This window comes from Schistocerca nitens, chromosome 6 (assembly GCF_023898315.1).
Source record: "Schistocerca nitens isolate TAMUIC-IGC-003100 chromosome 6, iqSchNite1.1, whole genome shotgun sequence".
NCBI lineage: Eukaryota > Metazoa > Arthropoda > Insecta > Orthoptera > Acrididae > Schistocerca > Schistocerca nitens.
In genome coordinates, this window is record NC_064619.1 from 752178146 (window position 1) to 752250234 (window position 72089).

A 72089-nucleotide genomic window follows, 5' to 3' on the forward strand; every position below is an offset into this window, starting at 1 on the left:
CACCTCTAATTGATTTCTCTCTGAATTTATCCCAAAATAATCTATTCTCAAACACTCCAATGTCCAATACAGTTCTAAGAATGCAATTTAACTAGGCTTCTAATCCCAAAATTCCGACTACCACGGAAGACCTGCGAACACACTCGCCACCGCTGAAATAAAAACTCAAGAGATGTAACAATGCTGCGCATTGGTTCGTATATTACATTCATAACAAACACCACTCTGTTTTGTCTTTCTTGGGTTCCCTTTGTACTACTTTGCGTTACTCTATTTCAAATATCTACTCTTTGTAAAATTTTAACTAACTATTACTTCCAGATACTACTACCGTTTTTTGGCTCTTAGGTCATTTCGTATTTCAGAATTTAATCTTATACTCGTTTCTGTATAACGACTATCTAATGAGCCGTTACCTAGCTCCCCAGAACAACAGATTACTTTCTCATGTCGTATGTTATTATTCTACCCTTTAACCGCGATTTATCTTTTGACAAGACTTTTAGTTTCTTCTTGGATTCTAGGACAATGACTATCTTTCTTTAGGTTTTGTATTAACGGAGCTGTGATGTTTCCTTTTTTGAATTTTTCCAATGGGAACTGTTAGGTGGGGCTACCTGTTAGATTTTCCATTTTGGATTTCTCATGGATGCTATGAGGTGGGGTTACCTCTTAGATTTTTCATGTACCATAGTGCAGGGTTAATTTGATTGAATTATGGAAAATGGTACATCGAGTTTTACAAAGTCCATTCATTTTCTATGCTAGAACACATCATAGTTTGAAGTCCTTAAATATTTCACTTTATACTTTAGAATTCCTTAAATATTTCATAGCTATGCTAAAGCAGATTAAGTCCACCTATCATAAATAAGATTTCAGTACTTCTATAGTACAGAGTTGCATCAGGTTATTTCATAAAATATTTCACAATCTTCACTGATGTGCAGCAGATCTCCGAACCTGCCGAACAACGAATCTCCAAACCAGCTGAACAGCGAATCTCTAAACCTGCCGAACAACGACTCTCCAGATTTGAGAGTGTGTGTGTTGTGCGGGTGGGTGTGTGCATTTTTATGAGTGTAGGCAGTTGCTGAAAACGGAGATGATACTATTGTAAATATTGTCATTTTTGTCATTTAAGATAGATTCTGGTTCGCAGGAGAGCTTCTGTAAAGTTTGGAAGGTAGGAGACGAGGTACTGGCAGAAGTAAAGCTGTGAGTACCGGGCGTGAGTCGTGCTTCGGTAGCTTAGTTGGTAGAGCACTTGCCCGCGAAAGGAAAAGGTCCCGAGTTCGAGTCTCGGTCGGGCACACAGTTTTAATCTGCCACGAAGTTTCAGATTCTGGTTGTTTCATTTGATGTTAGTATATTTGGAGTGTTTCAAGGATGTCTAGTTTTCTGCCTTTTGGTTGGATGTGTAAGATGCTAATACTTGTGTTGTTAACATGGTGTTTTGTTTCATGCAGGTGGGTAGCTATTGCCAAAAGAAACACACATTCTACACACCCTTCCTCAACAACACGAACATAACATTCACTGCAGAAGAAGAGGCACTGCTCTGCAAAGGCTTAAAACACAATGTTCAAGCTCCGCTGGATCAAAAGAACCAAGAAAAGCTCAACACTTGTGCAACACAGATCTCGACCATCACCTTTAAGAAGCAGGCTGACAGAATATCAGCCTGCCACAAAATTAACGAAATCATTGAAAAGGAAATTGCAAAACCTTTCCCAGCATACAAGAATCCCTTACACGTCCCATTAAGACTACATTAAACGTGAATAATGCAATAATTGTAAAAGCTGACAAGGGCAACACAACTGTTGTAATGGACAGAACAACATACATAGAAAAAACTTTAGACTTCTTCCAAACCTGCAACATAACTGAAATACATAAAGATCCAACAGCCAGAATACAAAAGGAGATTAAACACATTTCAAACAATATTAACTTCCTACTCACCATCCAAGAAGCAAGAAACATTGTAACAATGAGCCCACAGGCACCTTGCCTTAGATCACAACCAAAGATCGACAAAAATGGGACCCCCATCAGGTCCATAGTGAACTGTAGGAACAACCCAACATTCAAGCTCAATAAAATACTCTTCAGAATTCTCAAACAAGCATACACATTCAATAATGAGAGAACACTTAAAAACACAACAGAATTTATACAATATGTCAAAAACATACAAGTACCTGATGGAGCCACACTTGCCTCATTTGACTTACAAAACCTATATTCCTCTGTGCCAATAGATCCCACACTACAGATAATTAATGCCAACCTACATAAACACAAAAATATCCCTTCAACTCACATTAATGAACTAATGGACCTGCTTGAATTCACACTTTCACACAACTATTTTAAATTTAACAATAAAATCTACCAACAAACAGATGGTCTGGCAATGGGCTCAAATCTTTCCGGATTGCTAGCAGAAATATTTATAAGTAACCTAGAAGACAAAATCCTGAATTCCAATCACCACCTCCTCAAAAATATCATCTACTACTAAAGATCATCTACTACTCATTTTAATCAAAGGCACTAAAGATGACATCAGTGAGTTGAATCAGTTTTTCAACAACTCCCACGAAAACATAAAATTCACAGTTGAACACCAAAAAGACGACAGTATAAATTTCCTAGACCTTACCATTAGAATAAAGAATAACAGACATCAGTTTGAAATTTATTGGAAGCCTACCACAACACATACCACAATCCACAACTCCTCTTGCCACCCCACAGCACACAAAATGGCAGCATTCCGGTACATGAATAATAGAGCTATCCAACTACCACTCTCAGAAGATAAATGTGATCAAGAAATTGAAATAATAAAACAAACAGCTATTGAAAATGGTTATAAAAGCTCCATAGCAGACATCCTAAAACACTCAATAATGGCAAAGGAATCACAACACAAAAAACAAAAAGAAAATAACATCTTCCATACAATCCCCTTTCTGGGTAACATTTCATGCCAGATTGCCAATGTCTTCAAACGGAAAGGCATAAGCATATCCTTTACAACAGACAACAAGATTGGACAGAAGTTACCCCACAACATCGGCACACAAAACCCACTTCATCACACAGGTGTGTACAAAATTGAATGTTTGGACTGTGACTGCTTCTACGTAGGCAAGACAGGCAGATCATTTGAGATTAGGTTCAAGGAACACATGACAGCACTAAAAAACAAAAAATATCACACATCAGCAATAGTTACCCACCTGCATGAAACAAAACACCATGTTAACAACACAAGTATTAGCATCTTACACATCCAACCAAAAGGCAGAAAACTAGACATCCTTGAAACACTCCAAATATACAAACATCAAATGAAACAACCAGAATCTATCTTAAATGACAAAAATGACAATATTTACAATAGTATCATCTCCGTTTTCAGCAACTGCCTACACTCATAAAAATGCACACACCCACCCACACACACACACACACACACACACACACACACGATATTTACCATAAATATTGACAGCTGCCAAGAGTACAAGAGATTGACCTCATTCACAGATAATTCATCACACCAACAGCTTGTACCCCTTGTCAGCTTAAAACTGTGTGTACATCAACTACTGGCACAAATGTATATCTATCTGCATATTTTATAGCATTAACCAATGTATTACCCCAACCTTTAGGCAGCTAATATATGCAACATGTAATCTTAAGACCCCTTGCCATGTAAATGTTTCCTCTCATATAATCACTCTTTCCTCTCTCCCTCCCTCTCTCTCTCTCTCTCTCTCTCTCTCTCCCTCTCCCTCTCCCTTTCACTCACACACACACACACACACACACACACACACACTTTTTCTCTCTCTCTACCTCTCCTTCTGCCTCCAGCCCCTCACTTCACATCTGTTTATTAACCCCAATCAAAGAATGTAATGTATGTATGATTTTACTGTTGTAGGCAATATGATCATTGTAATTATAGTCTGTAACATTTCACCTAATTGTTATCAATAAGTATGAAGTTTAAGCCATTTTAACATTTCACCTGATTGTATAAACGAGTAAAAATGTTTGCTGTTTTAACTTGTCAGAATTGGATTTATATACCACCTGAAGTACACACACATATATTTGACACCTCAAAACAAACACCGCCAAATGCTTAAAGCAATTATTCTGTAATAATATTGTTATGATGTATATTCTTTGCACTTTGCGATTATGTCTCCACTTCTGCTATACGAACCTTGCACCCAGCTGATTCCAGACGCCATATTTGTTTACAAATGTGGCAGTATACATGTGATGTGTTATGACAGCAAAAGGAACCTGTGATCACTGAAGGTACTGTAGTTTACTTATTTAATGTTTACCATTAGATACCAGTTTAATTTTTCGTCAAAAGTAATCCTAAACCATATTCTGAAATAGTGTCTCGTTCCTCCACTAGGCAGTGCCACAAGTTCCTCCAAAAATCGTAACACAACACACACACAAATGTAATACTTACTAATGTAAATCCACCTGATGATGGAGGTTTAAACCTTCGAAACGCATCGTGGAAATAAATAAAACGGTGACTGGTAACAGTGAACTTTTTGTTTCATTTAATGTCAGTAACAGTCACTGTAAAGCCTAACCTAAAAATGTTCGCATTTAAAGTCCATGCAGTTGATCGTAAGTTCAAAATTCAAGTTTTCTCACCGTGCTGTGGATAAAATGTTGTCCACAGCCCTGCAGCCCTCGTACTCGTTCACAGTCTGCGTAAGTCTGGCAGCTGGGTCTCGTGGTGATCCGCCGGCTGGTGTACGGCTCCGTCAGTTGATGCGACGTCGACTGCATCCCACCACGCTCAGCCAGGGCGTATCTGTTAAGATCGTCGTGGACGCAGATTCTCGCCCCATCGGATTGTTTGGGCGGCGACAGCATGTACCTCAGGATGACATAAAGAAGTGCATATATTTTGCCAACGGCTGGGTGTCACCTCAGGATAAAGAAGAAACTATATATATATATACATATATATATATATATATATATATATATATATATATATATATATATATATATATATAGAATAAGTCCTGTGACACTTAAACCATTTCGAACCATGTCCTTGTCAACACTCAGTGCATTTATCATTCATCACAGATAAAATCATTCTACTGATATTTTCATGAATTATTACGTTTTATTCCACACACATGATTAGACATTTATATTGTCATAACTTTAGGTATTCACTACGAGCTCAGATTTTGTCTTTAGCAGTTCCGAACCAGCAATGTGATCACATGATACATATTCACAATTGGCATCGAGTCCGGATTCTGTCCATTGTCAGTTCCGAATCATGAAACATATTTACAACCATTAGATTCTACCATCATACATCAAAATTTTGCATTTTCATTTAAACACTGGTATTTTCCAGTCCACACGATCGTACACTTCACTGCTTATATCAATTATCTTTTTTTTATCAACTCGATATTGTGGCTTGGAAACAGTTAACTTCTGATTGTAGGATAAAAGTCTTCCTCGCTACACACTTTTTAAACCCCCATAAAACCCCAGTCCATCATAGTGCTTTTACAAAAACACTCCTCGTGAATTGACTTTACAAAAGAGGCATACTTAAAACTATAATACATAAATTCCAAGAGAACTTATTACTACTAAACAACGACGATGAAAAGACTCTCTTCACTATGTAGACTTGAAAATAACCGAACCTTGAATAGAATCACAAAATTGTTTTCTATCCACCCACTGCCACCAAGGGCCTACAGTATGGTGAAATGTTGTTGTTGTGGTCTTCAGTCCTGAGACTGGTTTGATGCAGCTCTCCATGCTACTCTATCCTGTGCAAGCTTCTTCATCTCCCAGTACCTACTGCAACCTACATCCTTCTGAATCTGCTTAGTGTATTCATCCCTTGGTCTCCCTCTACGATTTTTACCCTCCACGCTGCCCTCCAATGCTAAATTTGTGATCCCTTGATGCCTCAAAACATGTCCTACCAACCGATCCCTTCTTCTAGTCAAGTTGTGCCACAAACTTCTCTTCTCCCCAATCCTATTCAATACCTCCTCATTAGTTACGTGATCTACCCATCTTATCTTCAGCATTCTTCTGTAGCACCACATTTCGAAAGCTTCTATTCTCTTCTTGTCCAAACTAGTTATTGTCCATGTCTCACTTCCATACATGGCTACACTCCATACGAATGCTTTCAGAAACGACTTCCTGACACCTAAATCTATACTCGATGTTAACAAATTTCTCTTCTTGAGAAACGCTTTCCTTGCCATTGCCAGTCTACATTTTATATCCTCTCTACTTCGACCATCATCGGTTATTTTACTCCCTAAATAGCAAAACTCCTTTACTACTTGAAGTGTCTCATTTCCTAATCTAATTCCCTCAGCATCACCCGACTTAATTCGACCACATTCCATTATCCTTGTTTTGCTTTTGTTGATGTTCATCTTATATCCTCCTTTCAAGACACTGTCCATTCCGTTCAACTGCTCTTCCAAGTCCTTTGCTGTCTCTGACAGAATTACAATGTCATCGGCGAACCTCAAAGTTTTTACTTCTTCTCCATGAATTTTAATACCTACTCCGAATTTTTCTTTTGTTTCCTTTACTGCTTGCTCAATATACAGATTGAATAACATCGGGGAGAGGCTACAACCCTGTCTCACTCCTTTCCCAACCACTGCCTCCCTTTCATGCCACTCGACTCTTATAACTGCCATCTGGTTTCTGTACAAATTGTAAATAGCCTTTCGCTCCCTGTATTTTACCCCTGCCACCTTCAGAATTTGAAAGAGAGTATTCCAGTCAACATTGTCAAAAGCTTTCTCTAAGTCTACAAATGCTAGAAACGTAGGTTTGCCTTTTCTTAATCTTTCTTCCAAGATAAGTCGTAAGGTCAGTATTGCCTCACGTGTTCCAACATTTCTACGGAATCCAAACTGATCTTCCCCGAGGTCCGCTTCTACCAGTTTTTCCATTCGTCTGTAAAGAATTCGCGTTAGTATTTTGCAGCTGTGACTTATTAAACTGATAGTTCGGTAATTTTCACATCTGTCAACACCTGCTTTCTTTGGGATTGGAATTATTATATTCTTCTTGAAGTCTGAGGGTATTTCGCCTGTCTCATGCATCGTGCTCACCAGATGGTAGAGTTTTGTCATGACTGGCTCTCCCGAGGCTATCAGTAGTTCTAATGGAATGTTGTCTACTCCCGGGGCCTTGTTTCGACTCAGGTCTTTCAGTGCTCTGTCAAACTCTTCACGCAGTATCTTATCTCCCATTTCGTCTTCATCTACATCTTCTTCCATTTCCATAATATTGTCCTCAAGTACATCGCCCTTGTATAAACCCTCTATATACTCCTTCCACCTTTCTGCCTTCCCCTCTTTGCTTAGAACTGGGTTGCCATCTGAGCTCTTGATATTCATACAAGTGGTTCTCTTCTCTCCAAAGGTCTCTTTAATTTTCCTGTAGGCAGTATCTATCTTACCCCTAGTGAGACAAGCCTCTACATCCTTACATTTGTCCTCTAGCCATCCCTGCTTAGCCATTTTACACTTCCTGTCGATTTCATTTTTGAGACGTTTGTATTCCTTTTTGCCTGCTTCATTTACTGCATTTTTATACTTTCTCCTTTCATCAATTAAATTCAATATTTCTTCTGTTACCCAAGGATTTCTATTAGCCCTCGTCTTTTTACCTACTTGATCGTCTGCTGCCTTCACTACTTCATCCCTCAGAGCTACCCATTCTTCTTCTACTGTATTTCTTTCCCCCATTCCTGTCAATTGTTCCCTTATGCTCTCCCTGAAACTCTCTACAACCTCTGGTTCTTTCAGTTTATCCAGGTCCCATCTCCTTAAATTCCCACCTTTTTGCAGTTTCTTCAGTTTCAATCTGCAGTTCATAACCAATAGATTGTGGTCAGAATCCACATCTGCCCCAGGAAATGTCTTACAATTTAAAACCTGGTTCCTAAATCTCTGTCTTACCATTATATAATCTATCTGAAACCTGTCAGTATCTCCAGGCTTCTTCCATGTATACAGCCTCCTTTCATGATTCTTGAACCAAGTGTTAGCTATGATTAAGCTATGCTCTGTGCAAAATTCTACAAGGCGGCTTCCTCTTTCATTCCTTCCCCCCAATCCATATTCACCTACTATGTTTCCTTCTCTCCCTTTTCCTACTGATGAATTCCAGTCACCCATGACTACTAAATTTTCGTCTCCCTTCACTACCTGAATAATTTCTTTTATCTCGTCATACATTTCATCAATTTCTTCATCATCTGCAGAGCTAGTTGGCATATAAACTTGTACTACTGTAGTAGGCATGGGCTTTGTGTCTATCTTGGCCACAATAATGCGTTCACTATGCTGTTTGTAGTAGCTAACCCGCACTCCTATTTTTTTATTCATTATTAAACCTACTCCTGCATTACCCCTATTTGATTTTGTATTTATAACCCTGTAATCACCAGACCAAAAGTCTTGTTCCTCCTGCCACCGAACTTCACTAATTCCCACTATATCTAACTTTAACCTATCCATTTCCCTTTTCAAATTTTCTAACCTACCTGCCCGATTAAGTGATCTGACATTCCACGCTCCGATCCGTAGAACGCCAGTTTTCTTTCTCCTGATAACGACGTCCTCTTGAGTAGTCCCCGCCCGGAGATCCGAATGGGGGACTATTTTACCTCCGGAATATTTTACCCAAGAGGACGCCATCATCATTTAATCATACAGTAGAGCTGCATGTCCTCGGGAAAAATTACGGCTGTAGTTTCCCCTTGCTTTCAGCCGTTCGCAGTACCAGCACAGCAAGGCCGTTTTGGTTAATGTTACAAGGCCAGATCAGTCAATCATCCAGACTGTTGCCCCTGCAACTACTGAAAAGGCTGCTGCCCCTCTTCAGGAACCACATGTTTGTCTGGCCTCTCAACAGATACCCCTCCGTTGTGGTTGCACCTACGGTACGGCCATCTGTATCGCTGAGGCACGCAAGCCTCCCCACCAACGGCAAGGTCCATGGTTCATGGGGGGTATGGTTAAATAGATGGTTCAATTATGCCCCAATCCAACATCGTTTTAACCTCTTTGGCCACTTTCTCTTTAAGCGCCCAAGGTATTGAGTATGAGGATTTACAATAGGTTTGATGCGGATAGACATCCATAACATTTTCATAATCTTTAATAACGCTGTTTTATTATCAAATACATTAAGATACCCATTAAGTACAACTGCTAAATTACTTCTCTGTTCATCTGACAGACATTTGGACTCTAAAGCTTTTTGAGGTACTAATTCTTTTATTTCCAACACAGAATTATCAGTTAATGAACATAGGTGATAATCATTATTCAAGTAAAGTAGTTATACTTCTTTACTCCGAACTCTTATTCTATTACATATATTTTCGATGTATACAAGTTTCCCTACTAGTTGCAACTGTATCAGGATGACCAAATGTAGCGGGAAGAGGTAGAAGGCACCGTATTAAGACTCATCCGAGCTTTCCAAATGATTTATTATTTCCAACCACAGTGTCCTTGTACACCTCAGTCTGTGTCACAGGGCCCCCCGATGCTGAGGAAGCTCCCCAGCGGCCTGTGCAATGCGTGACGAGCCGGCCTTGGCCAGCTGCAGAGTTCCGACAGTGTTAGGATGCGCTGGCTGCCGACTTAGCTGTCCCCGTCCTCGTTGCCTCAGCGCCATTCTGAGGAGCTGCCGAGTGGCCCGCTGACAACTGCAAGACGGTCTGCGCCATGTTCCCTTGCTGGCATGGCTTAGGACATGGCGACAACAACCGCCCACAATCCAGAGTCTTGGATGTCACCGGTGCGTGTTGGAATCCAGGGCGACTGTCTGCGGTAGCGAGCAGTGGAGTGGCTCGCCGCTGGCTGGCTACAGACTCCACGTCGGTCTCAGAGGGTCGAACCAGCAACCCGCCATGGACTGGAATGCTGGCGTCCCATCTGCTGTTGCGTGTAGCTGGAGATGTGACACGCCCCTTCCTCCAGGAGAGCTGCCACACGTGAATCAATCTCGTTAGAAATCCGCACCTATGCGTAACTTACTGCAATCTGGCCCACACCTGGCTGTAACTTTCGCTCAGAATATTGCACCAAACTAACTTTCCCTATCCGAAACAGTGGTGCCACTACATTAGTCCCCTCTTCGAAAAGACCCGGTCCCCAGGTCGACCCTTAACTAGCTCTTAACTTGTTTGGGTCAGCACCTATGGCATATTTCCTTACTATTAGAAAACTTAAATGTGGTCTAGGGTCCCTTAAAACCATGACATGAAACAAAACATAAAAATTCCTTACTCGACGATCACTGCTCGATCAACCCCTTACCTACTCGTCCCATTCTCTCAGTATCCTACCCACTGGACTTGGACTACCCTTGGTTCCCTCTTGGAATTAGCTCTCCACCTGATCAGGAAGGTAACAACACATAAAAAAGTTAAGGCTGCGATGACACTTGGCACAGAAGTGCTCAAAATGATCGTTATTCCCTCAGTATCCTACCCACTGGACTTGGACTACCCTTGGTTCCCTCTTGGAATTAGCTCTCCACCTGATCAGGAAGGTAACTCGACGATCACTGCTCGATCAACCCCTTACCTACTCGTCCCATTCTCTCAGTATCCTACCCACTGGACTTGGACTACCCTTGGTTCCCTCTTGGAATTAGCTCTCCACCTGATCAGGAAGGTAACAACACATAAAAAAGTTAAGGCTGCGATGACACTTGGCACAGAAGTGCTCAAAATGATCGTTATTCCCTCAGTATCCTACCCACTGGACTTGGACTACCCTTGGTTCCCTCTTGGAATTAGCTCTCCACCTGATCAGGAAGGTAACAACACATAAAAAAGTTAAGGCTGCGATGACACTTGGCACAGAAGTGCTCAAAATGATCGTTATTTGCCGTTGCCTTTCCCTATACTGAGCGACATGTTGCACAAGCTGTTCAGCTGATATGCTCCCCTCTTGCTCTAAAATGAACTGGTTTACGGATCTCAACAGACCTGGCTCCAGAGTTTGATTTAACAAGGCCAGATTCTGCCTTGGAAAAAACTCTAAAGTGACTTCTGGCCAGTACAGCTGTGGCTGCGTATCATTCAACTGTGTGACTCCTGAAATTGACGCTGGCAGGTGGAAGGTTGGTCCTATTATGTTACACTTAGTTCCATTTATCAAAATTCCGCTCCCCTCGAGCTCTATACGTTTCGCTTCTGCAAATACTTCCCACTCAAAATAACTTGCTACTACTACCAGATTCTCGTAGGTGGGAAAGATCCAATGCATTCTGACCCATTTCAAGCTCAATTTTGGCTCCACGATGTCCCTTGGACAGTCTGTTCCTTTTCCCCTGGTTAAAAATAACTGCACCTTGCGTGTGTCCCATATTTGTAGCTTCGCAGAGTTTCCTCCAACATTCTCTATTTTTGATCCAAACTCAACACCGATTGTGTGATTACTTTCATCCTTAAACTTGCATTCTATGAACTGGTGCAATAAACACGACTTCCCTGACCCAGCACTGTCGATAACTAAAAATTTAAACAGGATATCGTACGACTCTGACATCGTTCAACACCTATTTATTACGGCTTTGACGCAAAATTTACTCCGAAGCATTTATTGCTCTAGAACTGCGTTCGATTTCTCTCCAACAACACTCCACATACGTCAGACGCTACACTTCCCTTTTCAGTGGCCTGAGGACAGAGATCACCATTGCCCTTCCTCCCTCTTCAAAAGGGCTGCTGTCCGCAGCAGCCAATATTCGAAAATACATACAACATATGAAAATAAGATGCCTAATTACTCTACGCAAACCCAATGATACATGACATGAAAACAACAACAAAAAAACTGCAAATACTCTCCTACTTTCTGGATCACAAAGCATACGGTACTACAAGCTGTACTCTATCTTCCTCGTTTTCTCTGTGCTTAGGACCTCTCTTCACTCTCTTTTTTCTTCCTGTGACATGCCGGGAATCACATCTGGGCAACCCTTAAATGGCCGTAACCGCCCAATGTGTACTATCGTTGTTCTAGTTGGCAGCTCAAGCTTAACATTAACGGGGGATGTGGTTACAGCAACTAGGTATGGTCCTTGATACCTCGTAAGGAAGTTCTTCGTTTTCCCTTTCTGCGTATAGGGGCTGGACAGCATTACCCATTGCCCCACTCTATACCGCGGTAAACTTCCTTTCCGCCTTACTGCGTCTTCCTGCCTTTCGAAAGCCTTTGTATTCGCCTTTTGTATCCGTTTCCATACATCCCAAATTGTTCTCGCGAATTGACGTACAGATTCACCGGTCCTTCCTTTCTGTAGCCTCACCAGATCAAACGGTGACGGCATATTTCGCGCGTAAACTACCTCATATGGAGACAAACCGGTATTTGTATGGACTTTTGCATTGTATGCGCGTACAATATGCTTCAAATACTCGTCCCACTATCGGTGATGAGAATCCACATAAAAACTCAGCATCTTCCCGATTGTTCTGTGTACCCGTTCTGTCCTTCCGTTCGCCTGTGGATGCAACTCGCTCATCCTCAACTTCTGTACGTTCAACAATTTACACAGCTGCTTCATTAAGTGTGTCCTGAAGTAGGTCCCTTGTCTCCGGTACACCAAACTTCAAACTCCAGTTGTTTACCAACGCTTGCGCTACCATTGCTGCCTGTTGATTTGGCATAGCCACCATCTCCACATACCTCAAAAAATGGTCTATTATTGTGAGAACGAATCTGTTCCCCGATGGTGTTCGCCTAAAAGGTCGTAAGACATCAATCCCCAACAAAGAAAATGGACATGTCACTTCCGGTAATCGTTGTAGCTGTATCTGTTTCCGACTCAAATCTGCTACCTGCGCACATGGTATACAATTCTTGACATACTGATCCACATCTACTTTCCTACCTCTCCACCAATACCTCTCCGCCACTCTCCTATTCTTCGCTCTACACCCTCCATTACCAGATAACACGTGATCATGTGCCTCCTTTAAAACCTCATCCTTCAACTTCGCTGGCACTACTACCTTTGGCCCTAACTTCGTTTCCCTGCACAGAAGACCGTCGAACATATTAAATTGTGGCTGTGTCCGATACAATTTACAATCGTTGTCCGAGTCCTGTAAATCTTGCCATACTTCTAGGTCACAACCTATGACTTCTACTTTTTCCACCTTCTTGCTTAGTGCATCCGCATTACCATGCTTCTTCCCAGGCTTGTGCACCACCTCGTAGTCGACTTCACTAAGCCTCTCAGACCACCTAGCGAGTCTCGTGGACGGATCCTAAAGCCCCAAAAACCACTTCAACGCAGCATGATCTGTCACTACCTGAAATCTTCTCCCATATAAATAACATTTAAAATATTTGATTCCATAGATTACATTAAGCATCTCCCTCTCAGTTGTTGAGTAATTCCTCTCTGCTGCACTCATCTGCCTAGACGCATACCCTACAGGATGTTCTTTCCCATCAATTTCCTGATGAGAACACACCCTAATGCTCGATTCGATGCATCGCATGCTAGTATGAACTCCTTTTCAAAATCTGGAAACACAAGAACCGGACTTCATTTTAACACTTCTTTGAGTTTGTCAAACGCTTTCTGACATTCTTCTGTCCACTCAAATTTCACACCCTTCCGTAACAATCGCGTCAACAGCTGTGCTAAATCTGCAAAACGCTTCACGGACTTTCGATAGAAATTGCAAAGTCCGATGAATGACTGCACTTCCTTAACTGTTTTCGGTTCCCGAAAATTCCTTACAGCCGGTACCAACCTCCGATCTGTTCGCAATCCATCCTTACTGATAATATGACCCAAATATTTTGCGTCTTCTAATGCAAAATGACACTTCTCCAGGCTCAACGTCAAACGAACTGCTCTTAACCTCATAAAGACTTCCCTTAACCGCTGTCTATGTTGCTCCATACTACTCGAAAACACTATGATGTCATCCTAATAGACCAGACACTGCCCTGGTTTCAAACCCATGAAGACACTGTCTAGCAACCTCTGAAACGTTGACGGAGCGGTTTTCAAACCGAATGGCATTCTAATGTACTGGAAATGGCCTCCAGAAGTAGTGAAAACGGTTTTTGGACGATCCTCTGGAGCCATCTCTTAACTGATAACCACTCGTCGAATATATCGTAGAAAAGTACTGGCACTGTCTTAAGTGATCCAAAGTCTCCGATATGTTTAGAATGGGGTATGCGTCCGTTACTGTCTAATTAATGAGGTATCGGTAGTCGCAACAGAACCTGTATTTCTTAGTTCCATCCATAGATTTTTTAGGCACAACGACAATGCCCGTTCCCCAGCAACTATTACTATGCTCCATAATACCGTCCGCTATTTGCTTATCAATGAAATCCTCCACAATCGGCTGCAAATACCTCGGTATTCTGTATGGTTTACGGTAAACAGGTGCTTCATTCCCTGTTGGTATCCTATGTTGAACTAATGGAGTTGTTGGCAACGGCCCATGTGGAAAAAATAAATCCTTAAATTTCCACAATAATTCTTCCATATGCTCTCTTTCTCCTCCTTTCAAATGCTTAATTTTGTCATGTAATGCAGTTCTATCGGCAGTTACTGGTTGATAGCTTCGCCTACCTCTCGAACACCAGTCTTCATCATCTGACACAACCAAATTTGCTACTAAAACTTCTTTGCTCAAATTTGCGTCTACATCACTAAAATTATCCACGTTCATGGGAACTACTCGCCTGTCGTTTACCTCCTGTATGCGTACAACACTACGTTTCACAAAATAACCCAATGGACCCAAAACTTCATTATCCTGCAAAGGTTCCATAACACATACTGTACCCACAGGAAGATTTGACTCCACAATTACCCAAAGCGACTTCCCGATGTCACTAGACACACACTCATGCGAATTGAGCCCTAATGCTAATGTACGCGGTTCATTTGGTTTGTTCATTACGTTGAACGCATCTTTCGACAGATCTGCATTGACAACAGTTTCCCCTATTTGAAATAACATTCCACCAAGTTCCACAGTTCGTTGTCCAAGGTCAATATTGGTATGATGTTGATGCAAGAAATCTACTCCTAGGATCATGTCGTAGCCCTTGCTTACCCATGATACTACCTCCATGCATGCATAAAATCGGACTTCCTCTGTTCGAAAGTCAATTATCACCGACCCCAAAGTTGTGATCTCCTTATCCTCCACTCCACGCAATCTATAACGTGGTGGATCTAGCTTACTTCGTCCCATTACATTCCTAGTAGCCACTGACACTTGGGCCCCTGTGTCCAACAAAATCTTAACCTTTTTAGTTCCTGTGGATCCTACCACTGAACATTTCACCTCTGCATACGTATTCGTGGCATTGAAATTAAACGGGAGCTCCCTTAAGTGGGTCTTGGGCCCCTTTACCGTTTAACGCTTGTCCACCTCTCTTATCTCCACTTCTCCCTCCTCCCCGCTGCCTATTTCCACCCCTTCCTTTATTCCTTGGTGACTGGGTACATTGCCTCTGCACATGTCCCATACGACTACACTTAAAACATTTCACACCCGCTGTAAACACTGATGGCCTCTTGCGTACCCTGTTGCCACATCTATTTCCTCACATTGAATTGCCAGCTGAATGGCCGAATACAAATATTTCGGAGTCCCTTCCCGCACTTTCTGTGCCATATGTGCCGGCAACCCTCTCAAAGATACATCAAGTGCCCTTTGCTCGGCCTCCTGCAACAGAACACTATTCGCTTCATCGCTCTGACCCAACTCATACGTATACTCATTAATTTCCCTTATCCTCTCAGTAAATTTCTCCATCGTCTCCCCCTGTCTGACATTGTACTTAACCTCTCTCTAGAGTGCCGAGCAGTATTCTGCTTTTTGTACCTCTGTAAAAGCTCCTACTTTAAACTTCCTTTAACTGCTTAAACTGTCCTGCCTTCCTTAAGGCCTCAGAACACCTTACATATGATTTCGCTTCACCCATTAATCTAATCTTGGCTACATGTAACAACCGTTCATCAGACCAACCATTCATCACTGCTGAAGTCTCCAAGTCCTCCACAAACGAATGCACATCCTCAGATGCCTTTCCAGAAAATGGAATAATCAACAAACTCGCGGCAGCTGGATCAATCTCCTGCACCCTAGGCAACAATGACTGATCAGATGCAGTTTCCCGCTCACTTCTAGATGTTAATTCATTTCTCAACTGCGTATTGTCTGCTGTCAATTGTGTTACTTTTTCCTACAAAATCCGTACCACTTCTGGTTCTGACACACCTCACATCTCTGAGTCTGCCATTGTGTTGCTTTCGTTCCCAGTTAGTCCCAAAACAAAACATTTAAGTACAAGAATAACCCGACTCCCTACACCTCAGTATCATCATACTCAGTAACATCTTACTCAGACCAATCCAAAAGCAATTAAATGCCACACAAAAAAATCTTACTGCCCCAAATACACTAACACTTACTCGCAAAACATCTACAATGGCCTTGCAGAAGCCATTCTCAAAAACACAGAAAAGAAAAAAAAACGTCCAACACTCAAAAGAAAACTAGTCAAAACTCACCACATCTTGTGACTGTAATGCGGACAGTGGGCTCGAATGTCGACTAGACAAACGACATCCGCTATTCTGACGCCAAATGTAGTGGCTGGTGCCAGGAGGTGCTGTATTAAGATTAGTCCGAGCTTCCCAAATGATTTACTGTTTCCAACCACAGTGCCCTCATACACCTCTGTCCGCGTCACAGGGCCCCGCAATGCTGAGGAAGCACCCCAGCGACCCATGCAATGCAATTCCGTGCTGAGCCAGCCTTGGCAAAAATGGTTCAAATGGCTCTAAGCACTATGGGACGTAACACCTAATGTGGTGTCACCGCTAGACACCACACTTGCTAGGTGGTAACTTAAATCGGCCGCGGTCCTGTAGTACATGTCGGACCCGCGTGTCGCCACTGTGTAATCGCAATCCTAGCGCCACCACATGGCAGGTCACAAGACACGGACTTGACCTCGCCCCAGTTGTACGGACGACATAGCTTGCGACAAGACGTATCACGTCTTCCTCTCATTTGCCGAGAGACAGATTAAATAGCCTTCAGCTAGTCCATCGCTACTACCTAGCAAGGCGCCATGTGTATCATTGCTAATTGCTTACTACTATGCAAGAGATGTATTTCAACAAGAACAAGACTACATTAAAGTTAAGTATATTAAAATCTCTCTTCTTTTCTTTATAGTTTTCATCCAGTCTCCTGTTTCAGAATTTACGCCCGTCTGCGTTAGTTTCGCGTGCACCTAGCCACTCATTGTGTCGAGACCTTAGGGAATCGACACAACACCTAAGGTCATCAGCCCCCTAGACTTAGAACTACTTAAACCAAACTAACCTAAGGACAACACACACATCCATGCCCGAGGCAGGATTCGAACCTGCGACTGTAGGAGCAGTGCAGTTCCGGACTGAAGCGCCTAGAGCCGCTCGGCCACTGCGGCTGGCCCAGCCTCGGCCAGCTGCGGAGTTCCGACGGCGTCAGGATGCGCCGGCTGCCAACTCAGCTGCCCCGTCTCGTCGCCTCAGTACCGCTCCGAGGAGCTACCGAGCAGCCCGCTGACAACTGCAAGATGGTCCGCCCCGTGTTCGCTCGCCAGCGTGGCTTAGGATGTGGCGACAACAAGCGCCTGCGATTTTGAGTCCTAATCTGCGGCCCTCTCCTTGGATGTCACTGGTGCATGTTGGCAGCCAGGACGACTGCCCACTGTAGCGAGCCACGGAGCGGCCTGCCGCTGGCTGGCTGCGGACCCCGCGTTGGCCTCAGAGGGTCTGCTGCTGCTCGTAGCTGGAGGTGTGACACGCCCCACTGTCCAGGAGAGCTGCCACACTTGAATGAATCTCGTTAGAAACTAGCACCTATTGATATGCATCTGCACACCTTTGTTTTGCCTTACGCACTGCTTCATGACACGTACTCATAACTCGCTAGGTTGGCTAGTGGACCTCTTCTGCCTGAGACTTGCGCCATGCAAAACCGCTACGTATAGTCTTTCAGCAATTTGACGGCCCTGTGGCCTCTATTCTACTTCACAACTGTTGGTTTGCATAACTTACTGCAATCTGGCCCACACCTGGCTGTTCAAAAAATGTTCAAATGTATGTGAAATCTTATGGGACTTAACTGCTAAGGTCATCAGTCCCTACGCTTACACACTACTTAACCTAAATCATCCTAAGGACAAACACACACACCCATGCCAGAGGGTGGACTCGAACCTCTGCCGGGACCAACCGCACTGTCCATGACTGCAGCGCCCTACACCGCCTAATCCCGCACGGCACCTGGCTGTAACTTGTGCTCAGAATACTGCATCAAACTAACTTTCCCTATCCTAAACGGTGGTGCCGCTACACAATTGTGAATAGCCCTGATTGTTCAGAATACACATTCCTTTCGCGATGTCGAGCATCACGTCTCGTCCACACATAAAGTCAATCCCCCAAGTACAAGGAAAAAAGAGATGAGGAGCCAACAAGAAGGTACATTCTATTATTTCACCTTGTCCTTCTACATCCACTAATACTTGGGCTTTAAAGACAATGGAGTGTGATCCAAACGCTCCAGACAAGGTGCAGTCATTTACAGTAAATACAGGTAACTTCTGTTTGGTGGCTAAATATTTAAACAACTCAATATTCATCGCACTGAAGGCAGAGCCGGTGTCTAACAGAATTTCAACATCTTCGTCAATGATTTTGACCTTAACAACAGCTTGTACCACTTCCACGGGACTATTACATAGTTTTCCTGGGTTGTCTAACAGTTCATCTCGGATTTATGCTCCCTCATTATACCTTAAAACATAAAGATTAATGTTCTCAGGGCCTTCCAGCTCTCCACCAGCCACACTGGGAAGGCTCAGGGCAGCTGGTTCTAGTTTGTTGTATTATTTGGATGAGGGCTAACCGTCTCGTCGAACACCACCACCCGAACTTCCGAACCTTGCCCGTTCCATTTAGTGTGTTCATTGTGAGTAGTAGACTCTGGTCTAGGGAGCACCAGTATTGGTACATATTGACTGTTTGCCGTTATCACATTCGTAGAAGCCCCCCACTTTACATTCCGGCTATTTCCCCAATTACCACGTCTATCATTTACTGGTCCATGACTTTCCTGCTGTTCATCATATTTTCCTTTTCTGTTAAATACCTCGGAACTGTCTCTCGATGTATTTTGCAAATTGCTATTGTTACATTCCTAAGTATATTTCCTGTTCTCATCTTTATTTTGATTAGAATCATTAGGCCAATAATTTCGGTTTCCCGGATCATTATTTTTACGATCATTGTAGAATTCCTCGCGATTCCTCTTACCATAGTCGCCATTCCCATCATTTTTGGTTTTCCGTTGTAATTTTTACCGTTACTATGTTGCGAATAGCATCCTCCATTGGTATAAAATTGGTTTCCCATGCTTTTTGTGCCTTCCATAATGATATCCAATGAATCAATTACTGATAGAAAGTTATCTACGTCATATACAGGTATATTTACCAACTTTTCTCTTAAAATTATGGGCAATTTTTCGGTCAGTGTGCTAAGAACCTCACTATGGCTGATACGATTATCCCAGTGTCTGGTTTTGTTAATGTATTTTTCAAAATATTTCCTGGGTTAACCCTTCTTGGGATTAAAAAATTCTGGGATTTAAATTACATTCCTAAGCCTATTTTGTTTGCTTTGCGACCAATATTTCGCTACAAACAATCTTTCAAAATCTTTACACGATCGACATTACTCAGCATCTTCAGACGCCCACAAAGATACTTCAACACTCGTTTTTGATACAATGAACTGAATTTTATCTCGTTCTCTCCATGGACACGGGAATAAATTGTTAAAACTTTTTATGAAAACCATGGGGTGTATGGAATTCTTATCATTAGAAAACGCCTGAAACTGTCTAGATTTAAATATACTATGTTCAACCGTTGATGGCGCAGTAGCCCCCCGATATACATAGCTTTGTTCATCATCATCCATTTCATCGCTATTACGTTCATTATCATTATATCCTTCATACCATTTACCGTTTTCTTATAGGTGACTGTTCATGATAACTGATATCTGAATGTTTTTCTCTATAATACTGTTTCCTACACGGAATATAGCCATTATTTAACAGTCTATCGACACTTTCTTTCCACATAGGCAGTTCAAACTTAACTTTTTCCCTTATTAAATTGAATTCTTCTTTAAACTTAGCTGCCGTTTCAGATTCATCGTGCTGTGGTGCGTCCGTTCTACATTGTTGCATCACATTATTTATAGCGCTATTAACCTGAGTCCGAGCATCCCCGGATTTTGCTTCCAACCACTCAGATACATCGTCTTCTCATTTTTTAGTTTGTTTGGTCAGATGTTCATCAATATACTCCTGGTTGACTACTTGCAAATTCTTAACGTGATCACAAACCTGTTTGCTTTGTGTGGTCATTTTATCATGATCTTTTTAATGTCATTTACTTTCTCTTCTAGATTAGTTACAGAAGTTTTCAAGGAATTGGTTACACATTGAGTTCATTCTACAGTTAATGATAGCTTATTTAAAGCATCTGACAATTGCTTAACTTTTTCTCGATTGGCATTTTCAAACTTATTAACTAAGTCGAGCATTTCCTTCTTAAAGACATTCTCCCTACATACTTGTTCATTAATAAATCTCTAAATTCTGTTCCCATAAAGCTTTATGTCTGCGTTCTTGTTCACCAATAGATTTCTTTATTTCTAAATTCTGTTCATTTTAAGTGCTATCTCGACCCATTTGTTCGTTATTAGATTTAACTACAAGCTGAAACAACATTTTCATGCTTATTGGTGCAAAGGACACAATGTCTACACCCACAGTTTGATTCGCGCTAGGCACACATATAGTATCTAGCTCATCATGTTCATTCTGAGATCTAGTCTCCCTTGCACTAGCCGAATCTCTATTAATCAATTCAGATTCCTCAATCTCCCTGGTATTACGATTAGCCACATTTTCTATACAACGCTCACCACTGTCATCCTCGTCGGATTCGACATCTGACGTGTTGACGTCAAGATTGGACCTCAGCTGATAAGTACGCTTCATTTTGATGGGTTACTCTACACAGAACACAAGTATGAAAACCACTATTACTACAGCACTAACTATTTATGAGACTCCAGAGCCGCTGATCTGCCTAGCTCAAACACAATGTTGTTGTTGTTGTTGTTGTTGTTGTGGTCTTCAGTCCTGAGACTGGTTTGATGCAGCTCTCCATGCTACTCTATCCTGAGCAAGCTTCTTCATCTCCCAGTACTTACGGCAACCTACATAATTCTGAATCTGCATAGTGTATTCATCTCTTAGTTCACTAAACGATTTTTACCCTCCACGCAGCCCTCCAATTGGTGATCCCTTGATGCCTTAGAACATGTCCTACCAACCAGTCCCTTCCTCTTGCCAAGTTGTGCCACAAACTCCTCTTCTCCCCAATTCTATTCACTACCTACTCATTAGTTATGTGATCTATCCATCTAATCTTCAGTATTCTACTGTAGCATCACATTTCGAAAGCTTCTATTCTCTTCTTGTCCAAACAATTTATCGTCCATGATTCACTTCGATACATGGTTACACTCCATACAAACACTTTCAGAAACGACTTCCTGACACGTAAATCTATACTCGATTTTAACAAACTTCTCTTCTTTAGAAACGCTTTCCTTTCCATTGCCAGTCTACATTTTATATCCTCTCTACTTCGACCATCATCAGTTATTTTGCTCCCCAAATAGCAAAACTCTACTACTCTCATTTCCTAATCTAATTCCCTCAGCATCACCCGACTTAATTCGAGTACATTCCATTATCATCGTTTTGCTTTTGTTGATGTTGATGTTATACCCTCCTTTCAAGACACTGTCTATTCCGTTCAACTGCTCTTCCAAGTCCTTAGCTGTCTCTGACAGAATTCAATTTCAACGGCGAACCTCAAAGTTTTTATTTCTTCTCCATGGATTTTAATTCCTACTCCAGATTTTTCTTTTGTTTCCTTTACTGCTTGCTCAATATACAGATTGAATAACATCGGGGATAGGCTACAACCCTGTCTCACTCCCTTCCCAACCATTACCTCCCTTTCATGCCCCTCGACTCTTATAACTGCCATTTCGTTTCTGTACAAATTGTGAATAGCCTTTCGTTCCCTGTATTTTACCCCTGCCACCTTTAGAATTTCAGTCAACATTGTCAAAAGCTTTCTCTAAGTCTACAAATGCTAGAAACGTAGGTTTGCCTTTCCTTAATCTATCTTCTAAGATCAATCGTAAGGTCTGTGTTCCAATATTTCTACGGAATCCAAAATGATCTTCCCCGAGATCGGCTTCTAGCACTTTTTCCATTCGTGTGTAAAGAATTCGCGTTAGTATTTTGCAGCTGTGACTTATTAAACTGAAAGTTCGGTAATTTTCTCATCTCTCAACACCTGCTTTCTTTGGAATTGGAATTATTATATTCTTCTTGAGGTCTGAGGGTATTTCGCCTGTCTCATTAATCTTGCTCACCAGATGGTAGAGTTTTCTCAGGACTGGTTCTCCCAAGGCCCTCAGTAGTTCTAATGGAATGTTGTCTACTCCTGGGGCCTTGTTTCGACTCAGGTCTTTCAGTGCTCTGTCAAACTCTTCACGCAGTATCATATCTCCCATTTCATCTTCATCTACACCCAGTTCCATTTCCATAATACTGTCCTCAAGTACATCGCCCTTGTATAGACCCTCTATATACTCCTACCACCTTTCTGCTTTCCCTTCTTTGCTTAGAACTGGGTTTCCATCTGAGCTCCTGATATTCATACAAGTGGTTCTCTTTTCTCCAAAGATCTCTTTAGTTTTCCTGTAGGCAGTATCTATCTTACCCCTAGTAAGATACGCCTCTACATCCTTACATTTGTCCTCTAGCCATGCCTGCTTAGCCATTTTGCACTTCCTGTCCATCTCATTTTTGAGACGTTTGTGTTGTTTTTTGCCTGCTTCATTTACTGCATTTTTATAGTTTCTCCTTTCATCAATTAAATTCAATATCTCTTCTGTTACCCAAGGATTTCTACTAGCCCTCGTCTTTTTACTTACTTGATCCTCTGCTGCCTTCACTACTTCATCCCCCAGAGCTACCCATTCTTCTTCTACTGTATTTTTTCCCCTCCTGTCAATTGTTCCCCTATGCTGTCCCTGAAACTGTGTACAACCTCTGGTTTGGTTAGCTTATCCAGGTCTCATCTCCTTAAATTCCCACCTTTTTGCTGTTTCTTCAGTTTTAATCTACAGTACATAAGCAATAGATTGTGGTCAGAGTCCACATCTGCCCCTGGAAATGTCTTACAATTTTAAACCTGGTTCCTAAATCTCTGTCTTACCATTATATAATCGATCTGAATATCTTCTAGTATCTCCAGGATTCTTCCATGTATACAACCTTCTTTTATGATTCTTGAACCAAGTGTTAGCTTTGATTAAGTTGTGCTCTGTGCAAAAATCTACTAGACGTCTTCCTCTTTCATTTCTTACCCCCAATCCGTATTCACCTACTATGTATCCTTCTCTCCCTTTTCCTACTCTCGAATTACAGTCACCCATGACTATTAAATTTTCGTCTCCCTTCACTACCTGGATAATTTCTTTTATCTCATCATACATTTTTCCAATTTCTTCATCATCTGCAGAGCTAGTTGGCATATAAACTTGTACGACTGTGCCGGCGGGAGTGGCCGTGCGGTTCTAGGCGCTACAGTCTGGAACCGAGCGGCCGCTACGGTCGCATGTTCGAATCCTGCCTCGGGCATGGATGTGTGTGATGTTCTTAGGTTAGTTAGGTTTAATTAGTTCTAACTTCTAGGCGACTGATGACCTCAGAAGTTAAGTCGCATAGTGCTCAGAGCCATTTGAACCATTTTGTACTACTGTAGTAGTAAGCACGATGAATAACTGCTTTACGAATCACAATGACTTTACGAATCGAACCAAAATCCGTGCCACAGGAAGTGACGTGAACTGTTTCCTACCTTAGTTTCTTCACGGCCTCCGACGTCACTTCGCAACGACTCTAGAGACATCGCCGCGTCGTCAGCAGCCCATAGCAGAGACGACAGCGCCAGCAGAAGACAGCACGCTGGTTGATGGTCTTCCTTGGTAGTAACTCCAGTTACTCTCGTCGATGGTAACGTAGATATTCCTGATTTTCTAGTGCCTTATATCCATTTTCGGACCCCACGTTGGCTGCCCCAGTTTATGCCCGCACACCCACCTTCGTCGCGACTGCACAGATATCGCTTCGACGTTTCCCCACCGGAAGCGGAGCTGATCTCAAAAGTCTGTGTATATATTGTCCCGGCTAGTTAAGAGCCATTCCCTGCCGTGTGGGTTGGGCATAAAACATCTCTGAATCACGTTGTGAATCTAGTCGTGTCAACTAGCAGTTGAAAATTTATCGCGTTTTTCCAGAGATAATTCATATACTTTCAACCACGACGGATGCAAAGACAGTTTTGTTTTTTATTACTCTGGAGTAAGATTTAAATTGAGTTCCAGTCTATTTTTACTAATTTGTTTCCATGAGTAATTTTTATGCATTCGTTGAATCCTATTAAATATGTTTGTAAAAACTTTATCAGCTTCCTTCAATAACCCTTGAATGTTCACAGGTATTATTGTCTATGTACTAGCTGATTATGGAATTTAGTAAACACTGGGAATGTCTCGTATATTTCTGTTTTATTGACACAATTAAGTTCTTAAATTAATGAGAGATTCGCTGGGGGATCAATGAAAGGAGTCGATCCTAGTGTGTATTGTTTCGGTATGATAACAGTACCTATCACCAAAGATATGATTTCCCATGAAAGGTCCTTTGCCATTAATGTCCAACAAATTATAAAATATGTCTCTGGGCCTTACAAGGTCTAAGCCTATCAATTCTCACTGCACGATATTAATTTTGGGTTCAAATCCTTTCAACGTCTGTGTAGCACAAGTTGAGTCTTTTAACGCGCTCTATTTTTTAAATTCTCGTTTATTAGTGTAATCACTTTGATAACGAGCGGCAAAGATACTAGTGTGATGAGATCTTTCTTCATTTTCTCCTACCGTATTTCTTGCTCGGACAGTCCACGGGTGTACTGCCGATCCATAGTGTCCAACGGGCACAATGTTTCGGCGATGAGACGTGTCGCCATCGTCAGGTGCGCAGACGTACTGATCTGAGGGCCGGCGGCCGTCTTAAAACTCTCCCCCCTCGCGAGGCGTTCTCTCCGTGGTTCACGCCCATGCGTCAGCGGTCGGTGAGACGCTGGCGTCGGCGTCTGTGGTGGAGTCGGTGTAATTGCCTCGTCTGCCCTAGTCGCCCGTTCATTTCCTTTGCTGAGCGTCTTTTTAATTAGTCTCAATGTGGTTCCCATGCCCTGCTGAGGCTGTAGCCACAATCAGAGTGCCTGTTGTATTCAACCCCGACGCCATTTCTGTGATTTATCGTCAATGTGAAGGTCCAAGGGATACAGTAAACCTGCAGTGGTGCGTCGGAAAACTATTTCTGGCTCACAGGAAAGGTTAGAAGCACAGTCTGTTTGAAGCCTTACTCGCCTGGACAGAAGTCGACGTGGTGCCTGTTGTATTCAGTCACGACGCAGTTTCTGTGATTTATCGTCAATGTGAGTCCGTCCCTGGTACGAATTTCGGTAGCCTCTCTAACGACGCTGTCCCAGTATTTAGATGTCTGTGCCAAGAACCTGGTATGTTTGTTGTCCATTTCGTGATTTTCGGACAAACAGTGCTCTGCGACCGCCGACTTGTTGGGGTACCCAGGTCGAGTGTGCCTCTGATGTTCTCGGCAACGATCTTCGATGGTGCGCACTGCCTGTCCAATATAAGTCTTCCCACATTGACGCGGAATCTGGTATATGCCGGCCTTCCGCAAACCGAGATCGTCTTTGACACTTACCAATAATGCTCGCGTCTTATTTGGTGGGCAAAAGACAGTTCCTACTCGGTGTTTCCTCAATATTCGTCCTATTTCCCCCGATAGTGCGCCAGCAATCGGTATATAGGCGGTGGCTATCTGTTTCTCCGTGACTTCTTCCGTCTCCACACGCCAGCTCTTGGGGCAGACTCTCTGCGTCAGAGATGGTGCGCGCCCTGTGCACCAGTGTTTTTAGCACCCCATTCCTCTGTGCAGGGTGGTGGCAGCTATCCGCTTGCGTTTTCTTCCTTTATACCCCGTATTCCAGGTTGCCATCCGCTCTTCTTTTGACCATGACGTTCAGGAATGGTAATCTTCCTTCTTCTTCGGTCTCCATAGTGAATTTGATGTTGGGATGTATGAAGTTCAGGTGTGTAAGGAAGTGTAGGAGCTTGACCCTTCCATGGGGCCAGATCACGAACATGTCATCCACATAACGTAGAAAACAAGTAGGTTTCCACTTGGTTGACGCCAAAGCTTCCTCCTCGAAGTACTCGATATAGAAATTCGCGACCACAGGCGAGAGTGGGCTCCCCATTGCGACTCCTTCTGTTTGTTCATAATCTTCTCGTGGAGCTCTGAACTTGCTTGAAAAGGTCGGTCGTCATCTCGTCAAATTTTTGTGCAATAAGCTCAGTTGACTATCGAAGAGACGCCCTGGTGAATAATGAAACAACGTCAAAACTCACCAGGATATCTGAGTCTTTCAGCTTGAAGTTGTCGAGACGTTTTACGAACGTGATGAGGGCATTTACCCACATAAGGGCTTAGTAATTCTGCCAGGTATTTGGCCAGCAAATATGTAGGTGCCCTAATGTTGCTGGCGATTGGGCGTAACGGCAACACTTCTTTGTGGACTTTACGGAGTCCATAAAGTCTTGGCGGTATAGGTCCTTGAGGCGTCTATTTCTTGGCGACACCATCTGCTAAATCTGCGTCCTTAAGAAGAGCTCTAGTCTTGTTCTCCACCTTCTTTGTGGGGCCAGTGTTGATCTTCCTGTATGATTTGTCATTTAGTAGGCTCTGCATCTTCTCAATGAAGTCCTTATGCGAAAGAACAACCGTAGCATTGCCTTTGTCAGCCGGTAAGACAACAATCTCAGGGCTCTGTCTCAGGTCCAGCTGCTAACGTCACGCATCACATCGACTCTGCAGCACCTAATTGAATTATGAAGCGCGCTATCCTAGCTTGAGGTCGTGAGAGGGTACACTTTACCAGACGCAGCCTTGAGTACATCTCCCAGGAACTACTTAAACTACATCTACAACTAGCAAGTCATTTTAATTCTGGGACCTGGGACTGGTACCTGGGTGACCGCCGATTCTGCACATAAGAAGGCCTCGGGACGTCAGATATCTAAATTCTCTCGTATCTCTGACAAACCATCGCTGGAGGCTCCACGCAAGACGGTCATCAATCTCACGGACATTGGGCTCACTGGGGATGCAGTTTTTGTTCTGGAGAAGGGACTTAATTTGGCTCCCACACCTAGGTTCACGCCGGTAGCGGACATTGTCACTGCAGTTGAACAGATTGCTGCGCTACTACCACCTGAAGCAGCTGAAGAAATACGCCAGGAAACCTGCCGTGCTCTGACGAGAACTAAACCGATCAATTCGAATATTACCAGCAGGGAGAGGGCAGCCATTCGAGACCAAACATCACTGAGAAGTGTCAAAGACGTTCTCGGTTTGCGGATTCCGTGTCAATGTGGGAGGACTTATATTGGACAGGCGGTGCGCACCATCGAAGATCGTTGCCGAGAACATCAGAGGCACACTCGAACTGGGTACCCCAACAAGTCGGCGGTCGCAGAGCACTGTTTGTCCGAAAATCACGAAATGGACTACAAACATACCAGGGTCTTGGCACAGACATCTAAATACTGGGGCAGCGTCGTTAGAGAGGCTACCGAAATACGTACCAGGGACGGACTCATCAACACAGATTGCGGCTACAACCATAGCAGGCCATGGGAACCAGCATTGAGACTAATTAAAAAGACGCTCAGCAAGGGAAACGAACGGGCGACTAGGGCAGACGAGGCAATTACACAAACTCCACCACAGACGTCGACGCCAGCGTCTCACCGACCGCTGACGCATGGGCGTGAACCACGGAGAGAACGCCTCGCGAGGGGGGAGAGTTTCAAGACGGCCGCCGGCCCTCAGGAGATCAGTACGTCTGCGCACCTGACGATGGCGACACGTCTCATCGCCGAAACATTGTGCCCGTTGGACACTATGGATCGGCAGTACACCCGTGGACTGTTCAAGGTCCAAACTATTTTCGGTCCCAGTACTCTTTAATAATTCGCATACAGCGAATAAAGTCCTAATTCAACATAGAAGTTTCCGTATTGTCAATAAAGTTCATCACAATCGTAAGTATACTATCGTAACGTTTCGTTTAACACTTACAATGACCATTCACTTGAATATCAATTGTCGTACACCCAGTCACCTCTATTTGACTTCTCTCTGAATTTATCCCAAAATAATCTATTCTCCACGACTCCAACGTCTAATCCCGTTCTAAGGATGCAATTTAATTGGGCTTCTAATCCCAAAATTCCGACTACCACGGATGAACTGCAAATACACTCGCCACCGCTGTAATAAGAACTCAAGAGATGTAACAATGCTACGCATTGGTTCATATATTACATTCAAAACCAAAGACCGCTCTGTTATGTCTTCCTTGGATTACCCTTGTTCTACTTTGCGTTACTATATTTCGAATATCTACTCTTTGTAAAATTTTAACTAACTATTACTTCTAGATACTACTACCGTTTTTTGGCTCTTAGGTCATTTCGTATTACAGAATTTAATCTAATACAAGTTTCTGTATAACCACTGTGTAAAGAGCGGTTACAAAATGATCCACCGGAGAACAGCGGGCAAGCTCTGTTATGACTGCTATCTGACGAGAGAGGCGTTGTTGCACGGCCCGTAATAACATAAACACATAACGTGCAGTACGGTGGCCAATTGTAAGAGAAACGTGGCTGCAGGAATCAGCTACTAACAGAATTTCAGCGGTTAGTCCTACTATTACGATCTGCATTGGGGAGGTATCCCTGTACTGCGTCGTCGACACTGGTAGCCCTTTTTCTGTAACAAGCGAGGCTGCGGCATTTCGGAAATGCTCGGAGGTGGAGGCTCGGCCGACTTTGCCGTCGCGGGGAATGTAAATGAAGGGAGCGGTGTGTGGTGTTGCGGGGGGCGTCGATGGTCGAACCCGGTACTCCAGATGGCCGAGCTGAGGCCGGGACCCACCGCGCCGCTTCCCGTCAGGAGGCCGAGCAAGTTGGAGAGCGTCAAGGGGCAGTGCAGAGTGATACAGCGGTATTTGGTGGCGTTACTTCAACTCTCACAGCTTACAGTGCTTTGATGAGAGCAGCGTGGTGTCGGCCGCCCAGGTGGGAAGCGAACGAGGCCCATCCTGGACCGCTACAGTCTGGGGCCGTGCGACCGCTGCGGTCGAATCCTGCCTCGGGCATGGATGTGTGTGATGTCCTTAGGTTAGTTAGGTTTAAGTAGTTCTAAATTCTAGGGGACTGATGACCTCATAAGTTGAGTCCCATAGTGCTCAGAGCCATTTTAACCCATCCTGGACCCGCTGCAGACCGCTGTCACTGCCCTTCTTTAGGCAGACCGTCCAATCTCCAAGTACCCGGCTGCCGTTCCGTTCCGCCCCGGTGTTGTGCCCCGGAGGCGGAATACAGCCCGAACAAGTACATAGAAATAAAGTACAGGTTAATAGAATATTTACAACATCACCGCCAGACTGCCTCCTATCAGCGTAGACCAGCACAGGCTCGACCCTACTCTCGACTGACGTGGCACATTCTGTCACAAGCTAAAAATACCTGACTATATAAACTGCTTTTCCCCTCGCTTCTGACGTAGTGTCAGAGAGAGACAGAAACTATCCCAATAACTTCAAGCAACGCTGCGGTTTGCTGCCTCGTTGTTGCTTCACACAAAGCAAACCGAGCGCACAATAGCGCCGTCGCAGAACCGCGCTCGCGAGTGCCATGTTTGCATTGTTTAGCCTACTGGCTGTCGCCTGTTAACAACAATCTGGCAGCGGCCCCAGATTCCATCGCCCAACCGCGCCTTCATCGACTTTTAATAAAATTTCTTCTTTTCTACGACTAAGACTAATACTAGTGCAGCACACCTCCCTCCTTTCAACAAGATTCGTCTCGAATCGAAATATAACAGACGTGGCCTGTGGCTGCCTTGCATACCTTGTTCACAAAACTTAGATTCTACAGACTAAAACTAACGCGAACATCAAAGTATTAATTGTACACCTATACACTATTCACACTTGTTACCCACGCCGTAGGCAACTGATGTGTTGGCACGTCCTGTGCACGTTTCCACACTCTCCACGAAGCTATAGTCAAGAAAAATAGAAAAACGGCACACCCTGTGGCTGAAATGCTCACTGTCATTATTCTGTTGCTCCGATGCTGTTGTAACGTTCCTGTGCATTAGTAATGGACTGCAAAGTTTCCAAAAACTCTGGATTTAACGTGGAGTTCAAATACGTCAGATTCTGCATTGGTAATATCTCCAGAACACCTTCCGGATAGCTATCCCAATGGCTGCCGTCCAGCACGTCCACATACGTACTGACACTGCGAAGAGAAGGAACGAACATGCATGTACCGCCTCTTTTCCACTACAAGTTACTACAACGTCGTACGACATCCTCAAAAATTCCCTATAGTTCACTCTGCCCCTATCGAATTCTCTGAAAATAGTCTCCTCCGTAAATAAAAAAAAAACTAAAACAACAAACATGAAAAACGGAACTATTATCTGACCCACCAAGACACAAAAAAAAAAAAAAAAACGCAAACCATCCCTTGATACAAAAACACAAAATGTAAATATGCCATACGATATTACACGTATAATAATTTACTCCCTCTTTGACCGTAATGCATACGGAACGTTATGCGTCCGCTGTTGTCCCTCCGCCGCGACCTTCTTCTTCCGTTTGCTTTGCCCAGCCTCTGCAGCTGGCTCACTTCCTTGTAGTTGAGGTTCTCCTTCCACCATTCCTTTAAAAGACTTTACTCTACCTACGTGGATAACGGATGTTTTTGTTGGCAGCTGCTCTTTAACATCTCAACGACCTGGTATGGTCCATGGTATTTCGTCAAGTATTCAGTACCCATTGACCTACCCTGTATTGTGGTAAAGGTTCCAACCGCTTATTCTGTTCTTCCTGCCTCTCCAACGCTTTCGTATTGGCCTTCTGTTCCCTCTTCTTGACTTCCCGTAATGTCCATGCAAATTTCCTCACCGCGTCCCCTTTAGCTCCCGACTTCGAACATAGGACAAACGGTGATGACGTCTTTCTTCCGTATACCACCTCGAACGGTCACATTCCGAACCCCGAATGTATTTTGGTGTTATAACTCGATACCACGTACGGAAGATAAACGTCCCAGTTATCATGGTTTCCATTCACATAATAACTTAGCATTTTTGAAATTGTCTTATGTACTCGCTCTGTTCTCCCATTCGCCTGCGGGTGAAATGGACTGGTTCGTAATTTTTTAATTCTTAGTAATCGACACAACTGTGTCATTAATTCGGACATGAAGTTCGTTCCCTGATCCGTGATTACGGTATCAGGTACTCCAAACTTCAATAACCAGTTACTGACTAAAGCTTGTGCTACCGTACTTGCCTGTTGGTCAAGTATTGCGACCATGGCTAGAAACCGCGAAAAGTGATCAATTGTAATTAAAACGTAACGAATTCCTACCGGTGTTTTGTTATATGTCCGCAGACATCCAGCCCGATAAACTCGAAAGGTTTTTAAGCTTCTGGTAACGGTTGCAATGGAATTCTTGCGCGCGTCACATCCGCTCGCTGCGCACACGGCACACAATTTGCTACGTACTGTTCAACATCCCTTCTCCGAGTGCGCCACTGAAATCGTTCTGCTACTCGTATTTCCGTTGCTCGACGACCCCCATGCCCTGAAAGCACATGATTATGGGCCTGCCTTAAGACTTCCTCTCTCAAACTCTTTCGTACCACTCACTACCCGTGGTCCACACCTGGTAACTCTACACAACAACAAATTTCCCTCCACAATGAAATGTGGCTGAGTTCTAAAACCCTGGCACTCCTCATCCTCTGCTTGTACCCTTTGCCATTCCGCGACACTCTTACCCATTACTTCTAATGCGTCTAACCTGCGACTTAATGTATCTGCATTCCCGTGTTTCCTCCCTGGCTTATGAATTACTTCAAAGTCAACAATTAAACAATTTTTTTTTCTTTTTTTTTCTCAGCCTTCAGTTGCAAGGTAATTTTATTCGTTTACCTAGGTTTCGATTCCAGTAATGGAATCTTCTTCAGAACCTATAAATTAAACCACATACAGACATATGTTACTACTACAATGCATTATCCGTCTAATGTTGAATATTAAAGAAATTGGGATACTTACAAAAATTAAATTATTTTGTGAGCCAAACTCTGGCCATGTCACAGATTAAAAATTAACATTAACGACGCATAATCATAAGATTATGTCAGTCAAATTAACACCATTGAGGCGAACGTGGACGCTACGCCGGCCAGAAATAAGGACCACACGTAAGCGGCTCGAAAACTAGGCGTTGTGAGCCGTTACGCGGCGAGGCTGGCCGCGGCCAAGCGCATGCGCAAGCGCAGGGGCGAGAGACAACTGTCTCAAAATTACTTAGAGCAACTATACATATAAGCAAAATGTGACTGAAAGCCGTCCTAAATTGGACAAACCTATCTATTAGTATAGCAACATTAAACAATTTTTTTTTTATATATAACGTAGTACAAAGATACACATGTACAATTGCATTATAATAAAGGGACGAAGCAGATGGGGAAAACAGCATCGGTCATTCGAGGCGGACTGTTGGTCAACTCCACTGGAGTAAAGGTTGGAATCCTTCGAAATAACTTCTATTTTTTAATTGCAGCTGATCATTAAGTAAGTTGTCTCTATCAATACTAAGATGTTTAAAAATTTGCAATTCTTCGAGGGTGTCTAGCCTACATCCCTTTACTTCATTATGCAAAAGCTCTGCGTCTTTTAGAGGCTTGGGAGCATGCGCCTTTTGGACCAGATGTTCAGCAAATGTAGATCCTCGAGTTCCATCACCGCTTTTTGTCGGCAGATGCTCTTTAAACCTAACAGACAGGGCCCTTCCTGTCTGGCCAATGTAATAAGAAGGGCATTCAGCACACGTGATTTTATACACACCTGACAGCGATGATTTATCATTATCTTTAACCAGGGAATGAATTAAGTTCTTTTTGAGGTTGTTGGTGGTAGAGTATGAAACTTTGCACCCTAGGTTTTTTAATAACCTACCTACCTTATAGGAGATGTTACCTATAAAGGGAACTGTTATGTATTTCGTTGCCTGGTGTTGATTGTGAGTATCTGAACTGGAAAGAGTGGTAGTCTTCTTTCGTGTTTTTTTATTGAACAACTGTCTCACTATACTGGGATTATATCCATTATTCTGAGCGATGTTTTCGAGGACTTTTAATTCGTTCTGTAAGTTGACTGGCGAAAGTGGAATGGAAAGAGCTCGATGGATACTCGAGTGAAAAAAGGCCATTTTTTGGGCCTGAGGATGGGTGGAATCAGCTGGGATGATGATGTCGGAATAGGTTGCTTTCCGAAAAATTTTAAAATCTATTTTGTTGCCAATAATGGATAGAGTCAGATCGAGATAGTCTAAGGTCCTATCAGCTGTCTGATTTTCTTGCGTGAATCTGATTTTTTCATGTAGGTTATTGAAAGTGGTAAATAACAGTTCTAGCTCTTCATGGGAACCTTCAAACACAAATAGCAGGTCATCTACATATCTCGCATAGAATATTATATTATTTGCCATATCTGGATAATTCCGAAAAAACATCTGCTCCATTGAGTTTATAAAAATATCTGACATGATACCAGCTAACGGGCTGCCCATAGCTAGACCACAGGGTTGCGAATATATTTTATTATTGAAAGAGAAATAATTGTACTTGAGGGTGGTGCGTAACAGAGATCGATGAACTAATGGTTCTGTTACGCACCACCCTCAAGTACAATTATTTCTCTTTCAATAATAAAATATATTCGCAACCCTGTGGTCTAGCTATGGGCAGCCCGTTAGCTGGTATCATGTCAGATATTTTTATAAACTCAATGGAGCAGATGTTTTTTCGGAATTATCCAGATATGGCAAATAATATAATATTCTATGCGAGATATGTAGATGACCTGCTATTTGTGTTTGAAGGTTCCCATGAAGAGCTAGAACTGTTATTTACCACTTTCAATAACCTACATGAAAAAATCAGATTCACGCAAGAAAATCAGACAGCTGATAGGACCTTAGACTATCTCGATCTGACTCTATCCATTATTGGCAACAAAATAGATTTTAAAATTTTTCGGAAAGCAACCTATTCCGACATCATCATCCCAGCTGATTCCACCCATCCTCAGGCCCAAAAAATGGCCTTTTTTCACTCGAGTATCCATCGAGCTCTTTCCATTCCACTTTCGCCAGTCAACTTACAGAACGAATTAAAAGTCCTCGAAAACATCGCTCAGAATAATGGATATAATCCCAGTATAGTGAGACAGTTGTTCAATAAAAAAACACGAAAGAAGACTACCACTCTTTCCAGTTCAGATACTCACAATCAACACCAGGCAACGAAATACATAACAGTTCCCTTTATAGGTAACATCTCCTATAAGGTAGGTAGGTTATTAAAAAACCTAGGGTGCAAAGTTTCATACTCTACCACCAACAACCTCAAAAAGAACTTAATTCATTCCCTGGTTAAAGATAATGATAAATCATCGCTGTCAGGTGTGTATAAAATCACGTGTGCTGAATGCCCTTCTTATTACATTGGCCAGACAGGAAGGGCCCTGTCTGTTAGGTTTAAAGAGCATCTGCCGACAAAAAGCGGTGATGGAACTCGAGGATCTACATTTGCTGAACATCTGGTCCAAAAGGCGCATGCTCCCAAGCCTCTAAAAGACGCAGAGCTTTTGCATAATGAAGTAAAGGGATGTAGGCTAGACACCCTCGAAGAATTGCAAATTTTTAAACATCTTAGTATTGATAGAGACAACTTACTTAATGATCAGCTGCAATTAAAAAATAGAAGTTATTTCGAAGGATTCCAACCTTTACTCCAGTGGAGTTGACCAACAGTCCGCCTCGAATGACCGATGCTGTTTTCCCCATCTGCTTCGTCCCTTTATTATAATGCAATTGTACATGTGTATCTTTGTACTACGTTATATATAAAAAAAAAAAATGTTTAATGTTGCTATACTAATAGATAGGTTTGTCCAATTTAGGACGGCTTTCAGTCACATTTTGCTTATATGTATAGTTGCTCTAAGTAATTTTGAGACAGTTGTCTCTCGCCCCTGCGCTTGCGCATGCGCTTGGCCGCGGCCAGCCTCGCCGCGTAACGGCTCACAACGCCTAGTTTTCGAGCCGCTTACGTGTGGTCCTTATTTCTGGCCGGCGTAGCGTCCACGTTCGCCTCAATGGTGTTAATTTGACTGACATAATCTTATGATTACGCGTCGTTAATGTTAATTTTTAATCTGTGACATGGCCAGAGTTTGGCTCACAAAATAATTTAATTTTTGTAAGTATCCCAATTTCTTTAATATTCAACATTAGACGGATAATGCATTGTAGTAGTAACATATGTCTGTATGTGGTTTAATTTATAGGTTCTGAAGAAGATTCCATTACTGGAATCGAAACCTAGGTAAACGAATAAAATTACCTTGCAACTGAAGGCTGAAAAAAAAAATTGTTTAATTGTTGTACATTTCACAGTTGCTGACACGCTGCAATATGTTAAAGATTTGTAAACTTCAAAGTCAAACTCACTTAATTTTAGAGGCCACCGTGTTAACCGACTAGAAGGATCTTTGAGTCCCAGTAACCACCTCAACGCTGCAAGATCTGTCACGACCTTAAACTTCCTACCATAAAGGTAACAACTAAAATACGTTACTCCATATATTACATCCAATATCTCCTATTTCGTTGTGCCATAATTCCGCTCTGCTCTATTTAACTGTCTGGAAGCATACGCTACCGGATGCTCCTGTCCATTCACCATTTGCCTCAGAACACATCCTACTGCGCCATTTCAAGCGTCACATGATAAGATGGAGTCTTCTTCAAAAGTCGGAAACACCAACACCGGACCATTTTTAATTCATCGAAAGCTTGCTGGCATTCCTCCGTCCATTGAAATTCAACCCCTTTCTTCAAAATCTTTGTTGAAGGCTCGGCTATTTTAGCAAAATCCTTTACAAATTTACGATAATATGAGCATAAGATTGTAACTGCTTCGTTGTACGTGGTGTCGGAAGGTTTTGAACTGCCTCTGTTAACCGAGGATCGGTTTGAACCTCTTGTTCACTGATTACATGACCTAAATATTTGACCTGCGTCTGCACAAAATTACATTTTTCTAAACTTAATGTCAACCGTGCCGACCGCAATTTTCTACAGACTTCTCTTGAACGCGATACATGTTCTGGTATATCCTTTGGAAATACTGTAATGTCATATAGGTAAACCATTTCAATCCCCTTAAAATCCCATCTAATAATCGCTGAAAAGTTGCCGGTGCATTCTTCAACCCGAACGGCATTTATATATACTGATAGTGCCCCCGAGGAACAGTAAAAGCTGTCTTTGCCCTATCCCCTGGCGCTTCTTCTAACTGGTGGGTTCCACTCGGTAAATCCATCGTCGTAAAATACTTACATTGTCCCAGATTGTCCAATGTACCCATGATATTCGGAATCGTATATGCGTCCGAAATGGGTTTCGCATTCAGAAACCTATAATCACAACAAAATCCATATTTCCTTTTACCATCCACCGACTTCTTAGGTACGTGAACTACATTACTTGAATACGGACTATCGCTATGTTCTATGATTACATACCGTAGTTGTTGTTCTATAAACTACTCTAGTAGCGGTTGCATATGACGTGCTACCCTATATGGTTTCCTAAACACTGGTGTATTATCCTCCGTTGGTGTGTGATGCTTCGTAATCGGTGTTGCCGGTAACCTATCCTCCGTTCCGAATAAATGACTGATTGACCCAAACTCGTTACTTTATTTTCAGCATAACAATTAGCTGTAGAACAAAGTGTACATCAGTAAGAATGTAGGCAATTAAAGCTAGTGAGTAACATAGAATGCAATATCTCTATTTGTCACTAATTAACAACAGGCTTCATTACCATTATTAAGGCTTTAAATAAACAGCAGAAACAAAATCCAACATACAGTGCATAAACAATATAGACATACAGGTTTGTTGGGCACAGCAATTGAAATTCATTTTCATAATATTTCTCAATTAAAACTATGGAATAATGTCCAGGAGGCCACTCATAACAAGAAACTAAAAAGTAGCTAAATATTAAAAAAAGTTTAGTGTGATACTTAATCCTAATAATCTGGTATATTTTATAAACAAATGCTTTAGCAGTGATGGAACTTACCTAAAACAAGCCACTGTACACCATATAACTCAATGCTACTATTGCTGGGTTGTTGTGGGGGAGGAGACCAGACAGCGAGGTCATCGGTCTCATCGGATTAGGGAAGGACGAGGAAGGGAGTCAGCCGTGTCCTTTTAAGGAACCATCCCGGCATTTGCCTGGAGCGATTTAGGAAAATCACAGAAAACCTAAGTGAGGATGGCCGGACGCGGGATTGAAGCGTCGTCCTACGGAACGCGCGTCGAGTGCGCTGACCACTGCCACAGCCACCTCGCTTGGTGTTTTTGCTGTTGCCTAGCAACAGGCAGTCAGTAATTTAGTGTTCAGTGTTAAAAATAAAAATCCTAGAGCTTTAAACAACAGGGTACTTGCCAAGAGAATGCATTAACAGGATGGAAGGGCTTTATTCGGCAATGTTAATATACCACTGATACCCAATTACAAACCCACTACATTTCAAACATACCAAGTTGCTTCCTATACACACAGATTAGGTGGCAGTCAAAATATAGGAAATTACAACTATTCCCAGCACTGTCTTTCACAAAGATAGTAAAAACTATTCAAAAAACATACTTATGAAACACTTACAGCAGACTTCCCGGTAAAGAACGATTTGACTTCAGATTTAGAAAATGTAAAACATATGTGGTGGCACCATTTAACTATTTCATTTGTTAAAGAAACTTGACATGATTAAAATGTTGAGGATAGTGAGGAAATGGCTTCTACCCTACCTGCAAAACAGAATGGAATGGATTACTGAAACATTTAACTGGATTGGTAAGCATGTCTCAGAACAAGAGTACGTAAACACGGGCAATGCTATGCTTTGGGTACAATACTATTCCAAGTTTACATTAACGCATACACATAATGTACCACACTATCAAAAAAATACTGTTCACAGATGAAAGCAACATTTTATTTACTGCTCGGTCACCAGAAATACTGAAGTAATAATTGTACCTATTGTAGCACAAACATAGGCAATAAATAACAGAGCTACAAAGATAAACTGAAAACAATAAACTTCAGGATAACAAAGAAATCTGACCTTGTAAATCTGAACATAAATTATCGGAGCCCCAAACATTAAATTCTCTGCTGTGTATGTTGATGAACAACTGATATAGGACTAATACATCAAATACCTTGACAATATAGTGTATCACTACAAATACTGGACTATTTATGTGAGTCCTCAGAGTTAAAAACAGTTTACTTGTTTGGTGGAAATGACGTTATCATTTTGAGATCTGATGGGACATGAAACTTGCGCTGGTCATTAGATACAACTGAAACACAGTCCTTCAGCACAGAAAAGTTTCAGAACTGAAGCTCAAGAAACAATTTCTTATAACTGTCACATAATACAGACCAGGTTCACTACAACTATCTAACATTTTGAGCCAGGGCATGTATAGCAGAGGTTTTGCTGGCCATAGCATGGCCAAATTTCAAGCACATATTCTTCTTCATTTTCCGACAGAATTTGTTCAGGCGAAATCTGACAAACTATTTCACCAATTTCAACTTAATTTTGTGGCAATCAGTAAACTGAACTCCTTGAATTTGATCATCACTATGAAATTTATCAATGACAAAATGAAAACCGTTCAAATTCTGTTAGTTTTCAAGTGTAGGGGCAATATTTCTAAAAATCACTTCAATTTTCAAAAACCAAAAAAATGAAAAACGCTTCTCTGTGGCATAGATAAGGCTGCCTTTTTCCTGTCTGAACTGTTTATAGTTCAGAAAAGTGCAATAGTCTTTGGTTTGTCTGGTATATGAAGATACCACATTCAGGCACTTCTCACATAGCTTGTCAAATTTCATTGCCCTCCCTATAACATATCCGGCAATATGATATAATGCATTTCATTCAGTGTTACTTAAGCCGTCCTCAAAACTGATTTCATGCTCTTTCCAGCCTTTTGGAAGTGTAAATACAGGCTGAGTGTGGGGTGTGTAATGGAATGTTGGTCAAGAAAACCTGAAAGGTAGACAGAATCACTCTTGTAGTAGGGTCCTTTCCCTCATCTGCGAAATACTGAGCAACACAAATAGTTTTCAAATTGTTTTTTAACTGGAGTGCTGTGGGAACCTTCTGAATACTTCTAACACAGGAGAACAAATTTTCTAGGAAATCTTGTGTTAATCTAGCTGTCAGCAAAAATTTGTAATTATTCTTGTGTAAAAAGATTTCCTGCACATCAAGTACACTTTGTGTGGATTGTCTCACACCACTTTGAACTGTTTTCCAGTGACCAAATTTTCCAATTTCAATCTGCTCAAATATCGTCATAACTTCATTCAGCAACGTGATAGCTTCCTTGCATCTTTCTTGATTGAAGGTGCTGAGGGCAGTAATTGGATGCCTAGAAGTCATTGTTGAAAACCACTTGTCAACTATCTCAACAAACCATGCTGTCGTTCTCCATTCAGCAGCATCAGTTTCAATGGACATAAACTTCAGACAACAACTGGTTTCGTGACTGAGAAAAGTACTTTCATTTTGCTGAACTTATTTTGTTTCTATTCCATCTCTTGTGAGCTTGGGGGCAAGTTTCAAATCATTATCCGTATCAAAATAATGTAGCTCCTTAATATGATTACAGTCAATAACTGTGGATGGCAACTTTTACTTGTCCCTTAACCTCTCAGTGTTTATAACAGTGTTGGACAGTAAACATTATCTAATGTTTTTTAAAAGATGTGGCACATCTGCAAGCAAGTATTTTCTTCTACCTTGATCTTCAGAATTTAAAATGTAATTCCGAAGGACAGAATTTTTTTCAGAAACAATTCCAAAATGTCTCCACATACTTTGCTTTGCAGCACTCATATCTGATGTCACACACTTAACACGTAGTCCTATATGTTCACTGCATTTAATTTGTAAAACGATGTCACACAAAACTTTACCACTTAAATTACTTCCAGCAAAATGACGTGCCACCACTTGCTTCCATTTGGAAAAGATACTACCCAAAAGAATAACAAAAGCATGTGTGGCAACACCTTCATGGCTTGGAAGGGTAACGTGACCAGTAAACTCAGATGTTCCCAGATCAAATTCCCTGCTTGGAGTAATTGACATTTCATCAAGCAATCGAACACAGTAACGTTCTTTTTCGCTCATACTTTCAAAATTTTCTTTGGGAAGTGTGAAGATTTGCTATAGAATACCAGAACTGAAGTTCAAATCTTGAAGTTTCCTCCTTAGTGTATGCTGTGATGGCAATGGGAAATATCCTTTGCTACCACAAGCAGCTGTCCATTTCACTTTTTTCTTATTTAAACTCTCCATTTGATTGTCATTAAGCAATGTTTTTAAGTTTTTGTGGAACTGAGTGACACATACTGTGGAGTTTCTTTTTTAGTCTTGTATTCCTCGAAGCAAGACAACTTTCCTTCTTCTTGAGAGCTCAAATATGCCTCTGTTGAACATGAATGTATCTTTCTAGTTTATGTAATTTTTCTGTGAGTTCACATTCTACTGGTTCACTTATATCACTGTCTTGCACACTACATATGGGATCTTTGTCACACTGCTGCTGGATTTCTGCAACAGTCTCTGCTGTGGGGACTGCTGCTTTCATTTCCTTGAGTGGATGCTGATGGCGTAGTTTAATTATCCTTCTTTTAACCTTCAGTACTACGTGAGAAAAAACTGATGGTATGGCGTTGGATTTGAGCTTCCTCTTGCCATCGACCCTCACTTTCTCCCACTGGCCATTAGTGAAATGTTTCTATAATAAATAGGCAAAAGAAATGAGCTGTGGTAAATTGAAATCTGAAAAACATGTTTACACAAATATTGTCACAGAAGAATCTGAGTAGTAGCATGGTGTAGTGGTTATGATACTAAGCTGTTGAATGGAGGGGTCATGAGTTCCGAACTCAACTGGACTGTACTATTTTAAGTTCTCTATTCGGTTCGAGTACATTCCAGAAGTGCCCACAAATGTCAAGACTTCTTGTACTGGAATGTTCTGTAGCTGTATACATACTGTGTGTGTTCTGGCCGGAGGCAGTTCGCTCCGCGCTCTTGTATGTGCAAGTGTTGAATAAACCTTCGTTAAGTGAAGTTAGTGTTCGTCATTCATCTAATTACACCTTCTTCTACATGACATTGCTCTTGTGGAGGCGCTTGGTACTGGAACTTGTGACAGCGCACATTATCGACGACACAGTGGCTCCCATCAGGCCACGACAGAGCCGCCGTTCACGTGGCGAGAAACGCGAGTTCAAGCCATATTCAACAGATCGCAATCTATTGGATACAGAAGAAGAAGAGGACGTTACGATGACAGCAACTGTGTGCCACCACATGAGACACCCTTCCGGGTTCTCAGGCGACGATGGCCAAGACCCAAACGAGTGGCTGAAGGTATACAGTGTATAGCCAAATTTAACAAATGGGATGACACCGTGAGTTTGGCTAACGTATTTTTCTACTTGGAGGGTACTACCGAGCAATGGTATGAGAACAACCAGGAGAAGTTCACAACCTGGGAAGTATTTCAGGCGGAACTGCGCAAGTATTTCGGCGACACACAATGACAGAAGTGCAAGGCTGAAGATAAATTAAAGTGCAGGGCACAGCGTCGAGGAGAAGCTACAGCATCCTCCATTCAAGACGTCTTGGAGCTGTGTAGAATAGTGGATCCTAGAATGGAGGAGGAAGCTGAGGATGCACAGCTCATGAAGGGTGTTGCTGAGGACATGTATGAAGGAGGTTTCGACGGCAGACGACTTCATAAAATGGTGCCAGTGTATCGAGACAATGCATCAAAAAGGAATTACACGCAAGAAGTTTGAACGGCTTCCAAACGTCGTATCGATGTCTGTTATGGAGGAAGCAACTAATTTCACAAGTGTTCTTCGTCAGATAGTGAGAGAAGAAGTTCAGAAGACACTTGGACGGCACGGCGAGCAAAAAACAGAGACTCTTCAAGAGGTCATAAGGGAGGAAGTGGAACAGACATTCAACCCAATCTATCGTCCTTCATCTCCCTTTAAAACGGCGAAAAAGTCGAGACCCAGGCGGAGGTACGTTCCTACAATGCTGCATGAGGAACCTGTTTGGGCACCAAGGAAGACTGACGTCTGGAGGAGCCAGTATAACCAACCAGTATGTTTCCACTGCGGACGACCGGGACGTGTGGTGCGCTTTTGTCGAGAAAGGCGGCGGATGTATGATGACGCCCGTGCCAGAAGACAGTAAACCGATCTTAGCCGACTCCAACTCCGGGACGACGAAGATAACCAAGAAGATGTGAGTGCAGGACGACGTAGGTCACCATCGCCGCAAGCTAGCCGCTGGAGAGGACGCTCTCCAACACGCCAATCAAGGTCTCCATCGCCGTTTAGAAGCTCCAGTCGATCACCTAGCCGATGCAACCTGGAAAACTAATGAGTGCGACCTTCCTTGGAGGTGAGGCCGCCGAAGAGAATAATCCTCCGCCGTCGATCACTACAAAAATGATAGGAAACTACGTTGATATCCTCATGGATTGCCGACCAGCCCAAGCTCTTGTGGACTCTGGAGCATCATATTCACTTATTTCGGAGAAGTACCGTCACCAGTTGCAGAAAACCGTATTCGTCGACAGAAAAACATCTCTGCTGAAGGTGGCTAATGAGAAATATGTAAAACTTACAGGAAGATGTGTCATTCGTGGGGGTATAAGTGACCATACACAGCCCTTGGAATTTATCGTCTTACAAGAGTATATTCATGACGTCATTCTCGAATGGGACTTTTTGAAAGCCTCTCAGACGATCATACATTGTGGTCGCTCGAAGATTATGCTAGACGAGATGAGATACTGTGGACAGGAAGATGCGCATCTGGGTATATGGGGACTATTTGTGCTGGATGAAGCGATCGATCATTCCTGCAGTCAGCGCTAGAAAGGTAACTGTCACGTGTCATGCCACACATCGACCCATGGATCTTGTAGTGGAATGTAAGAGAAGCATACCACTGAAGAATAACTTGGTCATCCCAACCTCTGTCGTCTCCTTGAAGAACAGATTCGCTGAATTGTGGATAGTTAACCATCGACGAGAACCGCAGGATCTTCCAAGACGCATGTGTGTAGCAAACGCTGAGCCGTTAATTGAAGAACAGCTGAGCGTCATAGAAACCTCCCATGCCGAGTCTGTGGGCGAAATTAGCGCTACCACTACGAGACAAGATCTTCTAGCTCAACTATCACCAGATCTCACTAAGGAACAACAGAAGAAGCTACTTGCCATTCTTCAAGAGTTCTCTGACTGCTTCGATCCACAGGCGAAGAGCAAATTAGACAAATGGACGCTGAAGCACCGGGTTAGCACTGGAGACCATCAACCAATAAGCCAGAGAAGATATCATGTGTCGGAAACGGAACGTCGAATAATTCGTGACGAGGTAGAGAAAATGATGAAGAATGACATCATTCAGCCTTCGCAGAGCCCATGGTCGTCACCAGTGGTCCTCATCAGGAAGAAGGATGGCAGTTGGCGCTTTTGTGTTGATTACAGGAAACTTAATAAAATAACTAAAATGGATGTTTACCCTCTTCCACGATTTGACGATACACTAGATTGCGTAAGAGGGGCTAAATTTTTCTCAACCATGTACACGTACTCGGGGTACTGGCAAATCGAAGTAGATGAGGCTGATTGTGAGAAAACTGCATTCATCACCCCTGACGGCCTTTATGAGTTTAAGGTAATGCCGTTCGGTTTGTGTAATGCACCAGCAACTTTTGAACGGGTGGTGGATAATCTTCTAAGTCACCTGAGTGTTATTTAGATGACATTATAGTTTTCTCAGAGACATTTGATGAACATATAAAATAACTGAGGGCCGTTCTTAAGTGTCTCCAACAAGGCGGACTGAAACTTAATCCAAGAAAGTCTCTTTGGAGAAAACGAAATGAAAATACTTGGACAGCTTGTGTCAAACGAAGGTGTGCGGCCAGTCCCAGGAAAGGTGAGGTATATAACGGAATTTCTTATTCCTAAAAGTATTCGAGACATGAGAAGCTTTCTCGGATTATGTTCTTATTACAGACCATCATTCACTTTGTTGGTTGCCAGGTCTTAAGGATCCAACAGGACGACTCGCCAGGTGGGCACTACGTCTTCAAGAGTATGACATTACCATAGTGTACGAAAGTGGAAGAAAACACCAAGATGCCGACTGTCTCTCAAGAAACCCTGTGCAAGACCATCAAGACTTTGATGAAGATAGTGGCTGTCTCGCTGCACTCCAGGGTCTCTGTTCTGAGCAGAAGGGCGCCAAAATATGTCAAATTATGCTTGCCTTAAATCGGTCAGAGGATATGAAAGGACAATTTAAGCTAGTTAATGGATTACTTCGCAAGAAAAACTTTGATCCGTTTGGAACGAGGTGGCTTGTATTGATTCCTAAACACATGCGCTTAGTTGTTCTACAGAAATTCCATGACACACCTGAGACCAGACATCTAGGATTTATTAAGACCTACGATAGAATCCGCAAGAGATTTTTCTGGCCAGGTTTATTTAGCAGTGTCCGTCACCATGTGTCGCACTGTCGAGAGTGCCAGAGGAGAAAGGCAGTTTCTCAGAAACCACCTGGCCGACTCGTACCAATTCCACTGGCCGAAACGCTTTCCATCGTGCTGGGATTGACCTCCTCGGACGATTTCCAACGTCTGCTAGTGGCAATAGATGGATTATTCTTTGCACTGATTATCTGACACGCTATGCCATTACAAAACCCGTGAAAACAGCCGAAGCAATCGAGGTAGCCAAATTCATCGTAAAAGACATATTATTAAAAGGCGGTGCCCAAAGGTCGTTAATTAGGGATTGAGGGAAAGTTTTTCAATCGAATCTTGTGACTGAGATAAACCGTCAGTACAACATTAATCATCACATGACGACTGCCTGCCATCCACAAACTAACGGGCTTACTGAACGCCTTAATAAGACCTTGGCCGACATGCTATCAATGTTCGTCAATGTTGAGCAGAGAAACTGGGATGAGGTTCTACCTTTCGTGACATTTGCCTACAACACCGCGAAACGAGACACTACAGGATTGACGCCATTTTTCCTGTGGCATGGGCATGAGGCGACTACGAAGATGGACACTGTGTTTACGTTACATCCTGATGACGTGGACGACGACTACATCGGCTAGGTGTTAACGAGAGCTGAGGAAGCTCGGCAGTTAGCTCGACTCCGCACGCTGGAGGCTCAAGAAAACGATAGCTGATCGTATGACGCGAGCCACCGCCCTGTTGTCCACTAGCCCGGTGACATCGTCTGGATCTTCACTACTGTTCAGAAGGATGGTCTCTCTGAGAAGCTCGTCAGACGCTACTTTGGACCTTATAAGATTGTAAGACAGTTGTCTGATGTTACTTATGAAGTTGAAGATTTCGATCCCAACGCAAGACGACGAAAGGTCAGAGATACGGTCCACGCCCGACAAGGATCCTGCCACCCATGGTAAATTCGAAGCTCCGGTGACAGGCAACAAGCGAAAAGGTGACGAAGGGCGTAGTGGCAAAAGAAGAGCACCGTCAGGGCGAGCATCAGTCATCGGGAGTTGGAGTATGCAGGACCGATGACTCGTTCCTGGACGTAACACCGAGACACTCTTCACTTAAGAAGGGAGCAATGTCGCAGAAGAAACTGAGTATTAGCGTGATGTACAGTCTCGCCGCGTCAGCCGTGCTGTGCGGACGTGTGCTGAGTTTCGTGCGCCGCGGTCTGCTGTGCTTCGGCGTGGTAAGTCGTAGTGCTTCTTGCACCGTTGCAGAAATTCTACGCTTATTGAAATTTGAAACATGATTCCGTGATGGCCAATTTGAACAGAAAAGGTACTTTGAAATTCTCGTTTGATCGTAATTACGCCCGACGTAACCTACGCGAAATCGGTTGGAATACGAAGTGAAACTTGATTCAGAGGATGTCATTGAAATGCATCTTTCGATAGTTAGCAGCGTTGTATTTGTAAAATTGAGGAATGCTAACTTATGCGACAAAATAGTTGAGTCTTGCGGAGGAATTATGAAGTTTAAACGTTGTGATGGAAACGTAGGCGAAGTCCTCATAACACATGCAGGGTTTGGAATACGGACGATCAGGATATTCGAACTGCCATTCGAAGCACCAGCGGAACAGATAAACGCAGTGATATCGCCGTACGGGAAAGTTCCCAGTTATATTCCTTAACGGTGGTCCCACGCACGCAAATTCCAAGTTCTTAACGGAGTGAGACAATTTAAGGTCGATTTGCACAAGCATGCATTGCCATACATCAGCGCCTGTGGATACCGAGGTATCGTTATATACGACGGCCAGCCGAGGAGGTGCGCGGCGTGCAACTCTCCCGGCCACGTCCGCGCTGAGTGTTTACAGCGGCGAGTGGCGCAGCTGCCGGCGGGCGAGGCCAACGACTTATGCTACGGCTGCCCGCGGCCAAGTCCTGAGCCAAGGCTCTATTGTGAACACGGAGAACCATCCAACCAAAGCAGAAGCCCAGATTGCCACCACTGACACAACAGAAGCGAGACCACCTGAACCTGAGGAAATCGTGACAGCTGTAACGGTTTCAACACAGCAGACACCGAAAGCCATTAGGAACCACCGCAAATTCTCCGATTCCTCCGCTGTTGAGAATGACATGCAAGACAGAATGAGTAACCTCATAGTGAACCGATTTCTCTATTGACACCATCATCCACTAAGAGCACGGTCGACAATTTGGCTCGAAACACCACCCTCTTAGAAGATTTGATGAATACTGATAAAGACAACATCAGACAGCAGCTAGTAAAGCCTTAACGGCAAACACAAAAACAGGGCCCTGAAGAGATTCAAGAACTGGAGCAAAAACTCCCACGTACCAAAAAAATTTTCAAAATAGATCGAAGCGGAAAGCAAGAGGTGGAGACGTCAGAAAACCAGACATCCCAAACCCGAATGTCGACGCATACGGGGACAGCATGGTCTGACGACACTGAATGCGATTAGTAGGACTACCGAATGACGCAAGCTTATAAAATTGCCACGCTTAATGTAAACAGAATAGTTTCGGACGTAAAGTTACAATCTGTGCCACTTTTATGCCGCCAACATTGACATAGCGATGATACAAGAGGTAGTTACGACCGAAATAGAGGATGTGTACGGATATGAGGCGACCTTAAATATAGGCTATGAATGTGGAACGGGAATATTGTTCAAACACGGCATACCATGTACAGAAAAAGCTATACTTGAATCTGGACGAGGCATAACTGCACAAATATATGATCTACTTCTTGTTAATGTATATGCTCCCTCTGGATCCAGCGGAAAACGAGCAAGGGGCAACCTGCCCCGAGACGAAATTGTCCCATTAATAACTGATCCTCGACTGCGTCTAGATTATCAAGTCCAGAACTTCAACTTTTGTGAGGAGCTATTGTTGTTAACTATCGGACTAGATATGATAGATACTTGGTGCCACCATAGCCCGCACATCCGAGGATACACGTACGTGTCCAGTACTTCGGCAAGCAGACTAGACAGGCTATATGTAACGAAAGACTTTATCCATAATGTAATTGACTGCGAAATTTGGTCTCTAAACTTCTCGGATCACTGCGCATTTCATATAACCGCGCAGCACACTAAACAAAAAACATTCCTGGGAAGGGGCGTATGGCAGCTAAACGTGTCACTTTTGGAGGACGCAGAACTGAAACAGGAGTCTCATGATACATGGCAGCGTTGCCTTCGGACGCAATCCAGATATCCAACACGCATCATGTGGCGGCTACAGTCTGCGAAACCGCAGATGAAAAAATGCATAGAACATTATGGTGGCGAAAACGCACCTTGGAGTATCACTTTCTTTGCCTCCACGAACTATATGATGACCCCATGGGATTAGTAGCAAACAGCTCCAGAATAAAACGCACTAAAGCAAGAATAACAGCGTTGGTACGACAATCGCTAGAGGAGAAAAAAGTTCGATCGCGTCCTCCGATTGAACTGAAGCAGGAGAATACGTCCGTATGAGCAGTCAGTAGAATCACGTGGTACGGGAAGCCAAGAGACGTAAACAAAAGTTACTCCATAGTCTCAGTGATGAACAGGGGAACGAATACGATCAACAAGTCACAGTAAAAAAACTACGTGGTGCAACATTATACAGATTTTTACGCCGCGTCGGCGATTGATTCGACGGAAATGAGCCGCTTTTATCCTACGTTCAACCCCCGGTCCATCCAACTGGCAACGCCGACCTTGAAGCTAACATAATTGAGGAAGAAGTATTTACCATAATCAAAGATTCGCCCACAAAAAAATCGGCTGGTTTAGATGGCCTACCCACAGAATTTTATTCTTGTTTTTGGCACATCATAGGACCGGAATTCACCAAAATATGCAATTAATTATTGGGAGACGTGCAGATCCCATCTCAGTTTACGGAAGGACTGATTGTCCAGATCCCCAAAAAACCACGTAGCACTACGCTGAAGGATTTTCGATCACTAACTCTGTTCAATTCCGACTGTAAAATCTTCACCATACTCATTAATTGTAGAATGAAGACGGTACTGCCGAAAGTACTTGGCCCTTATCAAATGGGTGCTGTCCCAGGGAGATCTATGTCGAATGCATTGTGTGAACATAGGGATATTATATATTTGTCGTGGCTGTGTAAATGCAAAGTTGGTCTCCTGTTTTCAGACTTCGGTAAGGCTTTTGACCGCATCAACCACCACTTTCTATTAACTGTAATGCAACGGATAGCATTCAGTGCTCATTTTATTTAGTTCAAACGCAAATGTATAGTTGGAACTTCCCCTCAAACCAAAATTAATGGTCAGCTAAGTTCACTAGTCCCGATCAAGCAATCAGTGAGACAAGGCTGCCACCTTTCTATGACACTATACGCAATCGCCTTAGAACTGTTACTGTTAAACCCGCATCACAGGTTACACGGTGTACAGCTGTTGGGTACAAAAACCGTATGTCACGCTTATGCTGATGGCATCAGTGTGATAGTTAATACGCACTCAGAAATTGAAGTCGTTCAACAAATAATCCACGCTTACGCCACTTCTTCCGGAGCCAGACTCAACACAAATCGAAAATTTTACCTGTCGGACCCCATATGGAGAACATTCAAATAACATGGCTTCAAAGGACAGAGAAGACGAACCACTTAGGTATGATTTTAATGTCCAACCCACGAGAGATGACAGTTGCCAACTGGGACCATAAACTAGATATATTCAGGGCGACTCTCCGTGAACACAAAACTAGAACGCTCAATATGATACAGAGAGCTCTCTTGGTTAACAGCTATGTCCTAAGCAAAATATATCACATCGCAGCAGTGTTACCAGTACCCAAGGAAATAGCGCACAAACTTTTAGCTGCAGCGCATTGGTTCATATGGAGCGGAAACATCTTTAACGGCACCATGGCAACCAAAGTGTTAACCCACCCCGCTGGTGGTTTGGGCGTCAAGAACATAAAGAAACAATGCACTGCCATATACATGGACCGTATCTGTAAAATACTGCAGACACCCCATCCGACAATTACGAAAACGTTATTCAACAGGTTAGCCCCAATGAGCAAAAAGGCTCCAGTCGCATCAGCGCTCAACTCGACTACGTCCGGACTTACTACCTGGAAATGAGCTATATTCAAGATACTCCACAGGTGCTTAACACCAGAAGGACCTCACGAGACGAGGCAAAACACAAAGGAAGCGATATATCCAGCCGTCAACTGGAGTAACGTCTGGAAAAATGTTAACAATCCCATCCTCCACTCCAAAGTAGTGTCCACATGGTATGATATTGTAAACGAGAAGGTCCCCACAGGTGAAAAACTGCACAGTATCAAACTGAAGCAGAGTCCGTACTGCAGTCATTGCCAGACTGTAGATACCTTGGCACACATCCTCATCTGCTGAGACCAATACCACATATGGAACTGGACTAGAAAAAAACTCGCAATAATTACTACAACTAAAGACTCTGCTATAACACTTAAAGATGTACTTCAACCAGACTGGCATTTCTTTCCTGAAACGAAGAACAATAGCTACACTTGGATTATCGGCCAGTTTGCGTATTTTGCAGTTACGAATAAACATGAGAGCTTAGACGAGTACATACAGTATATAATGGAAGAGTACCACAACCTTAAAACGAGTCGGAAATACAAAGCTTTGTTTCAAAATTTCTTACTTCACATTTTGCCACACTAAAGTGGTAACTTTTGGTTGGTGCACAACAGGATCAGGTAGTGATAGTGGGTGGAGCAGGGAACAGTCTTGATAGGGACGGCGAATATGATGTAGGTGGTGACCTGGTTAAGATAGCTACTCAAACTGGTGGCACTAACGTGCATTTCGTGCAACTGTTCCAGCGTCATGATCGGCCCCACCTTGATGCGGCTGTTAGGCGCGTTAACGTGGGGCTGGGGAGGGCACTGATGACAGAGGGCATGGGTCACATCTCAGTCGTGCCAGTTGGGTCTATTAGTACATAGAGTTTCACTAGACATGGCCTTCACCTCAATAGGTATGGGAAGGGGAGGCTGGCTAAGCTTATAGGTGACAGTGTAGTGGGGGATGGTGGTGGTGGTGGTGTCACTCATGGAAAAATTCCTTTAGTGGTTGGTGTTAGAGCTGCAACTTTTTTAGATTGTAGTCAGCTGATAGGTATACCTGCTTAAAAGAAGTCCCTCTAACTAAGGGCTCACCTTCCGAGGATGTAATGTTTCCAAGTAGAGAAAGAATTAGCATATTTCATTAAAATATAAGAGGTATTGGAGATAAATTTAGTGAACTGCTTATAAATGTTGACTCTGAAATTATTGGTATATCAGAGCACCACTTAAATAATTTGACAATTCAGAGGCTTCCTTTACCAAGCTACAGACTAGCTGGCTGTTTCTCAAGGAGTTCCCTGCAGGGTGGGAGAGTGGCTATGTACGTAAAAAACAGTATTCCATTTGAGTCCATAGACATATCACGACACTGCACTGAACAGATATTTGAATGTTGTGTAGCGGTAGTTGACTTTAATGAAACTAAACTTCTAATTGTTGTTGTTTATAGGTCCCCTAACTCCGACTCCAGAGCATTTCTGCTCAAGCTAGAAAGGGTTCTTGATTCACTTTGTAGGAAGTACCATAAACTAGTTATATGTGGTGACTTCAATATAAATTTTGTATATGATGGTGCAAGAAAAAGGATGTTGGTAGATCTCCTAAATTCATATGATCTGATGTAGACTGTGTTTCTTCCAACTAGGGTGCAGGGAACAGTAGCACAGCCATAGACAATATTTTTATACATTCTTCATTACTAGATGGGCATTATAAAGGCACATTTGCATGCCGAGCGTGAGTTTCCGCGGAAACGCGAAATATTAATTAAATAAATAATCAGTGACTAATAAATAAAGCCTATGGCACACAACTGCAGCGCTGTGTCGCTGATAAAGACAAAAGAATAATTACGTTACTCTTATGTTTGATTAAGAGAAGAGAGAGCTCAGGTAGAAGTGGTGCGAGAAGCACGTATTTTATTTTATTGTCTGGCACACCGCCATATTTTCATGTTATAGAAGAATACCGCGAGTTGCAACCACACTAGGCACTCGATTCTGTAATGAATTTATATTTATAAAAGTAAGTAGGATTATGAACTGTAGGCTATTTCATTGAATATATCTGATTTAACTAACTGTGTAACTTTTTTATGTTTAGTAGACAATCACCTCTGTACGACGTATTGGCATGGCTGGCAAATCATTGTAATATTGAGATTAGATCATGAGTCCGTACCTACCGCAGCAGTCTTTGGAAACGATTTAATTACGAAGTCCGATTATTTCAGTTTTCTTTCACGGTCAACTACGAGTTACATTGCCTTTTCCAAATAGCCATTGTCAAGCGTCTGATACCGAATAATTAAACGTCCACGTTCCAGATAAGCAAATACCAATTACAACCAATCATCATACATACAGAATAATTAATCATTAATATTTTATTCCATTTTATTTTTTATTTATTTTATATTGGCGACTGCGTGTCGGACTTGTTATTTTGTCATTTGTTACATTGTTCTTTTTGTTTCATGTCAAAAATCAACTTTCTGGACCTGGACGTGAATGTATGAGAGATAATGAAAATCTGAAGATATTTTCCAATTCTAAAGTTTTGCCGGAAGACGCAATGAAGCTTCCAGCAAAATAAGGTAAGACGCAGCATCTTTGCATTAGCAGGCTTGACCAGACGTATAATTCAGTGTATTAGCTTTTCAGTAAATTCTGTAGTGTTTCTTTCGCGCATAACAGTTTTCAGTAACAAATTTCATTCTTAGCACTTTTCCCTAAACAATAACGTATCCAACAATACCAATACACGAGTGTACAATATGGCCGACTTCTGTACGATATGATGTAACATGGCCAGCAGCCATTACCAATAATCTCAAATTCAGTTTATATTTTTAAATTAACGGGACAGCCATTGTTGCTACGAGCGATTCATGCTCAACTGCATTTCATTTTAAAATCAGTGTCAAATATTTTCTTGAAACATAAATCACGTGTGGCATGGTAATGACTAGAAATCAATACGCAAAAATGGAACAGCAAAGACGTACTATTCAGACACAATCCGACTCGGACGAGAGACAAATGTTAGAAAATGACTTTACGACAGCAACCGGTAGTGACGATTTATCAAACATTGACGCAAGTGTTGACGGAAATTTTGACAATAGGCCGTCCACCACAAAAATTTCAAAGTCTCAGTCAGAGCCCATGTTAATGCATGACGTCACGTCTAATGACGCGGCGGGGGCACAGACGTTGCAAACGGTAAACATTGCCGACATGTTACAAATGATAATGAAACAGAACGCCGAAAACATGGCAACCTTACAGACACAAAATGACGAAATTAAATCTGACCTCATAGCACTCAAGACGAGTAATGACACTTTATGTAAACGTGTGGAACTTATAGACGCCACACTGACCAAACAGATGACTGAACTCAGTACTAAATTTTCCCAGCTTAATACGACACAAGAAAAGACTACAACTGACGTAGCACTTTTACAGACACAAGTAAAAAATCTTAATGTCACGTGTGAAATTCTTACTGAACAAATTCAAACATATCCTTCAGTACACGACAACCTTGAAAAACGAATTACTGACGTACAGAATAAATTTGACAATGTTGAACAACACCTGACTGACATCTTACAATCTGATGCTACAGCTCATTTTCAAAACATTAATAAAGAATTTCATGATTGGGTAGTGAACAAAGACAAACATTTTGATAGATGCCTACGTGAAAATTTACCAACAATTGTGCACGACTCCGTAGCGCAATACATTACTAATAACAAACAGCTGATCAGTGACGCAGTACAATCCGTCACTGGACCAATGACACAATTCACCGATCGACCACAGTCTGAATGTAACGAAAATATCAGTCAAAATGTACAGTTCAGGAACCAATATACATTCGAGTATGACACACACATACCGCACACGACAAACACACAAGAACAAAACACACCACGACTACAACACATCCCACGATGTACAAACACAAACACAAGCTATTATCATGGTAAACCACAGCAACATTATCGTAATTACTCGCCAGCTGAACATTGCAGTAATTACAGTGGAACAAATCCATATCACAATGCAAAGGAAGAAGAAAGCTTAATGAAACACAGGCAATTTCAGATTTTTATCCCAGAAAAACGAACCATTCATCCGGTGATTTTTCTTAAATCTTTTAGTAACGCATTTCCACGCACTTGGAGTGACCGGAAAAAGATTTCATATATTGTCGGTTACATCCAAGGCGATGCAGCTGTCTGGGCATACAGTCAAGCTGACGTATGTACCACGTACAGTGAGTTTGAGCGTGCTTTTCTGAACAAATTCTGGTCGCAATCCGTCCAGGAGCGACTCAGAAGACAAATTCTAGAACCTGAAACTTTTAACAGTAAAAATGGCAACTTACGCAGATATTTTGAAAAATACTTGAACATGGGACACTTTTTAGACGAACCAGTCGCAACACGCGATATACTCCGTGCGTTGAAGGCCAAATTGCCTTTCAACATTAAAGAAAAACTCCTACATATCCCGGATGACGATTCAGATTATTTTTTAACAGCTTTAGATTCGGTTGACATGTTTGTTACTTGAAGATCAGCGCTTCGCGCGGCAAAACAGCAGCCACAATGTTTACACTAGTGGAATGCAAAACATGCAGGCTTGCCAACTCAATTCTGGCGCGCCCACAGTTGGATACGCGGTACAACAAAAACAGCAAACTCACATGCCGTCTCAATACGGAAATCAAAATCAACACGCGTATTCCAATACAAACAATAGTTACTACAGTAATAACACTTCATGCGGCAATCCATACAAAAGGCACCGCGGTAATAACTACAACGGTAACAACGGATACATAGGCAACAACAAAAACACAAACAGAAACAGAAATAATAATAACTACGAGCCAAGACAGCGTCAAGGCTGGACTCGTAACGATCAGTACTTTCATTCAAACACTGCTTTACCACAGCAGCCACCAGGACAAAATTGGAGCATACCTTATGACCGACAGGTAAGTTATAATGCGCAACAGCAACAACAACCGCAAAAGTTTGGAGATCACAATAGGCAATATCCGAATGTGAATATAATAGAAATGACACCTGACACACAACCTCAATCTGTGTCAGTACCTAGTACAAATGCTAATCCAACAAACTAGAAACAGTCACTTCTATGCCCCAGGTCGTGGCTGAGGAATTCTTGGGGGGCGACTTCAATGTTAATCAGTTATTTGGCACCACAGTTGAACATCAGAATAATGATATGCCGAATAATTCTAAACAAAAATTACCTGTTTTATTTATAAGATACAACCACAATAACAATATATCAGATGAACTTTTACAAGACAGTACACAATGTCGTTCAAACACAAATGAAATTGTTTTAGCATCTACCACTGGTGTAGTAGGTGGGATTCCAACTACTATTATTCTAGATACAGGTGCAGCTGTGAGCGTTTTGTCTTTTAATTTCTATAAAAAGATGTGTGAATTGGAACCTGTGCCTGAGTTTCCTGCCCAAAACTGTAAAATAACTACTGCACTAGGTAATAAGTCATGTAGGGTTACGAAGCAAGTTTTTGTAAACATTAAAGTAGGTAATGGAACCGTACAATGGCCATTCCTGGTTGTACAAAACCTTGTGACAAATTGCATATTAGGAATAGATATTATGAGCGAGAAGGACTGCATTATAGACTTCTCCAAAGGTAAATGTATTTTAAATGATAAAGGCAGTGTAATTATTATTGATTTGGACAGGAGAACTCTTAAGCATGACAAACACTGTACAGGGTACAAGGTTCAGTTAGTACTTGACAATGACATTCAAGACACGCACACACACTCATTCGACACAGAGCTAATGGACTTGAAAACATTGCTTGATCATAAGATAAATGAAGCTACAGCTCTCAGTGCACATGAACGTATAAAACTACAGGAAGTGTTATCCAAATATTTACAAGTTTTTGCCAAACGAATAGGTGTTATCAACACGTATGCGTACAAGATTGAAGTTAAGCCTCACAAGATCTTCTACCACAAGACATATAACGTACCGTTATCTCAACGACCTGCTGTGTGGCAAGAATTAAAACAAATGTTAGACTGGAAGGTCATTGAACCATCCACCTCACCTTACTGTAGTCCTCTACTTGTTGTCAAAAAATCAAATGGAAGCATCAGGTTAGTGTTAGACGCACGAGCAATTAATGAAATAATTTTACCAGTTCACACAAAACCCGAAAATTTAGAAGAGCAATTACAGAAATTTCTAGATACAAAGTATTTTTCCACAATAGATCTCGCTAATTCATTTTGGCAGGTGAGTATCACTCCTGATTCTCGGAAATATACTGCATTTATGTTCGGGGGGCGAACCTATCAGCTTTGTGTTCTACCTTTCGGACTGAATGTCAGTTCTGGGGTATTCATTACAGCCCTGGATACCGTGCTTGGCGATGATTTAGTTAAGACAGTCACACACTATGTTGATGATATACTGATAGCTACACAGTCTTGGAATGAACACGTTGACACACTTCAAAGAATTTTAGAAAAATTTGCACAAGCTGGAGTCACAGCCAATCTTAGAAAATCAAAGTTTGGTTGCAGTGAGATAAAATATTTAGGACATATCATTAATTCACAGGGCATACGTCCTGATCCCAGTAAATTAGATGCTATCAGAAACTTTCCTAGTCCTCGAACTAAAAAGCAGTTAAAATCATTCCTTGGGCTATGTTCATTTTTCAGACGTTTTTTGCCACAACCACTTTTGAACAGTAAACATCTGCTAAATCTACTCAGAAAGAATCGAGTTTGGATCTGGTCAGAACAGTGCCAGAATGACTTTAATACAATTAAACATGCTTTAGTGAATGCAAACTTATTGAGTCATCCAGATTTCAATTTAGATTTTTGTATGACTTGTGACGCTTCACGTACTGGTTTGGGATGTTGCTTATTTCAAGTTGTAAAGAATAAAGATAAGGAACAGATAAGAATTATTGGGTTTGCGAGTCGTACTCTATCTGAATGTGAGCGTACATACTCCACTACTGAGTTAGAAACACTTTCCATAGTATGGGCATTCAAGAAATTCAATTATTATTTATTTGGAAAACATACAGTAATTTATACCGACCACCAGGCCCTGACATTTTTGTTAACTTGTAAACTTGTACATCCTAGACTATCACGATGGGCAGTTACACTTCAGAACTACTCTTTTGAAATTAAGTACATAAAAGGTAAGGACAACACCATTGCCGACGCTTTGTCTAGACTTCCACAAGGTATGAATGAAACCAACAGTGACTTAGAAAATATAAATGACTACAGAATTCTCTTAATGCAAGACAAGCAGTATCACCAATATTATATTGATATGTGCAGAAACATGGCTAAATTACAAAAATCTGATCCTCACTGGTATAAGATAATAACATTACTGGTAGAAAAACACAATCATCCTTTGACTAAGTATTACAAGTTACACAATGATGTGTTATTTTATCGCCGACATTCAAATGCTACTAACTGGTGTGTATGCATTCCCAAAGAGTCTGAACGTAATCTAATTTGGCACACACACTTAGTTTGGGGTCATTATGGGACGAAGAAGTGTTTAGCAAAGCTCAACACATACTGTTATTTTAGCAATATGAGAAGGAAAATTTACAGGGAACTGAAAACATGTGTCATATGTCAAAAATCAAAACCTCAGAATTTATCCACAAAGACAGATTTACATTCTATTTTACCCAGTAAACCCCTGGAAATTCTGTGTACTGACATCAGTGGACCGCATCCAGCAAGCTCTGGAGGCGTCAAATATACCTTGGCTTTTTACGATAAATTTTCTAAACATGTAAAACTTTATGCTTTAAAATCCGCCACTGCAAGTGCTATAATACGAAGATTCTCAAGTGATTACCTGACGCACGTGGGAAATCCAAAAGCAATTCTGTCAGATAATGCAGCATACTACTCTGGGTACAAATGGAGAAATTTCTTGAAGGACAATAACATTAAAAGTATATCTATTTCAAAGTTTAGTCCACAATGTAACGCGACTGAGAGACTTTTCCGAGAATTAAACCGATTCATGAGGACCTATATTTCATCAAAACATACTAATTGGGTGTCGTACCTAAGTCTTTTCGAAGACGTACACAATAACTTAAATATTTACGATACAAATTACACACCTAACGAGATCATGTTCAATTGCAAACAGAACGATCAGTGGATAGAACCATTACCTAAGTTGTCAGACAAGGAAATCACACCTGAACAGAAAATAAAAGAAGTTTTGACTACGCTGACACATCACGCACAGATACGAAACAAACATCACAGAAACATAATAAAAAGAAAACAAAAATTCGAGGTAGGAATGCTTGTACTACTTCGTACTCATCATAAATCTGTAGCACTCAAACGACGCAACGCTAAGTGGCGTCTGCTATATGAAGGACTTTATATAATTGTTAACATACCGCATCCTGGTGCGTATTTGTTACAACATCGTAGAACTAACAAAATTATTGGGCTATACGCACACTGAGATCTTAGAGCATTTCATGCGGAATAACGTCAAAGTCACATCCATCAAAACATTGCTAAGCAACTCCAAAAAACTCTGTTGCTACAACACAGATAGTAAGTAGTATAGAAATTTTCATTTCAGCGGTTCCAGTGACGCAGTTGAAGGCAGAAGAACTCTTCTTTCAGCGCGCGCCACCACCTGGAAGACGGAATATTAAAATAAAATTTATGTTTACGTAGCAGTGAATGATATATTAATTTTTTCACGGAACATTTGTGACTGTGGGTATCACTGACTTGGCGTGACACCTGACGAACCGACAGACGTCATCTGTGAAGCGAACTTTTACTTTGAGAAATAGATTAGACGCACATCTCTCAACACGAAAAGCATCTATCAGTAGTCAAGGCCACACAGACACTATACACACACGCACAAAACGCGAGGAATCAAACATTTTCTCTCTTACTATTTTGAATATTTATTGAGTAGTGAAAATGCCTGGTCTTGCCTACTGATGTAATGAATGTTGTGTCTAACCTATCTTAATTTCAGATGACATCACAAAATAAACATCGATAAAATCCCAGCAAAACCCTTAAAGAGGACGTAATTATCTGCAATTCATGTAATCAAATGTGACACAATGTAATAATTTATAGCTATGTAATGATGATGAAAACATGTTTATGTGCAACTGTATTATATTTATGCTAAGAAAATATGTGACGTGTGTATGTATGATTACTTATATTTTTTTTCTTCTCTTTCAATGATGTATAATGTAACTGTTACTATGTAAAAGAAATTTGAACAAAACGAGTGCCAAAAGGACATTGCATAGTGAACCATTGTTCACGGACATTAATGAACATTACTAACTCTGCAACTACGCAGAAACCTATGTGAAAGAAACTGTTAATGACATTCATTATGCATCGTACCTGTGTAAACGCGATGAACCATTTCTTTGATTAATAACTACGAACATTTAGGTGAGCTATATTCAGCAAAAAACTGAAAATGTGAAGTGCATAATTCGTGCATCGTCTAGTGACAATACTACAGTACCTAACTTCAAGATGTTAACTGGATTAAACGGACACAAAGTGCCTGTCCAGAAAACAACACGACGGGTGGAAGAATTTTGGTTGGAACTTCAGGGAATGAAATGTTCTCGAAATGTGACGGACACTCTTACCTGGACTGTCCAGGGATCCGCGCCGGCTGTGTGCCGTCCGGGGTTCTGCGGCTGGGCTTCCACGGAATGTAAAAAAAAGCGAACTGCACGTGGACCGGTTACTGGCGGGTCACGTCGGATCTGTAATAAACAATGCCTTTTTGTCACAACGAACTGCATCACAACGACTATAATGGAAATGGAAATGGACACGCTTATGTTTTAATCACGTTGTTATACAACGATGATACTAACCTGTGAAAGAATTATTGCGCAGCAGATGAGTATGAACTGTGGTAGCGACACGATGTGAATAGGTCGACGCACCTGAAACATACGGACATTTTTCTTTGAAGTATTTCAAAACAATACTATGTAATTAAGAACATTCAACAATCTGAGTTGTATTGTGATATAACAAATATTGTAAATTTAAAACTAAGTTACCTGTTGTAGAATGTAGTCTTCGTGTGTAGTCTTGGTTGGGTATTTTCTTTGTGCGGCAACTGGAATGCGCGCGCGCGCGAACGGTGTGAACTGCATTGCTGTGCCGCGTGGTCTGACTGTATGATATAACGGCACTGCCGGAGTCACACAGACGCTTCTGCGCATGCGCGCACTCTATCTGCCAACATCAGAACTTTTACGGCGCACCCGCGTCATTCAAATTTTGTATATAATGTGTATAATGTGTGTAATGTAAGTCATGTGAATAGTTGTAGATAACTTAGATTTACTTGTGCCTTTAGGTGAATTGCTCGCCTGCAGGTGTGTCCTTTCGCCTCGCAATTCAGGGTGCAATATAAAGGCACATTTGCATGCCGAGCGTGAGTTTCCGTGGAAACGCGAAATATTAATTAAATAAATAATCAGTGACTAATAAATAAAGCCTATGGCACACAACTGCAGCGCTGTGTCGCTGATAAAGACAAAAGAATAATTACGTTACTCTTATGTTTGATTAAGAGAAGAGAGAGCTCAGGTAGAAGTGGTGCGAGAAGCACGTATTTTATTTTATTGTCTGGCACACCGCCATATTTTCATGTTATAGAAGAATACTGCGAGTTGCAACCACACTAGGCACTCGATTCTGTAATGAATTTATATTTATAAAAGTAAGTAGGATTATGAACTGTAGGCTATTTCATTGAATATATCTGATTTAACTAACTGTGTAACTTTTTTATGTTTAGTAGACAATCACCTCTGTACGACGTATTGGCATGGCTGGCAAATCATTGTAATATTGAGATTAGATCATGAGTCCGTACCTACCGCAGCAGTCTTTGGAAACGATTTAATTACGAAGTCCGATTATTTCAGTTTTCTTTCACGGTCAACTACGAGTTACATTGCCTTTTCCAAATAGCCATTGTCAAGCGTCTGATACCGAATAATTAAACGTCCACGTTCCAGATAAGCAAATACCAATTATAACCAATCATCATACATACAGAATAATTAATCATTAATATTTTATTCCATTTTATTTTTATTTATTTTATAGCATTCTGTTAGTAAATGCGTGAATGGCCTTTCAGACCATGATGCACAAATTTTAACACTAAAAGGCTTTTGTACTCAAACCAATGTCATATTTAATTGCAAACTATGTAGGAAAGTTAATCCAACAGCAATAGAGAGTTTTTTAAACCTTGTCAAGGAACAAGAGTGGCAGAATGTTTATAGCACCAACAACATAGATGATAAATACAATGCTTTCCTTAACACATTTATTGTGCTCTTTGAGAGTTGCTTTCCATTAGAACGTTCTAAACGGGGTACTAGCAGTGATGGCAGTCCGGTTGGCTGACTAGTGGGGTAAGGATATCATGTAGAACAAAGCGGGAACTATATCAAAATGTTAGAAGTAGTCACAATCAAGCTACAGTAGGCCATTACAAACAGTATTGTAAGGTGTTTAAAAATGTTATTAGGAAGGCAAAGAGTATGTGGTATGCAAATAGGATAGCTAATTCAGAGGATAAAATTAAAAACATATGGTCAGTTGTGAAGGAAGAGTCTGGCCAGCAGCCCAAGGTCGACAATATGAAGTCAGTTCACAGTAAAAATATTTCTGTTACTGATAAATCAGATATATGTACAGTAGTTAACAATCATTTTCTGAGCATTGCCGGTTAACTAAATAAAAATTTAGTTTCTACCAGAAACCATATACGGTAACTTTCTTGGCAAATGCCTTTCCGAGATTGATGTCTGAAATACTCCTCTGTGATACAGACAAGAGGGAGATTGAGTCAATAATTAAATCACTAAAAACTAGGGACTCTCATTGGTTATGATGGACTGTCTAGCAGAATTTAAAGTACTGTGCTGCACATGTTAGCCCTATAGTTAGCCACGTTTGTAATTTTTCCATTAGGAATGGTCAGTTTCCTGAGTGATTAAAGTACTCAAGTAGTAAAGCCGCTTCTTAAAAAGGGAGGAAGGGATAATGTAGATAATTTTAGACATATTTCTATGCCATCAGTGTTTGCAAAAGTTATTGAAAAGGCTGTGTATGTAAGGATAATTGATCATTTTATATCACACGATTTGCTATCAAATGTACAGTTTGGCTTTAGAAGTCGTTTAACAACTGAAAATGCTATATTCTCTTTTATCTGTGAGGTACTGGATGGGCAAAACAAAAGGTTTCGAACGCTTGGTATTTTTTTTTTATTTAACTAAGGCATTTGATTGTGTTGATCACAAAAGATTGCTCCAGTAGTTGGACCATTACGGAATATGGGGAGTAACTCACAATTGGTTCACCTCTTACTTTAGTAACAGGCAGCAAAAGGTCATTATTCACAATGTTGATAACGGCTGTGATGTGGGGTCTGAGTGGGGTACTGTCAAGTGGGGGGGGGGTGCCCCAGGGATCAGTGTTGGGGCCACTCCTGTTCCTTATTTATATAAATATGCGCTATAGTATTATGGGTAACTCTAAAATATTTCTGTTTGCTGATGACACTAGCTTGGTAGTAAAGGACGTTGTGTGCAACATTGGTTTGGTTTCAAATAGTGCAGTACATGACCTAAGTTCATGGCTCATAGAAAATTAAATAATGCTGAATCACAGTAAGACTCAGTTTTTACAGTTTCTAACACACAGTTCAACAAAACCTAACTTTTAATTTCACAGAACAGGCATATGATTAGTGAAAATGAACAGTTCAGATTTCTAGGTGTTCAGATAGTAAGCTGTTGCGGAAAGTCCACATTCAGGATCTTGTTCAAAGACTTAATACTGCCATTTTTACTATTCGAACGGTATCAGAAGTGAGTGATCGTTCGAAACAAAAATTAGTCTAATTTTCGTATTTTCATTCGCTTATGTCGTTGTTGTTGTTGTTGTTCTGGTCTTCAGTCCTGAGACTGGTTTGATGCAGCTCTCCATGCTACCCTATCCTGTGCAAGTTTCTTCATCTCCCAATACCTACTGCAACCTACATCCTTCTGAATCTGCTTAGTGTATTCATCTCTTGGTATCCCTCTACGATTTTTACCCTCCACGCTGCCCTCCAATGCTAAATGCTTATGGTATTATATTTTGGGGTAACTCTTCCCATTCTAAAATGATATTTTTGGCTCAGAAACGGGCGGTTCGGGCAATAAGTGGTGTGAGTTCACGAACCTCTTCTCGCCCTCTGTTCACGAGTCTGGGTAGCTTGACTTTGGCCTCTCAATATTTATATTCCTTATTGTCGTTTCTTGTTACCAATATTAGTTTATTCCCAAGAATAAGCAGCTTTCACTCCGTTAATACGCGGCAGAAATCAAACTTGCATTTGGATCGGACTTCCTTAACTCTTGTGCAAAAAGGTGTGCAGTATAGTGCTGCATCCATTTTCAATAAGCTGCCACTCGAATTCAAAAATCTTAACAGTAATCCACGCGCTTTCAAATCGAAACTAAAGAGTTTCCTCATCAGCCACTCACTCCTACTATTCTGTCGAGGAGTTCCTTGAAAAATTACGCTGATTCTTATTGTATTGCTGATAGCGATTACTTAAACATATGGACTTTTTCAGGTTCATGAACATTTATTTTAATCTGTTAATACTTTTATGTTGTAATTTCGTGTACTGACACGTTCCATGACCTTGGAGATTTGCTCCTCAATTTGGTCCTACGTAACTTGACGTGTAAATAAATAAAAAAACTACAGCGAGTCTCTTCTACTAAGTGTGCATCATTTTCATTAAGTTGGCTTTTCTTTTTTTAGTAAGGCAAGTCAGAGTGGCTCAGGAAAACTAATTTTGCCAGAAGCCGTAACATGAAAAATAAATAAATATACATAAAACAAATCAGAAGTGCTTGATTGATTTAGTTTTATTCTGTTTTACGAGTATTGTACAGTTTGTCACGAAAAGATTTATTTAGTTTCTTAAATAAAATAAAAAATAAAAAAGGTAGGTTACGGTGAAAGTGGCGGTGGCACTAGATTTTTTTTTTTTTTTTAATTCTTAGGTATGGGTGATAGGAGCCAATTCCTGAAGTGGAAGACGTCTAATAAAAAAGAAAGAAAAAAATGTGGTTTCAATACTAAGCTGTTGAATGGAGGGTCGTGAGTTCCAAACTCACTTGGCCTGTACCATTTTAAGTTCTACATTCGGTTCGAGTACATTCCTCGCCTGTGGAATTTGAAAGATGAGGTTTTCTTGCAATTGTTGTAACTTATTTGAAACCGCGAGTGAACTTGCTGAGTTGGTTAGTGATTTCTATTTAAACTATGTGATCAAAAGTATCCGGACACCTGACTGAACCTGACTTTCAAGTTCGTGGCGCCCTCCGTCGATAATGCTGGAATTCCGTATGGTGTCGGCCCACCCTTAGCCTTGATGACAGCTTCCACTCTCGCAGGCATACTTTGAATCAGGTGCTGGAAGGTTTCTTGGGGAACGGCAGGCCATTCTTCACGGAGTGCTGCACTGAGAAGAGGTATCGATGTCGGTCGGTGAGGTCTGGCATGAAGTCGGCGTTCCAAAACATCCCAAAGGTGTTCTATAGGATTCAGGTAAGGACACTGTGCAGGCCAGTCCACTACAGGGATGTTATTGTCGGTTAACCACTCCGTCACAGCCCGTGCATTATGAACACGTGCTCGATCGTGTCGACAGATGCTCTAATCTAATCTAATATAATCTAATCGCCATCCCCGAATTGCTCTTCAACAGTGTAGGCCTATGCTGTGATGGTGCCATGCAAAACGCAAAAATGCTGGGACTACACACGCTGGAAGATGACGTTCACCGGGCATTAGATTAGATTAGATTTACTTTCATTCCAATTGATCCGTAGTGAGGAGGTCCTCCAGGATGTAGAACATGTCAGAAAAACAACAATACATGATAAATATTTACAACTCAAACAAATAAGCTAATGTACCATTCCACAGGTCCCAAGTGGCATGGTCGTCATATGAAAGAATCATTCGTCGCACCCACACCCTGCCATCGGATCGCCACATTGTGTACCTAATTCGTTACTCCACACAACGTTTTTCCACTGTTCAATGTCCAATGTTTACTCTCCTTACACCAGGCGAGGCGTCGTTTCGCATTTACTGGCGTGATGTGTGGCTTATGAGCAGCCGGACGACTATGAAATCCAAGTTTTCTCACCTGCGGCCTAGCTGTCATAGTACTTGCACTGGATCCTGATGCAGTTTGGAATTCGTGTGTGATGGTCTAGATAGATAGTACACATTAGACCCACTTCAACCGTCGGCGGCCTCTGTCAGTCAAGAGACGACGTTGGCCTCTACGCTTTTGTGCTGTAAGTGTCCCTTCACGTTTCCACTTTACTATCACATCGGAAACAGTGGACCTAGGGATGTTAGGAGTGTGGAAATCTCGCGTACGTACAGACGTATGACACAATGACACCCAATTACCTGACCACGTTCGAAGGCCGAGAGTTCCGCGGAGTCCAGATTCTGCTCTGTCAAGATTTCTAATGACTATTGAGGTCGCTAATATGGAGTACTTGGCAGTAGGCGGCAGCACAATGAAACTAATAAGAAAAAACGTATGTTTTTTTGGGTTGTCCGGACACTTTTGATCATATAGTGTATATGTGTATAAGAAGTGTTACGGGCAGCTGGTCTGTTAGAATTTCCGAGTTAGTCTCTGGTTACGTGAATGTTTACTTAAATGGGCCACTGACTGAAATGGTAAACTCGTGTTTGAAGTGTTCTGCTCCGATTCTTCCGGCGGTACTTGATGTCCACTGGTGTATCCGTGTTCGTTCCTTAGCTTTAAGTCAGTCCTTATTTGTTGTGGGTTCTGAGCACTGTCGAATCAGCTTTTGATGTATTAAACTAACGTTCTTTTAAATTGGTTTTAGATGGGCTTTAATCGTGAGGGTCTGCAACCTCAATCTTATCTCTAAGAGCCTACAGTCCGCGCAAGGCGGGTAAGCGCGTACCTACCATTCTGTAGTTTCAAAAGTGCGTTCGATGTTTGTTGGTAAACCTGCTATCGGTTATCACTGGTGCACGAACGTGTTCGTATCGCCGCACGAGAGCGAATTCTTTAGCGCACGGGTTATCACTGGTCTCATATCCTTTTACGTTAGTAGTAGAGGAATTTTGCACTTCTGCGTTTAATTAAAAGGTTTGAGCCTTATTCACTTAACTTAGAGTTAAGTAATTGCTCGGCGAATATTACGTTACTTTAAGGGCTTTATTAAGTCTCGAAAGACCTGAACACGTTATTGCCGGAGCACTCGACCCTATTGTCGTAGTGTGTACACTACTTGTTGACAGGTGCGGCCTCTGCGCCGTGACGTGGAACTCGGCGGGCGCGGCGCTGGCTCGTGTGTGTTTCGGCGTGTGCGGGCACGCGGCGTCGCTCTCTGGAGCAGCTGCGGCTGGTGAACGAGTTCAGTACTCCTGGTAAGCTGTTTGACGGGTGGCTGTAAGCACCTACCTTTTCGAGCTTTCCCTCTCTTAGGATCTAACGTAACGGAGCTTAGAATCCATTTCCTATACTTGAGTTTACGAACATTTACTGTACTTAGGCTTTTCAAGCCACGTGTAATTCACTGCTCTTGATAGTCAGCTTGGCCTAACTTGGTTCCACTCTTCTTGCAACTCACTGCAAGATTACCAAATTTATAGTTGAAAATTTGCCCTCTTTCTCGGAGAATTGATTATTGTTGTTGGTTGTTGTGTGATTTGATTTAGGCACATTTACTTAATTCTACGGTTATTCTTGTGTGTGTTTCACTTAAAGACCTTATGGACATTTTTTATTTTGTATGACTTCAACTTGTTCTCGGTTTTAAGGGTGGCTTTCGCCTACTTATTTTGATAAACAGTAGTTATTGCAATTACTGTTTCTCCATTTTAAATCTGCTTGTGTAAGTAAAGCTTGTTGTTTAAATTGATATTTCTCTTGTCATAAAGACTGCTTATGTAAGAGAAACTTGCTGTTAATTATTATACAGCGCGATTTTTCGCACCTTATACAAACTCGATTCATCGATGAGAGGATATGTAACAAAAAAGGTCTAATGAACTTATATCTGGATATGCGTGGTTTTAGCCCTAAAGACCATTTATTCAATCATACTTTCGTACCGAGACTACGGTCTAATACGCACTGTTCCGCGCAGCCACAGGTAACAGCATGCACGGATACTCCTAGAGGGTGGTACTTTTCCTCATACGTCACGCCTTAGCGCCCTCTCCTGCCATAGTAATTGGTAGTGTTGTGTCCGATTCGCTTCTCTTGCTGTCTCACCTTGTAGCGGATGTGATACGGCGTTGTACACAATGGTTCAGTATTGGAATCGAGAGCTTGTCGACACGGTGTTTACTTGTAGTGTTTCCTTACGGAAAGGCAAATGTCAACAGGCGGCGGGAAGCAAGGTTGTATCAGGAGACCTGTCCCCACCGACAACCTCCACAGCATTCAATGTTTGCAACAGTGCGTCCCCATTTGTCTTGGACAGGGTCGTTTCAGGAAGCAGGAAATCTTGAAGGATGAACCCGGTATGTTAGGATACCAGACTTGGGGGAAAACGTGCTTAACAGTGTGGAAGGCGACGGCCTTGTCAGAACCAGGCTGTTGGCCCGACAGTACAGGGGAAACCAGACGACCGTGTGGGACACTCTCCATGACGATTGTTGTTACCTTTATCACTTACAGCGTGTGCAGGGCTTACAAGCGACAGACGTTCCACATCGAGAGCAGGTTTTTCACCTGGTAACCACGGTTCCGGTACTTGCGTCATGCATCCTATTCAAAGATGAGGCCACCTTCACTAATAGTGGTATCTCCAACTTGCATAACAGTCATCTGTGTGATAGTATGCACAACCCCCACGGTATGGTGACAGCGAATCATCAGCATCGGTGCAGCCGGAATATGTGGGCAGGGGTAACTAGCGACCGTGTTTTGGGACCAGTCGCGTAACAGGCCGTAAGTATCGGCGTTTCTTGCGGATGACTTTGCCTCCCCTGCTTGAAGAAGTGCCATTGATGATTCGGAGGGTTGCGTGGCTGCTACACCATGGTGCTCCAGCCCAATTCGCCCTTAACGTCCGGACGCATCGCAGTCCCTGGTCTGTGAATCGGACGAGGGTGTAAAGATGCGTGGCCTCTCGTTCATCGAATCTCATCCCGTGTGATTTCTTGTTACTGGGCCATCTCAAATGTATCGTGTATGCAGAGGCCATTCCAGCAGTGGAGACGCTGGAGCAGTGTATTCGTGCTGCCTTTGACACTGTTCGGATGGAGCGTGGCTGATATGAACGTGTGAGACAGAACATGCTACGGCGCGTACACGCATGCTTTCAGGCACATGGAAACGATTTTCAACTCATAATGTAACTGTGTCTGCATGGTACAGCGTGTATTAGACTCTGTAACAATGTATTATTGAATAAATGGTCCCCTAGCATGGAAACCATGTATTTACGGACGTAAGTTAACTAGATCTCTTTTGTTCCATATCTTCTCACCGATCAATCCATAGAGTTTGTACATGGCGGAGAAAATCACCCTGTATATCAGATGCAAGAGGAGGTTGTGCTGTTAATTATCAATCAGACTGTTGGCATATTTTGAAATAAATTTGTAATTTTTTCAGGAAGAATGATGTGCTCAACCGGGGTCAGCCCTTCCGCGTGTCCTATCCTCTCTCCATCCTATGTTTGGATTCTGAGGGACGCATCAGAAGTGAGCTGCCTGCGAATTCTCGATTTTACACAGTTGCGATCAGAACCGGAAATCCTTATCGATTACACAGGTCCTGCAAGTTCTCCTATTCCCGAGGGTAAAAGAAATGAAGCTTTCGCGAAAATTGTATAAGAGGACATGGCTAGTATGGGGAATGCGTCAGAGGCCAACCGAATGAGACAGTATGATATATTGAAGAGCCATGAGCAAATATTTGCCGATACGCCTGGTGCTAGTAAAGGGTTCCAAGTACAGGAACATCAACAGTTCTTTGTCAAACCATACCCAATTCCATTAGCTCACAAGGCGAAAGTGAAGGCCGACATGGCCAAGATGCTGAAACAGGGTGTGACTGAGCGGGCCTGTAATCTCCTGTCTCGGTCGTTCCGAAAAGAGGTGACTCTGTGCGGTTGGTTTTGGAGCCTAGACAGACAAGGGCAGAACATACAGGCCCGAGAGCCTAGATGAGTCCTTACAACGCTTCCACAGGTTGTACTGCCACCGAAAATATAACACGTGGGATGCCTTTCCGATAAATCCTCAATGGACTGCCTAACGCGCCTCTTTTGATGTTACCTCCAGTCTCGGTACTGAAAAATAAGGAGCCAGCCATTAAGATAAACGAGGCCGTGCCCAGGCAACAGGGTCAAGACTCCGACACAAGGCTATCGTTCAAGTGGCGTTGAATAATACACTGAAGCGCCAAAGAAACTGATATAGGCTTGCGTATTCAAATACAGACATATGTAAACAGGCACAATACGGCCATGCGGCAGGCAACTCCGATATAAGACAAGAGTCGGGCGCAGTGGTTAGATCGGTTACTACTGCTACAATGGCAGGTTATCAAGATTTAAGTGAGTTTGAACGTGGTTTTATACACTCCTGGAAATTGAAATAAGAACACCGTGAATTCATTGTCCCAGGAAGGGGAAACTTTATTGACACATTCCTGGGGTCAGATACATCACATGATCACACTGACTGAACCACATGCACATAGACACAGGCAACAGAGCATGCACAATGTCGGCACTAGTACAGTGTATATCCACCTTTCGCAGCAATGCAGGCTGCTATTCTCCCATGGAGACGATCGTAGAGATGCTGGATGTAGTCCTGTGGAACGGCTTGCCATGCCATTTCCACCTGGCGCCTCAGTTGGACCAGCGTTCGTGCTGGACGTGCAGATCGCGTGAGACGACGCTTCATCCAGCCCCAAACATGCTCAATGGGGGACAGATCCGGAGATCTTGCTGGCCAGGGTAGTTGACTTACCCCTTCTAGAGTACGTTGGGTGGCACGGGATACATGCGGACGTGCATTGTCCTGTTGGAACAGCAAGTTCCCTTGCCGGTCTAGGAATGGTAGAACGATGGGTTCGATGACGGTTTGGATGTACCGTGCACTATTCAGTGTCCCCTCGACGATCACCAGTGGTGTACGGCCAGTGTAGGAGATCGCTCCCCACACCATGATGCCGGGTGTTGGCCCTGTGTGCCTCGGTCGTATGCAGTCCTGATTGTGGCGCTCACCTGCACGGCGCCAAACACGCATACGACCATCATTGGCACCAAGGCAGAAGCGACTCTCATCGCTGAAGACAACACGTCTCCATTCGTCCCTCCATTCACGCCTGTCGCGACACCACAGGAGGCGGGCTGCACGATGTTGGGGCGTGAGCGGAAGACGGCCTAACGGTGTGCGGGACCGTAGTCCAGCTTCATGGAGACGGTTGCGAATGGTCCTCGCCGATACCCCAGGAGCAACAGTGTCCCTAATTTGCTTGGAAGTGGCGGTGCGGTCCCCTACGGCACTGCGTAGGATCCTACGGTCTTGGCGTGCATCCGTGCGTCGCTGCGGTCCGGTCCCAGGTCGACGGGCACGTGCACCTTCCGCCGACCACTGGCGACAACATCGATGTACTGTGGAGACCTCACGCCCCACGTGTTCAGCAATTCGGCGGTACGTCCACCCGGCCTCCCGCATGCCCACTATACGCCCTCGCTCAAAGTCCGTCAACTGCACATACGGTTCACGTCCACGCTGTCGCGGCATGCTACCAGTGTTAAAGACTGCGATGGAGCTCCGTATGCCACGGCAAACTGGCTGACACTGACGGCGGCGGTGCACAAATGCTGCGCAGGTAGCGCCATTCGACGGCCAACACCGCGGTTCCTGGTGTGTCCGCTGTGCCGTGCGTGTGATCATTGCTTGTACAGCCCTCTCGCAGTGTCCGGAGCAAGTATGGTCCATTTCCAGGAGTGTAGTCGGCGCACCAGCGATGGGACACAGCATCTCCGACGTAGCAATGAAGTGAGGATTTTCCCGTACGACCATTTCACGAGTGTACCGTAAATATCAGGAATACGGTAAAACATCAAATCTACGACATCGCTGCGGCCAGAAAAAGATCCTGGAAGAACGGGACCAATGACGACTGAAGAGAATCGTTCAATGCTGACCCATCGACAAGTTTCAGCGTGCGAACCATTCAACGAAACATTATCGATATGGGTTTTCGGACCCCAAGACCCACTCGTGTACCTTTGATAACTGCACAACGAAAAGCTTTAAGCCTCGCCTGGGTCTGTCAACACCGACATTGGACTGTTGACGACTGGAAACATGTTGCTGGTCGGACGAGTCTCGTTTCAAGCTGCATCGAGCGAATTGACGTGTAAGGGTATGGAGACAACCTCGTAAATCCATTGACCCTGCATGTCAGCAGGAGACT